Raw genomic sequence first — 69,183 nt, 5'->3', positions numbered from 1 at the left:
ATAGTGACTGACTAATACCACTATACAGTTACTGAATAATACCGCCACACCATAACCACATAGTGACTGAATAATACCCCCATACTGTTACTGAATAATACCTCCACACCATAACCACATAATAACTGAATAATACCTCCATACTGTTACTGAATAATACCGCAACACCATTACCACATAGTGACTGACAAATACCACTATACAGTTACTGAATAATACCGCCACACCATTACCACATAGTGACTGAATAATACCCCCATACTGATACTGAATAATACCGCCACACCATAACCACATAGTGACTGAATAATACCCCCATACTGTTACTGAATAATACTACCACACCATAACCACAGTGACTGAATAATACCCCCATACTGATACTGAATAATACCTCCAACACCATAACCACATAGTGACTGAATAATACCGTCATACTGTTACTGAATAATACCCCCACACCATAACAACATAGTGACTGAATAATACCCCAATACTGTTACTGAATAATACCACCACACCATACCCACATAGTGACTGAATAATACCCCCATACTGTTACTGAATAATACCGCCACACCATAACCACATAGTGACTGAATAATACCCCCATACTGTTACTGAATAATACCGCCACACCATAACCACATAGTGACTGAATAATACCCCCATACTGTTACTGAATAATACTACCACACCATAACCACAGTGACTGAATAATACCCCCATACTGATACTGAATAATACCTCCAACACCATAACCACATAGTGACTGAATAATACCGTCATACTGTTACTGAATAATACCCCCACACCATAACAACATAGTGACTGAATAATACCCCAATACTGTTACTGAATAATACCACCACACCATACCCACATAGTGACTGAATAATACCCCCATACTGTTACTGAATAATACCGCCACACCATAACCACATAGTGACTGAATAATACCCCCATACTGTTACTGAATAATATCGCCACACCATAACCACATAGTGACTGAATAATACCCCCATACTGTTACTGAATAATACCTCCACACCATAACCACATAGTGACTGAATAATACCCCCATACTGTTACTGAATAATACCGCCACACCATAACCATATAGTGACTGAATAATACCCCCATACTGTTACTTAATAATACCACCACACCATAACCACATAGTGACTGAATAATACCCCCTACTGTTACTGAATAATACCACCACACCATAATCACATAGTGACTGAATAATACCCCCATACTGTTACTGAATAATACCTCCACACCATAACTACATAGTGACTGAATAATACTCCCATACTGTTACTGAATAATACCTCCACACCATAACCACATAGTGACTGAATAATACCCCAATACTGTTACTGAATAATACCCCCGCACCATAACCATATAGTGAGTGAATAATACCCCCATACTGTTACTGAATAATACCCCCACACCATAACCATATAGTGACTGAATAATATCCCCATACTGTTACTGAATAATACCGCCACACCATAACCACAAAGTGACTGAATGATACCCCGATATTGATACTGAATAATACCGCCACACCATAACCACATAGTGACTGAATAATACCCCTATACTGTTACTGAATAATACTACCACACCATAACCACAGTGACTGAATAATACCCCCATACTGATACTGAATAATACCTCCAACACCATAACCACATAGTGACTGAATAATACCGTCATACTGTTACTGAATAATACCCCCACACCATAACAACATAGTGACTGAAAAATACCCCAATACTGTTACTGAATAATACCACCACACCATACCCACATAGTGACTGAATAATACCCCCATACTGTTACTGAATAATACCGCCACACCATAACCACATAGTGACTGAATAATACCCCCATACTGTTACTGAATAATACCGCCACACCATAACCACATAGTGACTGAATAATACCCCCATACTGTTACTGAATAATACTACCACACCATAACCACAGTGACTGAATAATACCCCCATACTGATACTGAATAATACCTCCAACACCATAACCACATAGTGACTGAATAATACCGTCATACTGTTACTGAATAATACCCCCACACCATAACAACATAGTGACTGAATAATACCCCAATACTGTTACTGAATAATACCACCACACCATACCCACATAGTGACTGAATAATACCCCCATACTGTTACTGAATAATACCGCCACACCATAACCACATAGTGACTGAATAATACCCCCATACTGTTACTGAATAATATCGCCACACCATAACCACATAGTGACTGAATAATACCCCCATACTGTTACTGAATAATACCTCCACACCATAACCACATAGTGACTGAATAATACCCCCATACTGTTACTGAATAATACCGCCACACCATAACCATATAGTGACTGAATAATACCCCCCTACTGTTACTGAATAATACCTCCACACCATAACCACATAGTGACTGAATAATACCCACATACTGTTACTTAATAATACCACCACACCATAACCACATAGTGACTGAATAATACCCCCTACTGTTACTGAATAATACCACCACACCATAATCACATAGTGACTGAATAATACCCCCATACTGTTACTGAATAATACCTCCACACCATAACTACATAGTGACTGAATAATACTCCCATACTGTTACTGAATAATACCTCCACACCATAACCACATAGTGACTGAATAATACCCCAATACTGTTACTGAATAATACCCCCGCACCATAACCATATAGTGAGTGAATAATACCCCCATACTGTTACTGAATAATACCCCCACACCATAACCATATAGTGACTGAATAATATCCCCATACTGTTACTGAATAATACCGCCACACCATAACCACAAAGTGACTGAATGATACCCCGATATTGATACTGAATAATACCGCCACACCATAACCACATAGTGACTGAATAATACCCCTATACTGTTACTGAATAATACTACCACACCATAACCACAGTGACTGAATAATACCCCCATACTGTTACTGAATAATACCTCCACACCATAACCACATAGTGACTGAATAATACCCCCATACTGTTACTGAATAATACCGCCACACCATAACCACATAGTGACTGAATAATACCCCCATACTGTTACTGAATAATACCTCCACACCATAACCACATAGTGACTGAATAATACCCCCATACTGTTACTGAATAATGCCGCCACACCATAACCACATAGTGACTGAATAATACCCCCCTACTGTTACTGAATAATACCACCACACCATAATCACATAGTGACTGAATAATACCCCCATACTGTTACTGAATAATACCTCCACACCATAATTACATAGTGACTGAATAATACTCCCATACTGTTACTGAATAATACCTCCACACCATAACCACATAGTGACTGAATAATACCCCAATACTGTTACTGAATAATACCCCCGCACCATAACCATATAGTGACTGAATAATACCCCCATACTGTTACTGAATAATACCCCCACACCATAACCATATAGTGACTGAATAATACCCCCATACTGTTACTGAATAATAACGCCACACCATAACCACAAAGTGACTGAATAATACCCCCATATTGATACTGAATAATACCGCCACACCATAACCACATAGTGACTGAATAATACCCCCATACTGTTACTGAATAATACCACCACACCATAACCACATAGTGACTGAATAATACCCCCATACTGTTACTGAATAATACCTCCACACCATAACCACATAGTGACTGAATAATACCCCCATATTGATACTGCATAATACCGCCACACCATAACCATATAGTGACTGAATAATACCAACATACTGTTACTGATAAATACCACCACACCATAACCACATAGTGACTGAATAATACCATCATACTGTTACTGAATAATACCGCCACACCATAACCACATAGTGAATGAATAATACCACCATACAGTTACTGAATAATACCGCCTCACCATAACCACATAGTGACTGAATAATACCACCATACTGTTACTGAATAATACCCCCACACCATAACCACAGTGACTGAATAATACCCCCATACTTTTACTGAATAATACCACCACACCAAAACCATATAGTGACTGAATAATACCCCCATACTGTTACTGAATAATACCCCCACACCATAACCACATAGGGACTGAATAATACCCCCATACTGTTACTGAATAATACCGCCACACCATAACCACATAGTGACTGAATAATACCACCATACTGTTACGTAATAATACCGCCTCACCATAACCACATAGTGACTGAATAATACCTCCATACTGTTACTGAATAATACCGACACACCATAACCACATAGTGACTAAATAATACCCCCAAACTGTTACTGAATAATACCCCCACACCATAACCACATAGTGACTGAATAATACTTCCATACTGAATAATACCACCACAACATAACCACATAGTGACTGAATAATACCCCCAAACTGTTACTGAATAATACTGCCACACCATAACCACATAATAACTGAATAATACCCCCATACTGTTACTGAATAATACCGCCACATCATAACCACATAGTGACTGAATAATATCCCTATACTGTTACTGAATGATATCGCCACACCATAACCACATAGTGACTGAATAATACACCAATACTGTTACTGAATAATACCTCCACACCATAATCACATAGTGACTAAATAATACCCCCAAACTGTTACTGAATAATACCCCCACACCATAACCACATAGTGACTGAATAATACCTCCATACTGTTACTGAATAATACTGACACACCATAATCACATAGTGACTAAATAATACCCCCAAACTGTTACTGAATAATACTGCCACACCATAACCACATAATAACTGAATTATACCCCCATACTGTTACTGAATAATACCGCCACATCATAACCACATAGTGACTGAATAATATCCCTATACTGTTACTGGATGATATCGCCACACCATAACCACATAGTGACTGAATAATACACCAATACTGTTACTGAATAATACCTCCACACCATAACCACATAGTGACTAAATAATACCCCCAAACTGTTACTGAATAATACCCCCACACCATAACCACATAGTGACTGAATAATACCTCCATACTGTTACTGAATAATACCCCCACACCATAACCACATAGTGTAATGACGGGGGGTGGGGAGACAGACAAGTGAGCCCTAATCTACCCGCCACTCAGTCCCTGCCTACTTGCAATGACCCGCCCTAGGCGACGGGGTACAACTGGGCGACAGTCCCTACGCTCAATAAGTGCACGACAGACAAACAGACAAGGGTACACAGAGCTAGGGGGAGAAAGGGGCAGTTGCCCACGGCAACACCGTGAGCAACAAGAGAAGTAAACAAGCCGAGTCAAACCAGGAGTGTACGCGGTACCAATCGCAGAGCAGGAGAGTAGTCAGCAAGCCGGGGTCAATATGAAGCAAGGACAATAGTATAAGACGCTGCAGCAGGGCCAGGAAACCAAACAAAAAGAATCACAAGCAAAGGAGGAACAGGAAAGGCAGGTATAAATAGACAGAGGGCGGGAGCTAGCTCCGTCTGGCCAGGCTGTGATAGGTTCTCCCACTCCTAAGCCTGCCACTCTGAGTGGTGGAAGATAGAGTCAGTCTCACAGACATAGAAGCAGGTGCAGACTGATTATCTATGGGCGTTAACCCCGAAGCTGTGCCTGGCAGATCCTTTACAGTACCCCCCCCTTTTATGAGGGGCCACCGGACCCTTTCTAAGTGGACCTGGTTTACTGGGGAAACTAAGGTGAAACCTCCTGACCAATATTCCAGCGTGAACATCCCGAGCGGGTACCCAAGTCCTCTCCTCAGGCCCGTATCCTCTCCAATGGACCAGTTACTGGAGGGAGCCTTGGACCATCCTGCTGTCCACAATCTTGGCCACCTCGAATTCTGCCCCCTCAGGGGTGAGAACAGGGACCGGAGGTTTCCTCGAGGGAGCCAAGGACGGGGAGCAGCGTTTAAGGAGGGAGGCATGGAACACGTCGTGTACTCGAAAAGATGGGGGCAACTCCAGTCGGAAGGAGACAGGACTTCAATGACCTTGTAGGGCCCTATAAACCGGGGAGCAAACTTCTTGGACGGGACCTTAAGGCGCAAATTTTTAGACGATAGCCACACCAGATCCCCGACCATAAACAAGGGGTTAGTAGAACGTTTTCTATCTGCCTGAGTCTTTTGTATGCTCTGGGACGCCTCTAGGTTCTTCTCAACCTGAGCCCAGACTGTGAACAGGTCTCGATGAACGACCTCTACCTCGGGATTGTTGGAACTACCAGGTGAAACGGAAGAGAACCGTGGATTAAACTCAAAATTACAGAAAAAGGGGGAGACCCCTGACGAGTTACTGACCCGGTTATTAAGGGAAAATTCGGCGAGGGGAATGAATGATTCCCAATCATATTGACAGTCAGAGATAAAACACCTTAAATATTGTTCTAGAGACTGATTAGTCCTCTCAGTTTGGCCATTAGTTTCAGGATGGAAGGCAGAGGAGAAGGACAGATCAATCTCCAACTTTTTACAGAAGGCTCTCCAAAACAATGAAACAAATTGTACCCCTCTATCAGAAACAATATTGACAGGGACCCCATGGAGACGCAGGATGTGTTTGACAAACAAGGTAGCTAACGTCTTAGCATTGGGTAGTTTCTTGAGGGGCACAAAGTGGCACATCTTCTACTACAACCCACACCACCGACTTGCCTTGAGATGGAGGCAAATCGGTGATAAAAATCCATGGAGATATGGGTCCAAGGTCTCTGGGGAATGGGCAAAGAACATAGTAAGCCCGCTGGTCGGGACCTGGGAGTCTTGGACTCCCATACTTTTACTGAATAATACCACCACACCATAACCACATAGTGACTGAATAATACCCCCATACTGTTACTGAATAATACCCCCACACCATAACCACAGTGATTGAATAATACCCCCATACTGTTACTGAATAATACCACCACATCATAACCACATACTGACTGAATAATATCCCCATACTGTTACTGAATAATACATCCACACCATAACCACATAGTGACTGAATAATACCTCCATACTGTTACTGAATAATATCCCCATACTGTTACTGAATAATACCGCCATACCATAACCACAAAGTGACTCAATAATACAAACACACTGTTACTGAATAATACTGCCACACTATAACCACATAGTGACTGAATAATACACCCATACTGTTACTGAATAATACCCCCACTCCATAACCACATAGGGACTGAATAATACACCCATACTGTTACTGAATAATACCGCCACACCATAACCACATAGTGACTGAATAATACTGCCACACTATAACCACATAGTGACTGAATAATACCCCAATACTGTTACTGAATAATACCCCCATACTGTTACTGAAAAATCCCCCCACACCATAACCACATAGTGACTGAATAATATCCCCATACTGTTACTGAATAATACTGCCACACAATAACCACATAGTGACTGAATAATACCCCCATACTGTTACTGAAAAATACCCCCACACCATAACCACAGTGACTGAATAATACCACCACACCATAACCACATAGTGATTGAATAGTACCTCCATACTGAATAATACCACCACACCATAACCACATAGTGACTGAATAATACCCCCCATACTGCTACTGAATAATACCCCCACACCATAACCACAGAGTGACTGAATAATACCCCTATACTGTTACTGAATAATACCGCCACACCATAACCACATAGTGACTGAATAATACCTCCATACTGAATAATACCACCACACCATAACCACATAGTGACTGAATAATACCCCCATACAGTTACTGAATAATACCCCCACACCATAACCACATAGTGACTGAATAATACCCCCATACTGTTACTGAATAATACCCCCACACCATAACCACATAGAGATTGAATAATACCCCCATACTTTTACTGAATAATACCACCACACCATAACCACATAGTGACTGAATAATACCCCATACTGTTACTGAATAATACCCCCGCACCATAACCACATAGTGACTGAATAATACCCCCATACTGTTACTGAATAATACCACCACATCATAACCACATAGTGACTGAATAATATCCCCATACTGTTACTGAATAATACCCCCACACCATAACCACATAGTGAATGAATAATACCCCATACTGATACTGAATAATACCACCACACCATAACCACATAGTGACTGAATAATACCCCATACTGTTACTGAATAATACCCTCACACCATAACCACATAGAGACTGAATAATACCCCCATAATTTTACTGAATAATACCACCACACCATAACCACATAGTGACTGAATAATACCCCATACTGTTACTGAATAATACCCCCGCACCGTAACCACATAGTGACTGAATAATACCCCCATACTGTTACTGAATAATACCACCACATCATAACCACATAGTGACTGAATAATATCCCCATACTGTTACTGAATAATACCTCCACACCATAACCACATAGTGGCTGAATAATACCTCCATACTGTTACTGAATAATACCCCCACACTATAACCACATAGTGACTGAATAATACCCCCATACTGTTACTGAATAATACCGCCACACCATAACCACAGTGACTGAATAATATCCCCATACTGTTACTGAATAATACCGCCACACCATAACCACATAGTGACTGAATAATACCCACACACAGTTACTGAATAATACTACCACACTATAACCACATAGTGACTGAATAATACACCCATACTGTTACTGAATAATACCCCACACCATAACCACATAGTACCTGAATAATATCTCCATACTGTTACTGAATAATACCACCACACCATAACCACAGTGACTGAATAATACCCCCATACTGTTACTAAATAATACCGCAACACCATAAACATATAGTGACTGAATAATATCACCATACTGTTACTGAATAATACTGCCATACTATTACTGAATAATACCCCCATACTGTTACTGAAAAATACCCCCACACCATAACCACATAGTGACTGAATAATATCCCCATACTGTTACTGAATAATACTGCCACACCATAACCACATAGTGACTGAATAATCCCCCCATACTGTTACTGAAAAATACCCCCACATCATAACCACAGTGACTGAATAATACCACCACACCATAACCACATAGTGACTGAATAATACCTCCATACTGAATAATACCACCACACCATAACCACATAGTGAGTGAATAATACCCCCCATACTGCTACTGAATAATAACCCCACACCATAACCACAGAGTGACTGAATAATACCCCTATACTGTTACTGAATAATACCGCCACACCATAACCACATAGTGACTGAATAATACCTCCATACTGTTACTGAATAATACCCCCACACCATAACCACAGTGACTGAATAATACCACCACACCATAACCACATAGTGACTGAATAGTACATCCATACTGAATAATACCACCACACCATAACCACATAGTGACTAAATAATTCCCCCATACTGTTACTGAATAATACTGCCACACCATAACCACATAGTGACTGAATAATACCCCCATACTGTTACTGAATAATACCTCCACACCATAACCACATAGTGACTGAATAATACCCCTATACTTTTACTGAAAAATACCTCCACACTATAACCACAGAGTGACTGAATAATACACCCATACTGTTACTGAATAATACCACCACATCATAACAACATAGTGACTGAATAATACCCCCATACTGTTACTGAATAATACCGCCACACCATAACCACATAGTGACTGAATAATACCTCCATACTGTTACTGAATAATACCCCCACACCATAACCACATAGTGACTGAATAATTCCCCCATACTGTTACTGAATAATACTGCCACACCATAACCACATAGTGACTGAATAATACCCCCATACTGTTAGTGAATAATACCGCCACACCATAGCCACATAGTGACAGAATAATATCCCTGTACTGTTACTGAATAATACCTCCACACCATAACCACATAGTGACTAAATAATACCCCCATACTGTTACTGAATGATACCCCTACACCATAACCACAGTGACTGAATAATGCCCCCTTACTGTTACTGAATAATACCACACACTATAACCACAGTGACTGAATAATAGCCCCATACTGTTAGTGAATAATACTGCCACTCCATAACCACATAGTGACTGAATAATATCCCTGTACTGTTACTGAATAATACCACACACCATAACCACATAGTGACTAAATAATACCCCCATACTGTTACTGAATAATAACCCCACACCATAACCACAGTGACTGAATAATACCCCCTTACTGTTACTGAAAAATACCACACACCATAACCACAGTGACTGAATAATACCCCCATACTGTTAGTGAATAATACCGCCACACCATAACCACATAGTGACTGAATAATACCCCCATACTGTTACTGAATAATTCCTCCACACCATAACCAGTGACTGAATAATACTCCCATACTGTTACGAATACTGCCACACCATAACCACATATTGACTGAATAATACCCCCATGTTACTGAATAATACCTCCAAGCAATAACCACATAGAGACTGAATAATACCCCCATAATGTTACTGAATAATACTGCCACACCATAACCACATAGTGACTGAATAATACCCCCATACTGTTACTGAATAATTCCACCACACCATAACCACATAGAGACTGAATAAAACTACAACACCATAACCAGATATTGACTGAATAAAAAACACCATACAAAGGCCAATATTACCACCATATAGTGGTAGATGCCAGTTATACACAGGAGCTCTGCAGACCATATAAGTTATTACAGTACATTTATATACTCACAGGTGTTGTTTTCTCTGATTAGAGTCGTTCACATTCCCTTTTTTTCTCCATCCGGCCCAGACCACTGACGACTTATTCCAGCCACAACTCGTCTCTGCAGAATTTGACACACAGACGTGTTGGTTTCTCACGTTTTCCCATCACCCTCCACACCTATACCCAGTCTTCTAAATAAACTTGTAATTCACAGTGTCCCAGATGGTAATGATCCCTTAGGGTATGTGCACACACACTAATTACGTCCGTAATTGACGGACGTATTTCGGCCGCAAGTACCGGACCGAACACAGTGCAGGGAGCCGGGCTCCTAGCATCATACTTATGTACGATGCTAGGAGTCCCTGCCTCGCTGCAGGACAACTGTCCAGTACTGTAATCATGTTTTCAGTACGGGGCAGTAGTTCCACGGAGAGGCCGGGACTCCTAGCATCGTACATAAATATGATGCTAGGAGCCCGGCTCCCTGCACTGTGTTCGGTCCGGTACTTGCGGCCGAAATACGTCCGTCAATTACGGACGTAATTAGTGTGTGTGCACATACCCTTAGTGCTCGAAACAATAAAAGTACCCCATCAGTAACCATGCACCCTTTGCGTCCCCACAAGTAATAATGCCCCCCTTGTGCCCCCTGTAGATAGCGCCACAGCATCAACTGTAGATAGTGCCACACATAGCCCCCCTCTTGTAGATAGTGCCACACAAGCAAATACAAGTTTTTTTTTACTCACCTAGCCCTGCTCCCGTGACGGATGGAGCTCCTCCATAGGCTCCAGACGGGACCCTTGCTTAGGCTGGCGTGATCCAGTGACATCATCACACCGGCCTGAGCAGGGATTTTGTCCCAGCGTCTTATTGGCTGCAGGCCTAACGTGGTCTGTAGCCTATTGCATGGTGGTGCAGGTAGCTACTCCGCCATAGTTTTCAATTGTACCTGCGTCCTGAGGTACAATTGATTGCTAGCGACGCCACCGGGCATGAGGAGGCCCATGCCGCCTGGCCCATAAATGTTATGTGCTGGGCAGTACGGGCCCCCTCTTGCTGGGGTCCCATTGCAGCCGCTATATCTGCTATAGCGGGCAGGGAGCCCTGAGAGGATGGGGGACCTGGGCAATTGTCCAGTTTGCCCCCTTAATTCCGTAAGTTGTAATAACCCTGCGGAGAATAAAGTTGAAAGCAGCCGTAAAACTGGAATAAGTTGCAAAAAAATGGGCATCAAAGCTGGCAACCTAGAGGGTTAAAGCTTGAGAAAGGTCCTGCTGGACGGAAACGTCACATTTGTGGGTAAATAAAATTCCTATTTTTGGATGTGCTGCCTTGTTCCTTGAAAACTGTTGTTTCCATTTGTGGATCCTTGGATCAGGTTCCTGTAAAGGCTTGCACCCATCATATTACATCAAATTTTCTCTCCGGTGCTTTGATCACCTTCCTTTCTTCAACTGTTTTGATTCTGACACAGATAATGATTGTCTTGAACATACACAAACACTGACTCTACCACGAGCTGAACTGAGAGCTCCGACAGAAACTCTCACTGCAAACGGGTCACCTGTGAGTCATGCACAGGAAATCCCAATGCTACTCGCAGCTATACAACTACCTAAAGAAGTAGCAATTACAAAGTACCAAGCTCACACTACAGGGCATGACCCAGTGACTAAGGGAAATATCCGAGTTGATGTAGCTGCAAAGCAAGCCGCCAGTAAAAATATGACACATGAACCGATGACAGTACAAATTTGTGTCGGGACAAATTTACCAGACTTTCAGAAACTTATAATTATGCAAAACAACAGGAAAAGGCCAGATGGAAGGACAAGGGATGCACCAGAACACCGATGGCGTCATAGTGAAGGTAGGCCAGTAGCACCAAAATCATTGCTGTCGGAATTAGCTGAGGCATCGCATGGTTTAACCCATGGAGGTAAGACTGCAATGCGAAATTTGGTTTTCACTTACTGGTGTGACCCGGGTTTCACTACCGTTGCGGTAAAGAAATGTGCGTCTTGCCTCACTTGCTTTCAACAGAATGCATCAACAACTGGAAATGTATTTCAAACAATCTGCCCCATGCTTGGGATAAAACAACAATTACATAATCCTTGTCACCCGTAAGATAGAGGTAAGGTTGAAAGGTATAATTGAACCACGAACCATTAAATTTTGGCCTTGAGGACAGAACAATTTTTCCCTCTTTGCATCCCGACGCTCTTAACTTTTTTATTTTTTGTACGACGTAGTTGTATGAGACTTTGTTTTTTGCGGGACAAGTTGTACTCTATGAAGGTACCATTTTTTGGTACATATACATTATCATTTAATTTATCTAAAATATTATTTTGGCGAAAATGCAGAAAAAAAAGCAGTACCCCTGCAGTTTTATGATTTTATTTTTTTTACACCATACACCGATCGTCATAAGTAATGTTATACATTTGTTGTACAGGTTGTTACGGTCGTGGCGATACCAAATAGGTCTATATTATTTCACATTTTGGGACTTATGTTTGAAAAAGATTGTAAAAAAAAAGTGTATTTCTGTGTATTTTTTAACAATTTTTTTTTATTTAGCACTCATTTATTTTTTTGTTAATTTAACTTTTTTTTTTTTTTAATCCCATAGAGGGATTTTTTATTTTGATTTTTTAACTGTAATGTACTGGCATATATATATATATATATATATATATATATATATATATATATATATATATATGCCAGTACATTAGCCTGTGTACTGATTATACACAGGCAGTTGTTAGGGTATAACTCAGTATGTCCTAACAACAAGAAATATGGTCAGACAGTCCTGGGGTCCTACAATGGACCCCAGGGCTGTCTGGTCATGCAAGTTATGGGATTTGATCGTGTCACAGGGGTTTTCTGTGATGCGATCAAAGGGCAGTCCCCCCTTCTCTTATTTACTTTGAATGCCGCGATCAGCTTTGATCGCGGCATTCAAGGGGTTACGGCGGAGAGAAGAGGTTTCTCTTCTCTCCGTCGTTAGAGCAGGGCTGCGGCTGTGTATTACAGCCGTTAACCAGCTCTTGATAGCGCGCGGACACGGTTGTCGCACTGGTCGAGAATACTCGTCCTAATGCGCAAAGTACCCGCTGCTCAGGATGAGTATTCTAGTCATGTGTTGCCAAGTGGTTAAAGAAAAGCTGGCTAAACGCTGCAAAGAGACTGGTATGAAGTGGCCTTATGCTTTACCACTTGTACTCATGGAACTAAGGACCTTGTGGTTCAATGCATTTTTCACCTTTTGAGATACTTTTTGGAAAACGTCCTAATCTTCCACTTTCACCCTCAGACACAAACCTGACTGTACACAATACTGTGCAAAATATTCTGAACACAGACTGTGTGTTACGATTACAGAAGCAACTGAAGGAGACCCATCACCATGTTACATTTCATCAACCGGAAACAACGACTGTGTGTCCCGACATTCAGCCCAGAGACTTTGTACCGGTGCGCAAGTTTTTAAGATTTATTTTTCAGAACGCTGGGAAGGTCCATATCAATTTCTTCTGGCGACACCTACCGCCATCAAGATAGAGGAAAGAGGTACGTGGATCCATGCGTCACACTGCAAATGTGTAAAATCTGCTGATGAACCATCTGACCAAGAGGAGGAGCCGGCTGACATCCTCGACACCAGGCATCCAGATCTACAATTGTTCAGAGGACTGTGGTCCAAGGTAAGAGGACATAATAATGCCTCCATTACGACTACCACCTAAGCAGCAGCTGTAGTAGTAAGAAAATATTCTGCTCTTCCATCACATTAAGGCCTCGTTCACAACTGCATTGGGGTCCCGTTCTGACAGCACAGCGAGATCACGCTGTGCAGAGATTTAGGGTATGTGCACACGAGAACTGTCTTTTACGTCTGAAAAGACAGACTGTTTTCAGGAGAAAACAGCTGCGTCGTTTCAGACGTAAAAGCTCCTCCTCGCATTATGCGAGGCGTCTTTGACGCTCGTAAATCTTGAGCTGCTCTTCATTGACTTCAATGAAGAACGGCTCAAATTACGTTACAAAGAAGTGTCCTGCACTTCTTTGACGAGGCAGTCATTTTACGCGTCGTCGTTTGACAGCTGTTAAACGACGACGCGTAAATGACAGGTCGTCTGCACAGTACGTCGGCAAACCCATTCAAATGAATGGGCAGATGTTTGCCGACGTAATGTAGCCCTATTTTCAGACGTAAAACGAGGCATAATACGCCTCGTTTACGTCTGAATATAGGTCGTGTGAACCCAGCCTAAGTCCCACAGAAACTTTACCAAAGTGTCAGGAGTGTGAATAGACATCGTATCCTGGCTGGAGGCGATGTCTATTCACTTTCAAGACACCACAGTAAAGTTAATGTTGGTGTATGTGACAGCACAGCGTGATCTCGCAAGATCACGCTGTGCTGAGTACAAATGGACATGAATGGAAAGCAGTGTATGACACTGATTGGTCAGCGTCATACACTTCTCTTTACAATGCCCACTTGGTGAAAAGTTAAAAACGCCCAGTAGACATTAAGAAACGAATTAGCATAAATCTAAAATTGATCATAACTTGCTCAAAAATGATCGTTTTTCAAAATAAAAAACACTGTTGTTATCTACATTACATCGCCGATCAGATTATGTAGGAGACAGAGCACTTATAATCTGGTGACAGAGCTTTTTTAACCTAAAAAGCAGCATGTTATTCCTACTGGGGATTGAGAAAGTTACTACACTGTCGTAACAATATGCAGCACCAGAAGAAAGCTCAGTGCTTATATACGTCGGGTTTACTCACCTCCCAACGCCCGCAGCCATGGATCTGTGAGCGCTGGTCTCCGTCTCCCTCCTAGGAGATGCCAGCGCTCACTTCCGCTCCGTCCGGCTGGGTCCGCAATTAGGAAATCGTCATCATCATCAACTGCCACGATTTCCTGGTCTATAAGAAGGCCCCTGGCCTTCTAATCCTTGCCTGAGCGTTGTTAGTCTTTCCCAGTCTGTCTCGCAAATGGTCCCTTAGTGTCTCCCGTTCCAGCTGTTACCCGTGCCCTGTTACCGTTCCTGTATTCCGTATTGTTCCTGTGCCTACCCGCGTTCAACTGTCTTCTGCCACGTCAAGTGCCATCTGCATGTCAAGTGTCTTCTGCCACGTCAAGTGCCATCTGCCACGTCAAGTGCCATCTGCCACATCACGTGTCTTCTGCCACGCCAAGTGCCATCTGCCACGCCAAGTGCCATCTGCCACGTCAAGTGCCATCTGCCACATCAAGTGTCTTCTGCCACGCCAAGTGCCATCTGCCATGTCAATCGTCATCTGCCGCGTCAAGTGTCTACCGCTCATCGGATACTGCCCGCCACGTCTGGCACCACTTGCCGCACCTGCCTCCACCCGTGCTGAAGCCACAGCCACCGCCCGGACTAATTCAGGTACCCAAGCATTACTGTCTGCCATTTTACGTTCGCATAGACTGTGACCTGGTCAGCTGCCTCCCCGCTACGGCGGAGCGGCCTAGTGGGTCCACAAACCCAGTGTCCGTGACATATACAGCACCAGAACAAAGCTCAGTACATAAATACAGTGCTATAACAAAGCTCCACATATATACAGTACCAAAACCAAGCTAAGTACATACATACAGCACCAGAACCAAGCTTAGTATATAATTTATATATTCTGAGACAGTGACAGGTAAAGTCATTAAAGGGAACCTGTCACCAGCATTTCACCTATTGAACTTTACTTCTCCCTCACTAGCTGCTGCTATAAAAAGTTCATTGCCGTTATCCCCTTTCCCAAACTCCTCCTCCGACTGTAAATAACGGTCTGCAAACGTTTCGCGCCTTTTATCGTAATAATCCGGTGTCCCTTTGTGTGCACACACCAAAGGAGGACATCAATGCACAAGCGCGGGATGTTGTGTGCTGGGGGAAGGCGAGGAGCTGTCAATCAAAAGTAAGAAGGTGAGGTAAACTCGGAAAGACTTGAGGAATAAAGATTTGACTCTTTTCAAAACGAAGATTTGACTCTTTTCAAATGAAGATCTGACTCTTTTCTGCTCATTAGCATACGGTGTGGGAACACTAAAAAGCTAAATACTAAAGCTACAGAGCCGACTAAGAATACAATTATAGGTTATATAGAAATGATTTTTCACCCACTACCACCAGGTATAGTCGGTTTAATAGGTGAAATGCTGGTGACAGGTTCCCTTTAAGGGAAGGTCCATTTCCCCTAGAGTCCTGTTGTATGTGTCTTACTTTCCAGGGAATATTTAAAATGGAAAGCTCAGATTTCAAAGCTAGTTAGTTGGAAAAGGACCTGGAGTCGGACTGGGGAAGTGTAGGGTGGATTCCCAAATCTCTAGTCCATCTCTTTCATTAGGGCTAGACGGCCAGTCAACCCTATGTCTGCACCTTTTAATTCAGAGTCTACTGGTGCAGCTAATTGACCAGCAGTCTAGCCCGAATTATAGAGATTGACTAGAGATTGGGAATTAACCCTACTCTTCCCTAGTCCTTTGCTATGTCAAGGAGGCCATGGAGATGTCTGCCATACACAAGTTCAAATAGAGAAAAACCTGTAGATGATTGGGGAACTTCACGCATGGCAAACATCAAATATGGCAGAAGACAATCCCAATCCTTCCTATCCTTACTAACCACCCTCCTCAACATGCCCTTCAATGTCTTATAGAAATCTTTCAACAAGACCATCAGTTTGAGGATGATATACTGGAGGTGCGCATGTGTTTAATTTTCAACAACGTACACAATTCATTGGTGAGTTTGGACATGAAGGGAGTTCCTTGATCTGTAAGGATTTCTTTAGGTAGACCAGTATGGGTAAATATGTTAAACAGCTCTCTGGCAATGGTTTTAGAAGAGGTATTTTTACAAAGGGACTGCTGCAGGGTAGCGTGCGGCATAATCCAACACCTCTGATATATTGATGTCCTCTAGAGGACTTGACTAACGGGACGACCAGATACATTGCAATTCTTTCAAAAGGGATCTCAATAATAGGCAAAAGCACCAGGGGGCTCCTAAGATGTGGCATGGGAGCGGTTATCTGACACCCTCGGCAGGACTCGCAGTACCTCTGTACTTTACTATATACGCTTGGCCAGAAGAATCGTTGAAAGACACGCTCTCTGGTCTTTTCACTACCTAGGTTTCCACCAAGGACGTGTTTATGAGCCAGGTCTAACACCTTTCTACGATATGGTTGGGGCACCACCAGATGTTCAAGAACTCATATCGCAAATCAGCGAGTACTTCCTGCTCCTCTGTTTCACCAGCCAAAACAGATAGGTGAAAATGAGCAAACTCAGTGGTCACCCCTACTGCTGGCACCTCAGTGTCACGGTCAAAGGGTTCCGGGCTAATCACCGCACACCCATTACCATTGTCAACAACTTTTTCAGAGGAGGTTATGTTTTTGTTTCTCCATAAGTCCCAGAAGAGTAGGAAGTCTCTCCCCAGGATCACACAATGCATCATTGTTTAGACTGTGCCCACTTCATGACAGGCAGTTCCACAAAAAGTCTCTAGGGTGACAAAAGCTGTGGGGTATTCTTTAGTGTCCTGATAAGACCCCAACACTATGTCCCCTGTATGTTCCAGGGTCTACCAGGCTGGCATGTACTAGGGTAATCAAGCTCCCAGAATCAAGTAGGGCATCACCGTTCAACTTTGAGGCTACACATCTGTGTATCAGTCTCTGGGACAGCCTCAGCAGAACAAACAGGACGTACAAACAAGGACAACCATCTCGCTGTGTCAGACTCCATCGGCTCAGTAGTCATGGGGCAATTTGCAGCAACACGCCCAGGTCCATGACACCGCAGACACTGTATGTGGCCCATGTTCCCAGCTTTAGTTCCAGGTCTGGACCTCAGTGTCCCCTTGGAACTGGTTTATGCTGTTTGTTCCCACACTGAGCCACCCTCCCTTGTAGACATTTGCCACCCCTTTAAAAAAATGGAACAGTCTTACCAGATGCTCCGGGCGACTTGCTATTCTTTGGGTTGGAACGTCAAGGAGGCACTACTTGGAGAAGATCCTCAGTAGCTCTGTACCTTTCAATCAGGTTAACTAGCTGTTCTGCATCTTTCGGATCTCCTTGACTGACCCAACGCTGGATCCTCGGAGGTAGGGAATGGACGTACTTGTCCAGCACCACTCGCTCTACCATCTGTGCAGCGGATGACTCCTCCGACTGCACCAATTTTTTCTTACAAGGTGGATGAGGTCATACATTTGTGCCCACGCCTAGCACGCACATTCAGATTAACACCTAAGCGAGCAAGGATCTTACCCTTGAACTTAGAGTAGTCCTTAACATCCCGCTCATTTAGGTCAAAATACGCATTTTGGGGTTCTCCGGTTAGGAAATGTGCCACCACTTCTGCCCACTGGTCCGCAGGTAGTTTTTCTCGCTCTGCTACTCCCTCAAACACCATGAGATAGGCCTCAACATCATCTGTGAGGGTCAGCTTCTGCAAAGACATCTGTACTGCCTTTGGGCTCTTTCCACCATGGTCTGAATTTGGTCTTGCAAATGGCGAATAATTTGCTGCTATTCCTTGAAGGCCAGTCTGTTGGTTTCACCCAGCAGAGTATTGGTTTCAGCCTGCGCACACATGGCTTCCTCATACACCCTTTTCTGAGCTGTGCTGGCTACTTGCAGAGCAGTGCTTATTTGCATCTGGTTGGCAGCTGCTTGCTGGAGGCTAACATTAGCCTGAATAGACTGTTTAAGAATTTCATCCATTTGAACAGTCCCTTTTTGTAGTCCTGTTGCTGCTTTCACCCAAGACATCCACTTTCCAGCACTCTCAAGAAGTTTATTTTTGGATGATTGCCCCTAGCAACGATTTTCAGCTTGGAGTAGTAAAGTCCCTTAAATCAGTGTATGTCTCTTTAAATCTGCTGCCTCCCCGCTACGGCGGAGCGGCCTAGTGGGTCCACAAACCCAGTGTCCGTGACATATACAGCACCAGAACAAAGCTCAGTACATAAATACAGTGCTATAACAAAGCTCCACACATATACAGTACCAAAACCAAGCTAAGTACATACATACAGCACCAGAACCAAGCTTAGTATATCATTTATATATTCTGAGACAGTGACAGGTAAAGTCATTAAGGGAAGGTCCATTTCCCCTAGAGTCCTGTTGTATGTGTCTTAGTTTCCAGGGAATATTTAAAATGGAAAGCTCAGATTTCAAAGCTAGTTAGTTGGAAAAGGACCTGGAGTCGGACTGGGGAAGTGTAGGGTGGATTCCCAAATCTCTAGTCCATCTCTTTCATTAGGGCTAGACGACCAGTCAACCCTATGTCTGCACCTTTTAATTCAGAGTCTACTGGTGCAGCTAATTGACCAGCAGTCTAGCCCGAATTATAGAGATTGACTAGAGATTGGGAATTAACCCTACTCTTCCCTAGTCCTTTGCTATGTCAAGGAGGCCATGGAGATGTCTGCCATACACAAGTTCAAATACAGAAAAACCTGTAGATGATTGGGGAACTTCACGCATGGCAAACATCAAATATGGCAGAAGACAATCCCAATCCTTCCTATCCTTACTAACTACCCTCCTCAACATGCCCTTCAATGTCTTATAGAAATCTTTCAACAAGACCATCAGTTTGAGGATGATATACTGGAGGTGCGCATGTGTTTAATTTTCAACAACGTACACAATTCATTGGTGAGTTTGGACATGAAGGGAGTTCCTTGATCTGTAAGGATTTCTTTAGGTAGACCAGTATGGGTAAATATGTTAAACAGCTCTCTGGCAATGGTTTTAGAAGAGGTATTTTTACAAAGGGACTGCTGCAGGGTAGCGTGCGGCATAATCCAACACCTCTGATATATTGATGTCCTCTAGAGGACTTGACTAACGGGACGACCAGATACATTGCAATTCTTTCAAAAGGGATCTCAATAATAGGCAAAAGCACCAGGGGGCTCCTAAGATGTGGCATGGGAGCGGTTATCTGACACCCTCGGCAGGACTCGCAGTACCTCTGTACTTTACTATATACGCTTGGCCAGAAGAATCGTTGAAAGACACGCTCTCTGGTCTTCTCACTACCTAGGTTTCCACCAAGGACGTGTTTATGAGCCAGGTCTAACACCTTTCTACGATATGGTTGGGGCACCACCAGATGTTCAAGAACTCATATCGCAAATCAGCGAGTACTTCCTGCTCCTCTGTTTCACCAGCCAAAACAGCTAGGTGAAAATGAGCAAACTCAGTGGTCACCCCTACTGCTGGCACCTCAGTGTCGCGGTCAAAGGGTTCCGGGCTAATCACCGCACACCCATTACCACTGTCAACAACTTTTTCAGAGGAGGTTATGTTTTTGTTTCTCCATAAGTCCCAGAAGAGTAGGAAGTCTCTCCCCAGGATCACACAATGCATCATTGTTTAGACTGTGCCCACTTCATGACAGGCAGTTCCACAAAAAGTCTCTAGGGTGACAAAAGCTGTGGGGTATTCTTTAGTGTCCCGATAAGACCCCAACACTATGTCCCCTGTATGTTCCAGGGTCTACCAGGCTGGCATGTACTAGGGTAATCAAGCTCCCAGAATCAAGTAGGGCATTCACCGTTCAACTTTGAGGCTACACATCTGTGTATCAGTCTCTGGGACAGCCTCAGCAGAACAAACAGGACGTACAAACAAGGACAACCATCTCGTTGTGTCACACTCCATCGGCTCAGTAGTCATGGGGCAATTTGCAGCAACACGCCTAGGTCCATGACACCGCAGACACTGTATGCGGCCCATGTCCCCAACTTTAGTTCCAGGTCTGGACCTCAGTGTCCCCTTGGGACTGGTTTATGCTGTCTGTTCCCACACTGAGCCACCCTCCCTTGTAGACATTTGCCACCCCTTTAAAAAAATGGAACAGTCTTACCAGATGCTCCGGGCGACTTGCTATTCTTTGGGTTGGAACGTCAAGGAGGCACTACTTGGAGAAGATCCTCAGTAGCTCTGTACCTTTTAATCAGGTTAACTAGCTGTTCTGCATCTTTCGGATCTCCTTGACTGACCCAACGCTGGATCCTCGGAGGTAGGGAATGGACGTACTTGTCCAGCACCACTCGCTCTACCATCTGTGCAGCGGATGACTCCTCCGACTGCACCAATTTTTTCTTACAAGGTGGATGAGGTCATACATTTGTGCCCACGCCTAGCACGCACATTCAGATTAACACCCAAGCGAGCAAGGATCTTACCCTTGAACTTAGAGTAGTCCTTAACATCCCGCTCATTTAGGTCAAAATACGCATTTTGGGGTTCTCCGGTTAGGAAATGTGCCACCACTTCTGCCCACTGGTCCGCAGGTAGTTTTTCTCGCTCTGCTACTCCCTCAAACACCATGAGATAGGCCTCAACATCATCTGTGAGGGTCAGCTTCTGCAAAGACGTCTGTACTGCCTTTGGGCTCTTTCCACCATGGTCTGAATTTGGTCTTGCAAATGGCGAATAATTTGCTGCTATTCCTTGAAGGCCAGTCTGTTGGTTTCACCCAGCAGAGTATTGGTTTCAGCCTGCGCACACATGGCTTCCTCATACACCCTTTTCTGAGCTGCGCTGGCTACTTGCAGAGCAGTGCTTATTTGCATCTGGTTGGCAGCTGCTTGCTGGAGGCTAACATTAGCCTGAATAGACTGTTTAAGAATTTCACCCATTTGAACAGTCCCTTTTTGTAGTCCTGTTGCTGCTTTCACCCAAGACATCCACTTTCCAGCACTCTCAAGAAGTTTATTTTTGGATGATTGCCCCTAGCAACGATTTTCAGCTTGGAGTAGTAAAGTCCCTTAAATCAGTGTATGTCTCTTTAAATCTGCTGCCCGCATTCGAAACACCATATTTGAGGGATTTAGCGTCAGTGGAGCGAGGCAACTCAGTTAATGTCAGTAAGAGACAGTGACGCAGCAAATATAGTCCAAATATAGTCCAAATAGGGCTTGACTGGTTTTTATTTTTATAGTCCAAAATGAAAAATTAAGCCTTTGACATTTTAGGCAAAAACAAAAGAAACCTGTGCGGCTGAGCACTAACTACACAAATATAGTCCCTAACAATACCAGGTACATTCCTACCAGGCCCTGGAAACTCAGAAACACAGATTGTTACTCACAGACAGCGGGTGATGTCCCAGACTCAGGAGTCAGACCCATAAATGAGTCCGTCAACCCTGCGTCCGCACCTTCTTATGCAGAAGTCTACAGCTGCAGCTCATTGACCAGCAGCCTAGCCCTAATGATAGAGATAGACTAGAGATTTGGGAATCCACCGCACTCTGCCCCAGTCCGACTCCAGGTCCTTTTCCAACTAGCCAGCTTTGTGAAGTCTGAGCTTCCATTTTAAGGCTGGATTCACACGAGCATGTTCGGTTTGTAAATGACGGAGCATATTTCGGCCGCAAGTCCCGGACCGAACACAGTGCAGGGAGCCGGGCTCCTAGCATCATAGTTATGTACGACGCTAGGAGCCCCTGCCTTGCTGTGGGACAACTGTCCCGTACTGGAATCATGTTTTCAGTACGGGACAGTAGTTCCATGGAGAGGCAGGGACTCCTAGCGTTGTACATAACTATGATGCTAGGAGCCCGGCTCCCTGCACTGTTCGGTCCGGGACTTGCGGCCAAAATACGTTCCGTCCTTTACGGACCGAACATGCTCGTGTGAATCCAGCCTAAATGGTAACTAAACGTTCAACAAAATTCTGACATGTCATAGTGACTTGTCAGAAGTTTTGATTGCTGGGGGTCTGAGCACTGAGACCCCCTCCGATCGCTAAAAAACCCCGGCAGAAGCGCTTGTGTGAGCGCGGAGCAGCTTAGTTTCTGTTCACCGTTTCTCCTCTTCAGTGCCACGCTCTGCTCTATCCTCCAAGAATGTACTGACAGCATTAAGACGTTGTATGAAGCGCTGTACGTTTATTAGGTATAGGGTAGTGATTCACGCTCTGGAACATTGCGATACCCCTGACGGGTTTTCATCAAGCCCCAGCGGTCCACGAAACCCCGGTTGCTGTTTCGCTGCCCTAGATCATCACAAAGATATACAGTGCTAAGTAGGAACAAGCAACGTTTTTGAGCCAGAACAGAGAGCCGCTATGTAAGAGACCCGGACCATCTATATATTACATGGTCATTTATTCATTTGAATTGCCTGTCATTGAATGTCAGAGACACGCAGGACCCACTGACACGGAACCCGTCAGTCCCGCTAGCTTGTTGTTATAAAGCGGTATTCCGGTTCTGAAGAGTTTTTACCAGTTTTCACCTATCCATTGGATACATAATGACTGGTAGAATGGTGGGGGTCCGACCGCTGGTACCCCCACAGATTGTAAGAACGGGAGGTGTCTCATTTCCTCTGTTTGAATTGATCTGCGGGCTACTCCATTCACTTTCTATGGGACTGACGCAGATGGAATAAACTCTTTTTTTTATATCGGAGATTGCTTGCACTATATCTTCTCCTTTTCATGTTGAATACAGATATGTGCTGTATTAAAAGCTGAAAAACGGACAGCCTGAATCTCATCACACTTTATCCACATGAGGGAAACACGAGAAGGTACAAAACACAAAACTGACTTCCTTTTACCTGAACAACATTTTTCCTCATGACATATGCGGGTGGTGAGTCTATACTGGGAGCGATCGAGCGATACCCGCTAGAAGTGATGTAGCCACGGAGGATTCACTATATGTACTATATATAAGGACTTTTGTGGACTTCCCTTTTACCTCTGTGTGGCTCCATTTTCCAAACTTTTCGCCACTGGCCATCTCTTATATATTCAGGGGCAACATGTAGACTGACACACGTTCCCCTAGCCATAGTAGCTGATACACCAGGGTTGGAGAAGCCGGATCCGAGGTGATCAGCTGATCATAAGGCTGGCTTCTATTTAAAAAAGGGACTACCCATATGAAACAACCCTTTTAATTTTTCACTAGTCCTTTAAGCAGAGCCAGTGTTGGGGGGCCAAACTAGGCAATTACCCAGGGCCCCCATCCTCTCAGGACGCCCTGCCCACTATAGCAGCCATAGCGGCTGCTATGGAACCTACGGCATGAGGGGGCCGTGCGCCCGGCACATAACATTTATAGGCCGAATGGCACGGGCCTCCTCATGTCCGGTGGCGTCGTGAGGACGCAGGCATAATTGAATACTATGGCAAAGCAGCTCCCTGCACTGCCATTCAATAGGCAACAGGCCACGTTAGGCCTGCAGCCTATAAGACGCTGGGACAGAATCCCTGCGCAGGCCGGCGTGATGACGTCACTGGATCACGCCGACCTACGCAAGGGTCCTATCTGGAGGCTATGGAGCAGCTCCATCCATAGCGGGAACGGGGCTAGGTGAGTAAAAAAAAAATTGCATTTGTTTGTAGGGCTGTTTGGCAGCATCTACAAGAGGGGGGCTGTGTGGCACTATCTACAAGGGGGGCTGTGTGGCACTGTTCTAGAAGAGCGGTTGTGTGTGGCGCAATCTACAGGGGGCTGTGTGTGGCACTATCTATACGGGATGCTGTGGTGGTATCTGCAGGGGGCACAAAGGGGGAATTATTACTGTCTGGGGGCACAAATGGGGCACGGTTACTGATGGGGCACTTATTGTGTCGTGCGCTGAGGGACCATTACTACTATCTGAGGCGCTATGGATTACGAGTTTGTTTAGAGGCAGAGGTATAGATGCGGAGGGTGCTGGAAAACGCGAGAAAACAACATGTCTGTATCAAATTTTGCAGAAATGAGTCGTGACTGGAATAAGTTGTCACAGTGGTCTGGGCCGGATGGAGAAAAAAGGGAAAGTGAACGACTCTAATCAGAGAAAACATCACCAGTGAGTCACTGGATATAAATGTGCTCTAATCACCTATATCGTCTGCAGAACTCCTGTGTATAACTAGCATCTACCACTATATGTTGATAATATTTGCCTTTGAATAGTGTTTTTTATTTAGTCACTAAGTGGTTATGGTGTGGTGGTATTATTCAGTAACAGTATGGGGGTATTATTCAGTCACTATGTGGTTATGGTGTAGCGGTGTTATTCAGTAACATTATGGGGGAATTATTCAGTCACTATGTGGTTATGGTGTGGTAGTATTATTCAGTAACAACATGGTGGTATTATTTAGTCACTATGTGGTTATGGTGTGGCGGTATTATTCAGTATCAGTATGGGGTATTATTCAGTCAATATGTGGTTATGGTGTGGCGGTATTATTCAGTATCAGTATGGGGGTATTATTCAGTCACTATGTGGTTATGGTGTGGTGGTATTATTCAGTATCAGTATGGGGTATTATTCAGTCACTATGTGGTTATGGTGTGGTGGTATTATTCAGTATCAGTATGGGGTATTATTCAGTCACTATGAAGGTTACGGTGTGGCGGTATTATTCAGTAACAGTATGGGGGTATTATTCAGTCACTATGTGGTTATGGTGTGGCAGTATTATTCAGTAACTGTATGGGGGTATTATTCAGTCACTATGTAGTTATGGTGTGGTGGTGTTATTCAGTAACAGTATGGGGGTATTATTAAGTCACTATGTGGTTATGGTGTGTCGGTATTATTCAGTAACTGTATGGTGGTATTATTCAGTCACTATGTGGTTATGGTGTGGTGGTATTATTCAGTAACATTATGGGGGTATTATTCGGTCACTATGTGGTTATGGTGTGGAGGTATTATTCAGTAACAGTATGGGGGTATTATTCAGTCACTATGTGGTTATGGTGTTGGAGGTATTATTCTGTAACAGTATGGTGGTATTATTCAGTCACTATGTGGTTATGGTGTGGTGGTATTATTCAGTATCAGTATGGGGGTATTATTCAGTCACTATGTGGTTATGGTGTGGTGATATTATTCAGTAACAGTATGGGGTGTTATTCGGTCACATTGTGGTTATGGTGTGGCGGTATTATTTGGACTTGGTATTGTATTATTGGTAATATTGGTCTTATAAGAGTGAGCTGTGTTCAGTAACAGTATGCCAGTAATAGTTAATCTGGTATAGTGGTATGATTTAATAATTGTATATAGATAATTTTTTTTGTATGTGAGGGGGGACATATGCTTTGGGGGATTGCAACACTCCTGGAGGCGCTAGAAATCAGCGATGCAGTCCTCTGCACTTATGATTTGACTGCATTATTGATACAATAATTCAGCATTTTGGGCCCCACTTTTAACTTTGCCTAGCGCCACACTTTGTCTAAAACCGGCCCTGCCTTTAAGTATTAAGCGCACATCCTTCTTTGAATATTACATAGTCTTAGTTGTTCTTTCTTAATTACCCCTTCAGGACAACCTATTTAAACCCTGCAAGGGGTTGAACCAGAATCGACAATTATAATAATTGTCTGATCGCTGCAGGCCTCACTGCTTGGACACCCACAGATTGCGACCCCCAGATCTTACTCACTGCACCCCCCGCAGAGATGAAAGAAGCTTGAATGGAGCAACGGTTGAGCATGCTACTCCATTTGATGTCTATGGGACTGACGGAAACAGCCGATTGCTGTACTCGGCTGTTTCCGTTATTCCCATACATTTTGAATGGAGCATCAGCACCTATGCTCGACCATAACGCCTTTTAATGTCCTTCTCACTGCGGTGGGGCCCCAGCGATCAAACAATTATCACCTATTTTGTGTCTATATGATAATTGTCGATTCTGAGAATTTTTTGTTTTCTCATTGTCGCATTTCAACAACCATAACTTTTTGTTTCCATTGACAAGCCGGTTTTAGGGCACACACATATATATATATATATATATATATATATATATATATGTACATATATATATATATATATATATATATATATATATATATATATATGTATATACACTACCGTTCAAAAGTTTGGGGTCACCCAGACAATTTTGTGTTTTCCATGAAAACTCACACTTATATTTATCAAATGAGTTGCAAAATGACTAGAAAATATAGTCAAGACATTGACAAGGTTGGAAATAATGATTTTTATTTGAAATAATAATTTTCTCCTTCAGACTTTGCTTTGGTCTTGGAATGCTCCATTTGCAGCAATTAAAGCATTGCAGACCTTTGGCATTCTAGCTGTTAATTTGCTGAGGTAATCGGGAGAAATTTCACCCCATGCTTCCAGAAGCCCCTCCCACAAGTTGGATTGGCTTGATGGGCAGTTCTTGCGTACCATACGGTCAAGCTGCTCCCACAACAGCTCTATGGGGTTGAGATCTGGTGACTGCGCTGGCCACTCCATTACAGATAGAATACCAGCTGCCTGCTTCTTCCCTAAATAGTTCTTGCATAATTTGGAGGTGTGCTTTGGATCATTGTCCTGTTGTAGGATGAAATTGGCTCCAATCAAGCGCTGTCCGCAGGGTATGGCATGGCGTTGCAAAATGGAGTGATAGCCTTCCTTATTCAAAATCCATTTTACCTACAGCAGCACAGCAATGGGTTAACATTAAAAAATCAATAACAATTGAGTGCTCCCTACAAAACCTGATCACACAATAAACCAAACATGTTATTTTCTTCAGTCTGTTGGACAGTTGGGTTGAATTCCTTTCCTCCCTAGTAGAGGTAGCTCCATTGAGGGAGTGATATTCAGTTGTTTTGGCATTATAGAAGCAGCGAGTGGTCTCTGCTTTCAGTCTCATCCTCCTACTTAAATACCAGATTTGGCTCAGAGTTGAATTGGGCGGTTCTTTTATGAGATAAGTTGGATGCCTTAGGGTAAGTCTAAATGGAATGGCCCTGACCTGGCTGCGATGCGGCCAACAACCGTATCGGCGCCATGTTCAACGCAGCTATCAAATAGCTGTGCGCTATTGTGGGTAAAACGGGCCTTTACCTGCAAAACTGAGCGGTTATTAATTAGTTAGTAAAGGGCCATTTTACCCTCAATAATTCTGGGCCATTGACAGCCACACCGAACATGGTGCCGGCGCAGTAGTTGGCCGCATCGCAGCCGGGTCAGAGCAGCTCGGTTTGGACTTACCCTTAGCTCTCCAATGTATTGGGAGTCCTTTAACTGGTTTTTTTTTGCCTCGAGAAGGCAGCCCTTGGCATAAGGTGGTTGGAGAATGCTGCTGTTTAATTTCCCTCCCTTGTATTGCTTCTTATGTCCCATATCTGTGCTGGCATAGAACAAACAGGAATATGAAAATTTACTTTTTTGAATTTAATAATTTTTTAACATTTTGATTCCTGGAGTCTGTAGGCAGCACAAGGCCCCATGATATATTTTCTGCCGCATACTTCAAATTTGTTTTTTGTGTGATCAAGTTTTGTAGGGATCACTAAGTTATTAATGGTTTGAAAATTATTGCTAATTTAATTATCGTAATAGTCCAGTTAGGGCTGAAGTAAACTTAACCCATTGCTGTGCTGCCTTCGGAATCCGGGATACAAAAATTTCAGGTAAGTAAATTTTTATATTATCGTGATCAAGGTATCAATGACTGAAGATTCTCAATTTTTATCCTTTTTGCGATAAATAATGAAATCACACATTTATTTTTTTAATTCTTTTTAATTATAGATATATTTACCTCTCTAAAGGCAGGGGGTAATACTTCCTGAATACTTCTGCACCCAGTGCTACATAAGATGATCAATTCCTCAGATAATCAGGAAATATTTTTCTACATTCTGCTTATTGGTCAGTAAAACTAAACAATATTTCGATATTTTGCAGACAATGTAAAGCTTATTTTCAGATTTCAAGACAACTTTAAAAAGAATAAAAAGAAAGTAAACAATATTTTTAGTGACATGCACAAAACATTTTTATGAAATTTTACATAGCAATAATAAAAATTCAAATGGAAAAGAATACATTGCTGGTAACCTCTTCAATTTATCCAAAAACATTTTTTTGAGACAGCCTTGGAACCCAAAGGATTTACAGGAAAATTATATCCTCAGCATTTGAAGAGAATGTACACGAATTACCAAAGTGGCAACAAGTCAAGAATGAAGGTAAACCCATACATACAATTTGTACCTTCTATATATGTCAGGTATAAAAATACTTGGAAACAGTGTAATATTAAAGTGGTGTCACCATCTGCGAAATCCATCTAAAACATACTCGAGGTCTTGGATAAAAACTAGAAGCGTAAGTTCTAATAGTTTGGAAAAAATACTATAAGCAGTATAAGACTATGCTAAAAGGGGTTTACCCACCATAAAAAGTGATGGCATGTCGCTAGGGTATGCCATCACTTGTTGACCGGTAGGGATCCGACTGACGGTACCCCCACCATTCCTCAGAATGGGTTGTAGAAGTAGTCAAGTGCAGCAGGTCTTTCACGGATTTTCTCTAAAGATTGACACTCCTAGCCAGCCACTGCTCAGGGAATTACAAGGTAGACCAATGTACTTGAACGCAGCCGTGTTACTTGCACAATGGATGGCTGCTGTGCAGAAGAAATGCCAAAATTGTTTTGGGAATCAGCGGACCCCCACTTATCATAATGTTATGGAAATAACAGATGAGAATACCCCTTTAAGGCATTGTTTACACAGTACATTTGCATTTTTTTTTAGACAAAACTAAGGGTACTCTTACACGGCCCATGTAAACGAGCCCCGATCAACGAGACAGCTCGTTGATCGGTGATCTTTTGTTCCTTTCACAAGGAGCTATGTCTGGGGACGAGCGATCGTCTGATTTGGAGATCTATGTGTTCTTCTCCGTTCATTTTTCGAAAGCGTAACTTTGATTTCTACAGCAGGGTGGAAATAAACTACTGTTTATTTCCAGCCAGCAGACATTTGAAAGCAGTTACGTCTAAAAATTGAAAAAACATGAAATAATCCAAAAATAGGAAAGCAAAGTTTGTATAGAAATGAACACGAAACACCTGAGATTTCGTTATAATTGCATACACACTGTTCCCTTCGTTATATCGGGATAGGCTTTTATCAAAAATTATAATCTACTCTTTTAAGTTAAACTAGCCACATGTTAAAACAGGTTCTAGAATTTTATAATGTTTTTTTATTTTTTTTGGTTCTAAGCAAACAAACCAATTGAAGTACAATAAGATGCATCTCCTAGAGATGGAAAGAGAACTAGCAGATGACAGACAGGCATCAATCCTTTGCAGCTTCTCGCTTTTCTAAATGAAAAGTAATGACAATTTGTAGTATGTTTCACATTATTAGTATTTTTTTTTATTTTTAGCACTTTACACAACATTTACCAGTCCCTGACATAGAGGAAATTTTTGTTTTCTTACTTATATCACATAATACTAGTGTGGCAAAATGAATATGACTACCTTGACTCTAGTGCCGCTAGTTTATAACTAACTCATAAGCGATTGTCATACCTATGATATCAAACTCGACCGGCTTTGATTGATTTTATAGTTCTTTCTTGCTAGTGGGATCACTGAATATCAATGTTATTTAAAGAAGAACAATTTATAACAATTTGTTAACGGTCATCACACGGGTGCATTCAAATCAATGTACTTCCACGGGGCTATTTAGACAGCCATTGTGTGAACGGCCCGAGAAAAATAAGACATGTCCTTTTTTTGCCTGTTTTCACAAATCACTCAAGTCTATGAGAGATCCGTGAAATCGGGTCCCGCACCGATGCAAATCGGCCATGAAAAACATTGGTTTTTCACATCCGATTTGACACAAGTTCGTGTGAATGAGCCCTAACAGTTAAGAAATTTAACCTTTCGCAAATTATTTAAAATCTGTAGTATTAGCCAGCTTATTTAAAATAAAAATATAGGTGTAATACCTCTTTAAAGGGAAGATCCACCTTTGCAACAGTTTTTACTTGTTGTACCCATGTCTCTAAAATGAAAAAAATGCCCTACCGTTCTGTGTCTACATCTCCTATGCAGACAGATGTGTTTCCATCGTAACAGACTACAAACAAACTGTTGCTTCATTTTTTTGTGTATTGAAATAATAATAAAAAAAATTTGTTGTTAGGGTGGATATTTTAATAATTTTTGTGCCATACAGCACTTACAGCAAATAAAGCGCTAGTAATAAACCTGAGCTTTATAATAAGAGTCATCATTTTATATGGACTCAAAAAATTGAGACTATAAAGGCAATGATTAGAAGAACCTGCAAAGAATCCACACTCTGGGAGGAAGAAAAATACAAAACATTGAAATATATATACAAGACACTGTTCTGCACTAAAAGCAGATAACGGTATACTTGAGGAATGACTGGTTAATGTAACCATGGCAATGACTTTTAGCAAACTCTGCTGGTATGTCACTAGCATTTGATGCCCCATGTCAGTCTGCTGACACGCACAAGGTCAGTCTGCTGACACGCACAAGGTCAGTCTGTTGACACGCACAAGGTCAGTCTGCTGACAAGCACAAGGTCAGTCTGCTGACACACACAAGGTCAGTCTGCTGACACGCACAAGATCAGTCTGCTGACACGCACAAAGTCAGTCTGCTGACACACCCCAGTCCTGAAGCTGACGCAAGATGCTGTCCAGATAACGGGTGTCTGGAAATCCTTTTCCAGTAACATTAGATCCAAACTCTGTCTTGAGTGGGAATCTGGAAATGGACACAGAGTCTAGAACACCAGGGACACGTGAGGGAATGACAGGAAAGAGGAGGCGACTTTCCCAAGCTTTTATCAAGAGAAGAAGCACCTACAAGAAAATAAAGACCAGTCAGGACTGCACATGGAGGTCAAACACCCGCTCCGCAGAGCTTTCAATAGCAATATGATGTAAATAAAGTGAAGCTCAAACTTGGAACCTTTTTAAAAAATATATATTAAGGAATTGCTTTGTTATCAGTTTAGAGCAGCTGAATGGACCTGATTCTGATAGCAGGGCAGTGTCGAGGCATCATAGTCCCTACCGCCTGTGTGCAACCTGGTGCTTCTGAGCTCCTCCAGAGTCACCATATTGGTGCCGACCATAGTGTAGACAACTGATCAACACAGCACCAGGGTAGGCCAGAAATCTTGAACTCAAGTGGTCCAACAGCCTTGGCCGCTTACAGTGCCTAGAATTAAGGTACTCTTACATGGCCCGACATGGGCCGTGTAAACGAGCGCCGATCAATGAGACAACTGGTTGATCAGCGCTCATTTGTGCCTTTCACAAGCAGCTATGTTTGGGGACGAGTGCTCGTTACTATGATCGCTCGTCGACATACATTTCTTTCATGTCGGCAGCACATCTCCCTGTTCACACAGTGAGACGTGCTGCCGACAACGATAATATTTTTGGCATTTAAAACGATACAATCAGCCGATGAACAGGCGTTTGCTCGTTCATCGGCTGATCATTGCCCTGATTACACAGGGCAATTATCGGGAATGAGCGTTGTGTGAACGCCCGTTTGCCCGATAATTGGCCATTGTAAGAGGGCCATTACAGGTTTGTGCCACGACAAAGAGCAATTGCCATAAATGGTGTCTCTTTTCTGCTAACAGCTCCACCAGGGCAGAGGTGGGTGATTTTGATGATGGGGCCCAGCTCTATTACCAGCTGCATTCCATAAAAACGTATTCCAAGATGCACTGTTACTATTTTTAGGTCAGCTTCTCTTATCCATTCAAATTATTCTATCAATAATATCTACTAATCATTTGCTTAACTCCATGGATTTGAGGTTGCTTATATTTCTTTCTGATATCCTGGAGTTGTAAATTAAAAGTCCCGGGAACTTGACAACAGCAAGTGATTTATGAAACAGTCCAGGGCCTACCTAAGGCCCCCTGCCCACGGCCGTAGCCTTGTGCACGTTCTGTGATTATGGGAAGAGACGGCAGCGGACGTTCACCCGTGCTCCCATCATAAAGTATAGGAGCACGGTCCGCAAATAAAAATAGGACATCTAAATATACGGAAATATACGGGAAGGTGCCCATGGGACCATAGAAATGAATGTATCCGTATTTTTATCCACAATTATGGATCCGTAATTGCAGATAAAAATGACGGTCGTGTGCACGGGGCCTTAGTCAGTTATCTTAGTTTAAAGTGTAATTAAACTTTTTAACAAACTTCTGACATGTCATAGTGACATGTCAGAAATTTTGATTGGTGAGGTTTTAATCGGTGAGGGTCCGAACACTGAGACCCCCATCGATCACTAGAACGAAGCGGCGGAAACGCTTGGTTTCTGATAGGCTTTTCTCAGAAAGCCGATGTAGCGGTACACTATAACCCTTATGGACACTAAAATGGCAACAGCGATTGAGAGAACAGGGTCCTGAGTCCCAGAGCGAATGGAGCGGTGGTCACGTATGAGTGCTGCCGCTCCATTCATTCTGTACTGGGCTACATCCGGCAGTAAATAAATGGAGTGGCAGCGAGCCTGCATGACCGCCACTCCATTCATTCAGAGGAATTGGGACTCCTCTTCCCTTAATCGGTAGGGGTGCTAGCAGTGGGACTCACAGCGATCAAATACTTTTCACCTATGCTCATCACTATCTTTATTACCCTGATTTTGCAGTTTTTAGAAATATCCCATATGTGGCCGTCTACACTGCGGATGTCGGGCCGGGGTTAAATGGATGCTTAGAAAGTAGTTAATTTACTGGACCTAATATGACACACTCACCTCTCTCCCCCTTTTCGTGTTGGGGAGGTAACAGTGTAGCGGGAAGTCAGGAGCTGTGAACTTCATTCCCGGGTGAGGCTGGCCTGGACCCTATGGTGACAAAAGACATGGTTTTTAAAAAGGTACCAATTTAATATCATGAGAAGCTGTTATGTGCAGGGCCATATAGAGCAAGGTAAAAAGTGTTCGCAAAACATGGCAGGGTCCGGAGTGGCCCTGTCATCTGTGGGTCAGTGGATTGTATTTTTATCCTAACACAATATATTGGTGCCATTGATATGCTATAGTGTGATTTATTACACGTGTAATATTAAATCTCCACTGTAACTTCAGAAAGTATTGTGCACCCCAATTACAACCCATTTCTAGGACCATTTGGCAAGCTTTTGGTTCATGTAAATTGGGTTTAAGGGGTTGTCTGCTTTGGACAACCCCGACTTGTTAGAAGGGTCTCTTGACAATAAGATCACAAAGTGTTCCCCTGCTGGGACCCCCAACGATCAGCTGTAACCTATTGAGAGACCTGTTAGTAAGTGTTAAATTTCTCTGCAGTGCCACCACAGGGGAAATGAAGCATTACACAATGCCCATTCAAGTTAATTGGTTGTCTAATGTTGTTTTAATGTAGGACAGGACAGGTCCTCCAGAGGGAGAGATGCTCTTTGTAACAGATCTACACTCTGGCCAAGAGATGAGGATCCTGAACTATTCTATTAATACAGATATTCCTAACAGAGTATATGAAAATGTTTTTTCTAACCCGAACATCTTCTTTAACCCCTTCCTGACATTTGACGTATCCATACGCCAAAGACGGGTAGGGGAAGTATGGAACGGGCTCACGGAGTGAACCCGCTCCATACGATGTTACAGCCGACACTTCAGAGTAACGAGCAGGATCGCGCTCGAGCGCAATCCCGCTAGTTTAATTCGTTAAATGCCGTGACCAATTGCGACCGCTGCGTTTAAATCGTTCGAATGACGGGGCGACCACCTCTAACAGCTCATTGCCCCCCCCCCCCGCAATGAAATCGCGGGGTGGCGATGGTTGCTATAGCTGCATGGGGGCCTAATGAAAGCCCCCCAGATCCACCATCTTTGTGCCCCTATTAAGCGCTGCCTCCGTCCTGTCAGAATCACGATATACTGCAATACATTAGTATTGCAGTATATCGTGCAAGCGATCTAACGATCACTGGTTGAAGTCCCCTAGGGGGACTAATAAAAAAAAAGTAAAAATTAGTAAATTAAAGGGTTTTTTAATGTACATTTTTATTTAAATATTAAAAGTTAAAAAAAAAACACTTTTCCCATTTTCCCCCTAGAGCATAGTAAAAAAATAAATAAACATAATTGGTATTGCCGCATCCGTAAAAGTCTGAACCATTACAATATATCATTATTTAACCCGCACGGTGAACGCCGTAATAAAACAAACGGAAGAATCGCTCTTTTTTGGTCACCTCATCTCCCACAAAAAATGAAATAAAAAGTGATCAAAACGTTACATGTACCCCAAAATGGTATCATTAAAATCTACAGCTTATCCCGCAAAAAAAAAGCCCTCAGACCACTTAATCGACGGAAAAATAAAAAAGTTATGGCTCTCGGAATTTGGCGGAATTAGTTTTTTACTTGTAAAAGTTGTAAAATATAGAAAAAACTATATATATTTGGTATCGCCGTAATCGTATTGACCCGCTAGAATAAAGTTAACATGTTGTTTTAATTGCACAGTGAATGCCGTAAAAACTAAGTGCAAAAAAAAAAATGGAGGAATCGCTGTTTTTTTTTCATTTTCTACCCCACAAATAATTTTTTCCTGTTTTCTAGTACATTATATGGCACAATAAATGGCACTACTAAAAACTACAACTATAGGACTATATCGACAGAAAAATAAAAAACGTGGGGAGGAAAAAACGAAAATGAAAATCTGAAAAATGACTGAGGAGGGAAGGGGTTAAGAGTAGTAGTTTAAACATGTTACCAAGTCTGTTTATCCAGAATAAGTCCGCAAAGTGCTGTTAGACAAGAAAGCATTAAATTCATCCAGATTTACCTTGCCGGCCACTAGAGCCTACAGAACTACCTAGACTACCTGTTTTAGTATTTACTAAGTCTACAATAATCACAAAAACTAGAAAAAAAGCTAATGTAAAAATATAATATACTATATAAATAGATGTCCTTCGTTGTACCTGCACTCCAGGAGCAATATGGTAAATAATGTGTATAGTCTCGCAGTCAGGATACCCAGGCAAGCAATGAGGAATTACATGAAAAGTCATCTTCCCCGGAGGCTGAGACCCTATCTTCACACCATATAATGTTTGACAAGTTGGGCAGCGTAACGTACCATCCTGTTGGGGTAGAAAACAAAATGTAAAAAAATTATATGTAAGATAGATGTAAATGCATGCAATTAAATGAATGCACATGAAGAAACTTTTATAAGTTCATTAAATCAAGCACAATAGTCCTGAAGCAATATATGTGATCATACGCTGTAATCGAAGTCTGGCATCAATTTCTTCCTGAGAGCAGTACTCAAGAGCCTTGGATACCCACTGGAGTGGGTCCGGCCTGTGTATTTATGTTGTGATGTTTTGTACTGCGTTATATGTTGCAGCACCTGTGGTCACGTGATCACTCTACAGGTCCTCAAGTATCAGTTGTACTTGACATGTTGCTGTTCTCAGATGGTGGGCTTGCTGTAATATCCAAATTGCAGGGTGCTGAGAGAGAGACGGCCTGGATGCTATCTTGGTGAGTTAACGGTGTCCTCATGTTGGGGGCGGGGCTTAGTCCATGGAAGGCCACTATTGCTGCCGTTGTTGCCGGGTGTGCTGCTAACACTGGCCTAGTAAAGTTGAGATTTGCAACTAATCTTCCATTTTTGAGGGTGCCGTTTCTATGGGAAAACATGTCGGGAGGCACTGACATGGTGTTTTTAATCATTAATGTGGTTTTGTGTACTGACATAGGGACTTTTTTTGTTGTTGTGTATTACCTTGTACAAAGGTGCCAGGCAGCGGACATGATAGGCATGAGCACAGCGGTACAATCTGCCAACTTCTCCTTCTGTCAGAGTCCTTCTACAGCGCGTACAATCCTACACAAACCAAGTACAAATTGATATCAAAGTATATAATACAGTAAAATATTAATCAGCACATAATGCTACTGCAAACTCAACTTCTTGCCCTAACTATGCCCTTGTCAGATCTTACCAACGCAAACTACAGAACTTTAGATGGCTGTAGTCAATAGATTTTTGTCAGTAGACCATGGGGGGGAATCAAGAAAAAAAACTTGATAGATTTTTCATATTTAATTATTTTGTTTCCATTAGAGATTAATTCTGCTTTTAAATAACATACACGTTCGGCTATATAACCTTGTATGTTTGCTTTGCTTGACTATGTATTGTTAGTCTTTGAGGTGGGAGAAGAGGGGAAGCCAAACAAAACCTAGAAAATTCTCCTCAGCAGATTTTTACATTTCAGTTGGTTGGGAGCGCCCACGTGTATTATCATTGCCGTCCAAGAAGTATCAACCAGAATTCTGCGTGCATTCTTATGCCAGTTGCACACGACCGATGTGCCACTCGGGCCATTTTGAACGGCATCTGAGTGGCAACCGATAGTCTTCACGGACCCATTCACTTTAGTGGGTGAATTGGGTCCGTAAAAACTGACCCGCCTCTCCGATCCGTGGAAAAATAGGACATGTCCTATCTTTCTACAGATTGGTAGTCTTGCAGTTTTACCAATACTGCACCAAGGTTGTCAGATGGGCCATAGTCCGGGGCATAGCATAAGGGGTGCAGAGGTAGCAGTTGCATCCAGGCTCTGGTGCCTAAGGCGGCCCAAAGACCCCTCTGCCACATAAGAAGACATCAGTATTCGAAATGTCACATGATAGTTGGGGGGGCCATGACACAGATTTTGCATTGAGCCCTAAGAGCCTCTGGCCGTAGTGCAAAATGGAAATGTTATAATGCTCTTAATGGTTATACTGACAATGGCAGAGCCTGTGTCCCACACACAATTCAGGACATCTATCGTGAGTCCCAAATGCTAGATGCAATCACTTAATATGCAACCATTGACAAGAACAGACAGAAGTACATCATTTGGGAAAAAGTGAATGAAAATTCATACCTCTGATGGAAAGTTCCTCACTCTTTGCAAGAATTGTTTTATCATCTCTTCCGGCTTTTTTGCTATTAAATAACAATGAATAAATATCCATGAGAAGAGATAAAAAATAATATTCCATAAATTCCCCAACTTCTAATGATAATGAGAAGACTCTGCGGAATGTGTGCCAGTCTACACAGCAAAGTTGAAAGAGATCTGCAGAAAACAGGAAATGTCACCCTTTTATGTGTGTTCCAGTGGCTAGTGTAAAAAATTGGACTATTTCATATGGATATTCGCATCAAATAATAATAAAAAAAATACCACAAAAATAGGGGGTGTGTAGTATCGAGATATATATATAAAAAATATTTAATTAAAATCATATTTTTTCTAATCTGTCTTTCATTTTTGATTGTAGATTTTCTTATTCGATTTTCTATACATGATTATGGGGACAGCCATCTTGCCTTAGCTGCTGTTAACAGCATTTAGAGATATGCTTTACAGCAGTCATGTGGACCATAGGAAAAAATAGTCTGGAGCTGACCCATTGACTTCTATGGCAGAGTTGTCTAGGCATGCTCTGTGACCTGTGCAGAGGTCATTGTGTATGAAGGGATAGGAGGAGAGCTATCACCTTTTTATTGTAATCCTGTTTGTGATTAAAATATCTGCTGAGAAGTGATCTCTACTAAACAGGAAGTATCAGTCTATTCTGAGGCTCAGTGGCCAGTATGGGAACTGCAAGATTTTAGGATTATTTTTAGATTAAAGAATGACATAAAAAATGGTTCACCCAAAATGCTTAAAAATGAAGTTTAATAAACATAATATATACATATATATTTACGCTTTTATATATATATATATATATATATATATATATATAATACTTGCCATTTTCTGATGACACATTCCTTAATTAAACAAGCATTATATTGTTTTCTGATTATATAATTCCCTTAAGGGGAGGAATTAACATATAAACTTACATTGTCCCGAATAAATCAAGTTTTTAGTAGAGATATGAAGACATTGCTACTGAACACGGCTTTTGAATTTGCACTCAAATTGTACGGAACTGCATCTTGCCCAAGATTTCATTATACATATGTTTTAGATCCGTTTCCCTGTCTGAAGTCTATGTATAACACATCATCCCATAGGGGAAGTTTTGGGATGTTTCCAATCAAAGTCCTATTGTGTAACAATTTTGCATTTGCGGTGGGGCCCTTTCCACTGTTCAATCCCGAATATAAACAAAAATCTTGAGGTAAAAAGACTTCCTGTACTGCTACAAGAAAACTTTTGTAAAATGTGGCCCACCTTTCTTATTAGTGATTTTTCGGCTGGTGCCTTGAATTCCAGGAACTGGACGAAGATCTTTCTTCTTTACTGAAGGCGGGCGGAAAATAGGAGAAGCAGGGACTGAGAGACAGACTGGAAGTCCTGCCGCACTCATAAGAAGACCACTAATGCCTAGTATAAAAGCAATAAAAAGTTATCCGGAGTACTGCGAACTATGTTTATTGCATTTGTATTATTATTTCTGTATTTTTTAAAAAGGTCAGTTTGTTTTCCATCATATTGTTACCTGCCAGAGCTGGTGGGATCATTCCTGAACCTTCAATATTACAGAGAGGCAGGGGAGGCACCCTGTGAATTGGAAAACATATCGAAATCCTTTACATACATTTCAAACATTACTTTTCATTGATTATTATTAATTTGGACTGATTAGGTGATTTATATTTTTATCTTTTTGGGTCAGACTACTTGATAAATGCTGAACTTTGCAAACACATAGCTACTGACATACAGTAAAGAAAATCTAACCAATGATCCAACCTTACCTAGTGATGCTCTTTTCCTTTTGACTTCGATGACTGTCAGGCCATGATTTATTGGTCTCCAACTGACGTCCAGGCCAACTGGCTGATTTTACACTCTGTACCAGTAGACACTGTGGACATGTACAGGGTGGGGGGCTCCTACTTCTAAGCGAAGTTGATCGAGATAGACTTCTGCCAGCTGAGGCAGGTTTTGAGTGTTTGAAGCCAGGATGGGGGCTTGCTAGATCAGTCTTCGAGTCAGTAGATCTTGACTGAGACCTAACAAACTCAGGTTCTGCATCTGAAGGTCTAGAATTAGATCTAACATACTCAGGTCTTGAGCCCATGACTCTACAGTCCAAATTCCCTAACGCAGAATAGGCATCATCATGACGGGATTCAGATCTAACTGGCACAGGTCTGAATTCTGCTGGTCTTGAGTCAGATCTGTCATATCCAGGTTTAGAGTAAGACCTGACCAATACAGGTCTACAGTCAGAGGGTCGAGAATTAGACCTAGTAAATTCAGGTCTATCATGAGGTCTAGAATTTGATCGCTGAAATTCAGGTCTACTTTCTTCAGGCCTAGAAATTGATCTGCGCAATTCAGTTCTATATTCCTCAGGTCTAAAATTAGACCTATTTAATACTGCTGTATAATTTGAAGGCACAGACTCTGACATTGCTAGATCCGTTCTCAAGTCCTTGTATTTTGACTCTGACCCTACAAGTCCAGGTTTTGAAACTGTTCTTTTAGAATTAGGACTTACTAATGCAGGGCTATAATTCTGACGTCTACAAACAGGATTTATTTGTGTCCATTGTGGTTGGATAGTTGTGTTAGACTCAAACAGCAATGAATTTGTATTCTCTAACCCAGGACTGTAACTAGGTGGAGTGGATTTACAATAAGAGGGCCCATAATTTGGGTTTATTACGCTAGCTTCAAAATTAATTAATTCATTGCTGCCATTTTCTACATCTTGGTTATAGTCTATTAAAAGATCATTAGAATTCACAAGTCCATGATTGGATTGTAATGGTCCATTACTAAAATTTACCACCCCAGAATTGAAGTTCATTAATATCTGGTTGGAGTTCATCATTTCATGATTTGAATTACTCAACATGTGTCCAATATCAACCATCCCATAATTGCAGTTCACAGGGTCATGTCCGGAGTTAACTGTCCTTTGTTGCGAGTTCACATTCACCTGGTTGTTGTCAACCAATAAATGATTTGAGTTTACTAAGGTCTGGCTCCTATTCACAAGTGCATGGTCAATGTTCATTAGTTCTCTCTTGGAGTCAGGTATAGCTCTGTCATAGTTCGCAAGACCCTGGTTGGTGTTCACTAGTAATTTGTTGAAATTTAATAGCTCCTGACTAGGATTCACAGGGATTTTGTAAGTAGAATATGGCCCATATTTAGAATTTCCGTACAGAAGTTGGGGTACCACAGGCTGAAAATTAGCTGAAGGACGTTTGTTTCCAGCAGTAGGGTAGGGAGTCTGAGTTCGGACACGCACTCTTATCCTCTTTTGTGAAGGAAATTCGACTTGAGTCATGGTTCGGAAGCATATATGGGACCCACTGCAGGGCTCTCCAAGACGAACACCTGACTGCTGTCTCTCAAAAGCTTCCTGGATGAGGACTGATAATCGGGTTTCAAATGGGTCCCATTGTCCTGGAAGTTCCTCCCATTCCCACAATATACCTCGGCCAGGTGCGCTGGAAGGAGGAAAGCTCACTCTTCTTGCTGGAGAGAGAGTACCTGTGTACGAAAAAAATCAAAAACATTAATGGTCAGTATGTCGTGTGCAAAGGATTGGTTGGCATAAACCTTTTCTAAATCATCAGCTGGTAAAAGTATAGCGTAATATGTACTAGTAGGCACCACTGGAACATTGTGGCTGTCTCCATTATGAGAGCAATGTGGCATCTAAAAAATTTTGGCCAAAAAGCAGTAGTTTGTAGACACTTTATTGTATTCCTCAACTTGGATTAAATCCTACTTTTCGGGAATAAAATACATTGAGGGAACACAAACTGAAAAAATGGCCATGCATATGAACACTATACGTGTATGTCTATCCATTTGGCTAACCCTAGATGAATGTAATATGTAGCCCTATGAGACCAGGGGCACACTCAAAGAGGACCTGTCACTAGTTCATAGAAAGTGAATGAGCAGTCTCACCTTACTGCCGCTGTTTCCCGGACTCCATTGGTGCGTTCATTTTATTACTACGGCCTCCCATTCCCGAGATATGGCCCCTGATTTTTTTAGTGCCAAATATGGTAATGAATCACTTACTAGCCAAGTGGGCGTCAACACCAGCAATTCTTCTGAGGTGGAGCTACCTCAGCCTTTGACACTGTCCTATCAATATGTTCACACACAGTGCTAGCTCAGAATGATCTCGGGGGGCTCACAGTGAGAGACTGAGGCTGGAGGGAAGGGGGATCACTTCAAAGAGCCATATCTTGGGCTGTGGACCACCTAGAACTGTGTCCTATCAGCGTGAGGTTGCTTCACACACAGTGCTACCTCAGTGTGAGAGATTGAGGCTGGAGGGAAGGGGGATCACTTCAAATATCTCGGGCTGTAGCATATGAAAGATGAGATTCTTATGCCACCAGGATCGCAGTTCTAGCTGTGACACAACTGGAGATATCACTAAATACATATACAGTTCCCATTCCTTTAACTGGTGATATCTCCGGTTGTGTCGCAGCTAGAACTGCGATCCTGGTGGCATAAGAATCTCATCTTTCATATGCCACAGCCCGAGATATTTGAAGTGATCCCCCTTCCCTCCAGCCTCAATCTCTCACACTGAGGTAGCAGTGTGTGTGAAGCAACCTCACGCTGATAGGACAGCGTCAGATGCTGTGAGATAGCTCCACCTAAGGAGAATTGCTGGCGTTGACGCTATCTGGGCTAGTAAGCGATTTATTACTATATTTGGTACCAACAAATAAACACGGGGACCATAGCTCAGGAACGGGGGACTGTAGAAATAAAATGAAAGCACCACTGGAGCACAGGAGACAGCGGTAGTAAGGTGAGACTGCTGATCGCTGGAGTCCAGGAGACAGCGATAATAAGGTGAGACTGCTGGTTCACTTTCTATGACCTAGTGACAGGTCCTCCTTAAGGCCCAATAATGTCTCCGGTTTTCTAGAGTTTCATAAAGTGTTTCTAAATTCCAAACTGCCTAAATGAGATCCTTTCAACTTTATCAGGGACATTACTGGGAAAGGTCATATATTTCAGGTCTGCACAGTCTGCAAAGCTTTGTCTCCAAGTCTTTGACTGTCTACCTAAAAAGCTTGGTGGACAAATAGGGGAATCAATCATTTCGAAAGGACAAATATTGAGAGTTTTTGTCCCACGAGTAGCATGTGTGACAATCACATCCAACCATCATTACTTGAAGATAATCACTGAGTGTTATCTACTGTTTGTGTGACTGCACTGAGGAGGATCAATACCAGATATCACGGGAGAATCTCATGATGGACAATGTACAAGACATGGACTGACGGCCTGGACTCCTCTCCAGTGTGTTGCCCTACGCATGGTATGTGCAAACTACTTGTACAGTAATGTGACTACATCATGCTTCTTATCCCAGCTCCTTGCTACATATTTTGCATCGATTTACACGGACAAACTGAAAATGAGTAACCAAAAAACTAGTACTATAAGAGGAAATAAAGAAATAAAATGAACGTTATGGAATTACTATGCTGGTCCTTAATGGCACCTTTGAAATCTTTTAATAAAAATGTCTATCGGTGCTGTATACAGAGCATGTGTTTCTAGCTTAAGGTCAGCGGGACTGACGGGTTCAGTGTCAGTGGGTCGAGCAGGATCGAGCTGCTATTGATCACATCTAAGTTGATAACTTAGATGTGATCGATAACAGGTGGATCCAGCGAGGACCCACTGACACTGAACCAGTCATTCCTGCGGACCTGATGGATTCAGGTCTTAGCGCAATATACAGCTGCTCTGTATACAGGATACAAAGCAGCTGTATCTCAAAAAGTAAAAATAACTTTTAATAAAAAGTATTTGGAAAGTTGCAATAATCCCAAAAAAATAAAAAATAATTAAAAAAGTGTATATAGCCTTTAAACTGTGTTTGTACGTGTATGATTTGCCTTTATTGTAAGCCCATTCTTCTGGTATTCCATAAGGGTCAAACTGCCGATGGGCGACTCCGTTTGGGGGTTCCGTTGCTTTTGAAGGCATGAATAGCCCAGCATGCATCACTATTCTTGCTGTCAAAGAGATGGAGACCTCGACAATGGGTTCCGCTGCAGGCAGTTTGGGTCCATCATCCAGATTAACTGCAGGTTAGTGCGGCTTTGAGCACATTACAAATTGATGACAAACCCACAGGATAAGTGCACCATCAATGTGTGCATGGCGCCTTGCCATAGCTTTCGGACAAACGTTTGGCGAAAAATCATCTCCCGCTGCCATATATATATGGCCGAGGTTGGGGGGAGTTTAAGACGAGCGTGTCAGCTGTATGTTACAGACAACACTTCAGTTAAACGAGCGGGATCCTGCTTGTTTAAACCTTAGATGCCACAGTCAATAGCGATCGCGGAATGTAAGCCGTTAGAAACAGGGGGCGGCCCCCTCTGACGTCCCATCAACCCCCACCGCAACACGATTGCGGGTTGCCTATAGTTGTAATGGCAGCCTGGGGGCCTAATGAAGGACCCAAGTTCTGCCATCTTTGTACTCCTATTAAGTTCATAATAGGAGCCTGTCAAGATCACAATATACTGCAACAGGTTAATGTTGCAAAAAAGTTAAGGCTCTCATTTTATACAATTCGTTTTTTCCTTGTAAACGTAGTAAAACACAAAAAAAAACTATATAAAGTTGGCATACCCGTAATCGTATTGACCCGCAGAATAAAGTTAGCATGTAGTTTTTGCTTCATGGGGAATGCCGTAAAATGAAACCCAATAAACAATGGGGGAATAACTGTTTTTTTCACCTTTAACCGCCACAAATAAATTTTTCCCAGTTTCCCAGTACATTATGTGGGACAATAAATGATGACATAAAGACTAAAACTCGCCCTGCAACAAACAAGCCCTCATATGGCTATGTTGATGGAAAAATAAAAAAGTTATGGCTTTTGGAAAGTGGGGAGGAAAAAGTGAAAAGTAAAATCCGAAAAATGGATGAGGAGGGAAGGATTTAAAGGGTTTTTGGTTCCTTTCATCCCACCACACCCTTAGAATGCTTAACTCTACTTGTGGAGATCCAGCTTATAGGGAGTCTTTAGGGAAATGGTTCTGGTAGGTTTCTGGTTGGCTGTGTGAATTACTATATATACCATATGTATGGTACTGATGAGGATCAACTACTCCAAAACAGTGCTGTCTACAGATGGGTGTCTCTGGTTTGGCTGGTAAACAGAGTCGTGTTTCAAGGCTCTATAAGGAGTCGGACATTAACTTATAGGGTAGCTATCTATAGGTGGCTGGTTTTTTAACTTGCCTCATGTACATGGTCTGTTTGAAAAACCCCTATAAAAGCCTACTAAAAGTAGGTCTCCTAATTTAGACAGCCACAATGTTCCAGTGGCGCCTACGGGTTCATATTCGCCTAGATTTTTACCATCTGATGAGAGATGTAGAAGTTTTCATGCACTTCCATGTCTTGCTAGTGCACCTAATGTTATTTTTGTCTGTCTCAAAAAGATTGTGCCTCATTTTTTGTTGTCCTACACAACGTTATCCAGCACATAGTTGGCCACAGGTAAAAAAAAAAAAAGAAGAATTTGCCTGGCACCACCCCTATGCTAAAATGAGGAATATACCTATGTTTTTAAGAATCGCAATGCAGAAAGAAATAAACATCTCTTGTTTTAAGAAGACGTTGCAGTAATTTCACAGACTTTTTGTTTTTAAGGGTTTTTGGTTCCTTTTATCGGATCACGCCATAACCTTCGTGGCAATCTACCTTATTTTTTTATATGTAGTTTTATACCGGTTTGCTCTGTCTCTTTTTTTTCTTCCTTTTTTTGTACATAGTAGTTGATGACATGAACATTCATTTTTGTTCGGCTATCATGACAAATTGTTCACTCCGAGCTTTCCTAGCTTTACTCACTATTGTTTGCTCTCAAAGGCCGATTTTCTTAAAGAGCTTGAGAATTGTAGCGGACGACCCTCCTCTTTGAAAAGAACTATTCCCTCTTTGTTTAAAAAGCTTGCAGTACTACAAGAAAGACTCACAGAATTTGCTCTGCAAGTTGTGGGGTTTTCTTTCAGAAGGGAAATCAAAAAGAAAAAAAAAACATTCTTCCAAGACAAAGTTAAACCTCAATTGTTATTCAAGGATCTAGGTTACAATTACCTGAGTTGTGGTGACATTTAAACCATATTTATGTGCAGGGTTGATCAATTACTTTTTTTATGCGAATCTATACAATGTTTTGTTTTTTTTTAGTCTATGTTTACTTTTCTTTATAGGGCGATTTTAACAACAGTGATTTCCCATCATCGAAATTTCTAGAAAAAAAAAGTTTTTGCCCCAATCATATTAATTAACACATATACTGCTATACTATATTACTTGAAACATATTGACAGATATTACAGGTTTACTTTTGGACATTATTTTTTTTTGTTCTTTTTTGTTGCTGTTTACTTTACTACATGTTGCAAGGATACATTTTCAACATAGTAGCGATAATGGAATAGGAACGTGACACCAAAACAGGCCATCATAGATTAGAGCCAATATGTTCCATTAATGCTGGAATTACATAGATGCTCAAAAGTGCAAACAAAGGGGCCACAGAGTAGTGCCCATTACCATGTGACGGCTTTATGGAAGCAATCAAAGCCATGTGTCACGTTTTCCCACCCCCTGACTATTCTTATTTCTAAGGAAGATTTGTTAAGGAAAGGTGACCAATGAGCTTGTCATATTTACTCTTTAATGTTGGGTTGATATTACACGGCCCGACATGGGCTGTGTAAATGAGCGCCAATCAACGAGACAGCTTGTTGATCGGCGCTCGTTTGCTTCTTTTACAAGGAGCTATGTATGGGGACGAGCGCTCATTACTCTGATCGCTCGGCCGAATACATTTTTATCATGTGCTTCCGACAACGATAATAGTTTCAGCATTTAAAACAATGCAATCAGCCGATGAACAATCGTTGCCTGATAATTGGCCGGTGTAAAAGGGCCTTAAGGGTGTCTACAAGTGATTTGTGATAATCTAATCAGGTTATCATGTCACTTGTTCTGCAATCACTGAGTAAAACTTCTTTCTCATGTCACATGATGCTGCAAAACCCTAACCCCAGATCAACAGTGGGCAACCCTTTTGCTGACTACTTTAGTGAAATAATATACAAGTGATATATTTACCTAATTGTTGGTATTTCCCCACCCCCAAGTTCATGACAGTGGAGGACAAGAATAAAAAGACACAAAAAACAAAACAAAAAAACCACTGGAGTCATAGTTTCCGCACTGTGACAGGTCTGAACGGTGAAAGAGGGACCCCATTGATTTGTAATGTCGAGGTTTCCATCATTTGGCGCCAAGATCGATGCTATATGCTGCTCTATTCTTGTTATCCGTAGTGATGGAAACCCGATGGAATCTCATAGCACAGGTGTGAACATAGACTAAATATAAGAAACTGCCTAAGTGGCCTAATTTAAAGAATCAGCAGCACTGGTTCAGATTAACACAGTCAATTGTCTATAATTTCCCAGTGCAGCGGATGATTTGGTAAATTAGAATCTGTGTCAATGACATGATAAAGGTCCTAAGTGACTGAAACATCACCTCCATTGGGCAAATAAAAACTCCAGACTGAGCTATTCTGGGCTGAAGCTCCAGTAGAAATGTCAACTTTTCATAAAAATTTTCTAAATTACAAAACACAACTGAAATGTCGACTTCAGCACAAGTCACAAAAGCAAGCTCAAAATATAGATAGAGTGTAAAAAGATACAAATAAAATATTGCATCAGAGAATACAACAATACATTTCGTAGTCAAGGCAAACTGTACATTGTAAATGTCCGACTGGTACAGGCCGGGGGAATAATCTAGAGCAGGCCACTAACTCAAAACTAGGGAGGGATCGAGGAGGGTACAAGGAGGGTACAAGGAGACTCTTAGGCTGGGTTCACACAGAGTTTTTTGCAGGCGGAAATTCTGGCTCAAAATTCCGTTTGGAAGTTTGAGGCAGATTTTCCTCTCCCTGCACGCCAATTTTCGTGGCGTTTTTCGTCCGCGGCCATTGAGCGCCGTGAGCATAAAACGCAGTGAAATACGCTTTGTCTGCTTCCCATTGATGTCAATGGGAGGTAAGAAGGGTAAACGCCCGAAGATAGGACATGTCCCTTCTTTCTCGGTAAAACCGTCTCGAGGGAAAAAGACGCCTCTGCCTCCCATTGAGATCAATGGGAGGTAATTTTGGGCCGTTTTTGACGAGTTTTGCGGCGTAGTTTCCGCGTCAAAAAACTCGGTGTGAACCCTGCCTAAGCAGGAGGAAAGTCGGCCAAAAGATGTTTTTAGGATTCATCTCTACAGAAGTCAAACCATGGCTGCCAGAGATTCCCACAGAGTACCTACTGTATATATTCTCCTCAGATCATCGCTAGAAACAGAAATATCCAATTCGTTCCCAGGCTTTGATATACTGTAGAGTAAGGAAGTGTGGTCAGGCAAACCAATCAATTTAGCGTATAACACGGAGAGCGGAATGGTCTCAAGAGGGAGTTTTTTGTGTGCTGTGGGAAATGGTGGTAGAGATGATAGCTGTTTGAAGTAGAATACTACAAGGCATAAACAGACATGATGGTGGAAATAGAAAGTGGGATATGCAGTCTGGCACGTATTCGATACCAGGTGGATACACGGTGGAGATACAGATGAGTAAATTATTCTGAAGGAGCGGTTTGGAACGTCTAAATTCCAGTCACAGCAGAAAGGACAGTAGAAGGTCCATCGCCACCTACTCCAAAGGCAAATAGAGCTTAGGAGATGAAGTGTCGATCCAGTCCAAGAGACGAGACAATGGTACGGACTGATAGTAGGAATGTTTATTTGGGAGTCCCATTCCCCCGACTCCCATGGGAAGTATTAATGTGCTAAAAGTTATCCTTGGCCTAGAGCAATTCCAGACATATTTAGTGAACATCCGTCTCAGGGGTGAAAAAAAAGATTTGGGGGAGTGCGCGATTGGGAGGCATTGAAGCAGATATATAGAATTTTAGGGAGAATGATCATTTTAAGTAAATGTGTCCTGCCCATCTACAAGATGTATGAAATTTGCCAGAAGTAGATGAGGCTGTCAATTTGGGACAGAAGAGGTGAGTAATTCAATGAGTACCAAAGGTCGGAAGAAGGAGATACCTGTAGCCCTAGCTACTTAATATAGTCAAAGCAGAGAGGGAAAGGGCAAGTGAAAGTAAGGGCCTCACGTAGAGACTGGGGACATGAGATACACATGGTTTCTTACTTACTCATATTTATTTTAAAACTGGATAAACCTCCGGAGTCTGCAAAGTGTTGAGATGCAAGAGTTAGTTATTATAACTAGTAAATCGTCTGCAAAGGAGGCAGGTGTGTGTATCATGTCCCCAATCCTTACTCACGTGAGTTGGGTCTCCTGTCTAGTACCGTTACGGATTTGATAAGGGGGCAACAGGGAGCCATTTATTCGAATCTTGGCACTTGGGGAAGAGTAGAGTGAGAGGATTCCATGGATAAACTCAGGAGGGAAGCCAAACCGAGTTAAGGTAAGGGACTCAAAGATTCAGTTCACCCAGTCGAAGGCCGTCTCGGCATCTGTACCTGGTAAAGTTAATGGAATATTTTTCGACCTAGTGTACTGGATTAGATGTAGTATACGAACGGTGTTATGTTTCCCTTCCCTGCCCATCACAAAACCTGCCTGCTCCTGGTCAATCAAGCAATTTGGCAAATAATTTGACATCAACGTTGAGTAGAGAAATTGGGCGGTAGGTGCCACACTGGGTCGGGTCTTTCCCCTCCTTGTGCACAATGGATATATAAGCTTCCAGGGATTGTGGAGGGAAATGAACGATTAGGGTGGGAGTAAAAGAGTGATCTTTGGAAAAAGTGATCTATGGAAAAAAGAACGCCAGACATCTATCAGGTTACGGTGCGACAGTGATCTCACTACCTCACCGAGAGAGGCAACGTTATGTGCCGATGTGCCCATGGAGGAGTCAAGAAGGGGCTCCGATGTTAGGCCAAAACCTTCGCCTAGAACGACTAGGCCTTCAGAGAAGGTATGGAGTAAGTCTAAGGTTTTCAGTAGCCAAGGTATCTGGACCATGTTGGACTCGTAAATGTTGCCTATGGTGATTTTGGTATTCGCAATTTTGTGTCAGTTTTTTGTGGAAATCTTAATAGCATATAATTCCAGTTTTGTTAATTATGTTGTAAACTGAAGATTTTTTTTATGAAAGGCATGAATTCTGTTTGTCTGGTAATAATAGTTATGCTGGTTTGTCAGCATGGGTGTCCTAATTTATTTTTAGAAATTTAAAAAAATATATTTTGCTGGCTCCATTTAATAGAAACATAAGGGAAGTAATTCTTGCATTCACTCAGCATTTTCTAAGTTTAAAATCCTGCTTCTGGAAGTGAAAGAAAGAACTGAATAGAAAATGTGCCCTTCTCAATAGATTAGCATCAAGGTCGGAACTGTAAATTGTACAATGCCGAATGTTACACAGTGGACTTTCCATTGCCTTAAACAACAGGTGTTGGACCACAATGCTTTGTATAATGCAACAATTGTGAAGGTAGCGATTCCCAATGAGGTAATACGATGGTCATCTGACAGGGGTTTAGCTGAAATAAGACTCCAGTCTGGTCCATACCAGGGGTGTGTCACTGTGACAGGGGGCAACAGTTAGGGGCACTTCAGGACTGTGAGAAAAGTCCTTTTTCCCAGGACATTATTAATTCTCATTATTGTCTGTGAATAAATCTTTCGCTCTTCTGTGCACTCACAACCCACACCAACCCCCTCCTCAACTATCTTTTTGCTCTCAGGGCATCTGTCTTTCTCCTATTCATAACCCAGCTGGTCCACCCCTCCCCACCAAAATTCCATTTTATCCCCCCAGCGACCAAAGCCTGAGGGTCAATCTTCCCCACCTCCTAATTAATGTCTAATGAGCTAGAGATCTGGGTACAGACTGACACATAGTGCTGAACACTAGGATGATATATGTTTATGTAGCAAACAACTGCAAATGGTTTTATTGCTCAGAGGAACAGCAGGAGCACCTCTTTCCCACCTACAATGAGCTTTGACTCACGCTGTCTATCGTAACTTTTAACTGTATAGAAAAAAATGTATGCGTCATCCAGGCTTTTCATGCATCTACTACCCTTAGGGCACCCACACATGTAGCAGATTTTTCCGCCACAAATCTGACGCGAATCCGCAGCGAGTTACGGGCGGATTGTGCCGATGATTCACTGCAGATTTCACTTTTTCTACATTGAAAAGGGTTAAATTTGCTGTAAACAGCTGCAACAGAATGAGCATGCTGTGGATTTACTACACAGAAAAGCTAATCCTGTGCATAAAACGTACCATATACACCAATATTTCTTGGCTAAAACACTTTTGGCTGACAATTAAGATGTCTAAAGGCCCTTTTACGCGGCCCAATTATCAGGCAAACGATCAATCATGATTGCTGTGTATAAACAGGGCAAGGATCTGACGATGAACGAGCAAATGCTCGTTCATCGGCTGATCATATCGTTCATGCAGCCAAAAATATTATCGTTGTTGTCAGAACATCTCCCGGGAGACGCGCTGCCGACATGATAGAAATGTATAAGGACGAGGGATCGTAGTAACAAGTGCTCGTCCCCATACATAGATCCTTGTGAAAGGAGCGAACGAGCGCCGATCAACGAGCTGCCTTGTTGATCGGCACTCATTTACACGGCCCACGTCGGGCCATCTAAGAGGACCCATATTTACCAATAACATGCAGTTTTGGCTTAGTCAAAGCTGTATGCTAATTCTACCGAGGCAGGAGGGTGAGCAGTTGCCAGAGACCTCTAGCATTATCTTGGGGGAAACAATTGAAACTGGCAGGAATAATCCAACAGGTCAGAGTTATTTTAGCCATGACAATAGACGTCATCTAATGGTCTGGTAGCTGTGGAGATATTCGATTGCTGGCTGAACATGAATATGAGTTTTATGAAGATGGATGGGATGAGCAACGAAACGACATCTTTTGCATTTCTTATGTCAGGAAAAACAATGGAATTATACAGGATAAATGCTAATTTTTTGATTATTTTTTCCCTTTCCTACAGCAGACAAAAGTCTATCGACCCTATAGATATTCGACTTTTGGTGGAACCCGCTAAAGCTGGTGGGATCTAACAACAAATATCAAATATCCATCGGCCATAAGCAGTTAGATATCTCACCAGCACTATCAAAGAGTCAAAGAACATCTATGGTTCCTTATACACTCTGAGTCATGAGAACTCTTTTTCCATTTCAGTGGCATAGCTGGATTGGGCTGTTGGGGCATGTGTCTCGGGTGATGAGTGCCGGAGGGGTGCCAGCATGGATTGGCCATTTAATTAACTGAAGGTCCTATTACACGGGCCAATGATCGGGCAAATGAGCGTTCATATGAACACTTGTTCCCGATCATTGCTCAGGGCAACAATCAGCCGATGAAGGCAACAATCAGCTCGATCATTGGCTGATCTGCTAATTTATGCAGAATTAAAAATCATCGTTGTCCGCAGAACATCCTCCTGTGTAAACATGGAGTTGTGCTGCTGACAATATAAAAATGTATAGGGACGAGTGATCGTAGTAACGAGTGCTTGTACCTAAACGTATCCAATTATTGCTCCGTGTGAAAGGAGCAAAAGAGTGCCGATCAACGAACTGTCTCGTTGATCGGTGCTCGTTTACACGGCCCATGTCGGGTCATATAATACTACCCTAAGATATAGGGCAGCAAACTGAATCTTTGCCCCTGGTGAAATAAATTCTAGCTAGTATACCCTATTAATTGCATGATGACATCTTAGAAATTCTCCACATATGATATTGCGAGGTTGTTCATTAAAGCACTCACAATCATAAAGGGACATAAAACAAGGCCAGTACAGTTAAGGGGGCAACTAGTTGGTTGATTTAATTTTTTACCTCGTTTAGTGTTCATAAAAAAAATCATTGTATAGCCAGCCCTCCTCAAAGTTTTTTTTTTTTTTCGCTTTAGGCGTCTTTCCTTTTGGACATTAAATAGGCGAACGTTCCCTGTAAAAATTAGTAACATGATGCTTATTGCAAGTGTTATGTAGTCAAATGTATCTTGTTACCCTAGGAAAGGGGAACTTTAATTGTGTTATGTGGAGACGAGACCCTAGTTTTAGGGTTATGTTTAGGGGTGTGTTGTAGTGTGATCACTAATACACAGCTGGTTTATAGCTCTGGGAGCTTAGAGATTGAGGACTAGTGCTCAACAAAGGCACAGCTGTTCTGTCTGAGACCCCCGACCTGACCCCATACATAGAGAGACACAGATAAACCAGAAACACAAGGACATCCTGCTGAGATCTCTGGCTGCTCATCCTCTCATTTCCTCCAACTCTCCCACCATTAACAATGAACAACACTATGTCCACACATCCTATATGAATCTAAACGTTTCACCCAATAGAGACCCGCAGATCATCTCTCCTCACCGGTAAGCCGTTGGGTTCTAACACCGGACTGGATGTCATGTTGTTCGAAAGTGTCTCTCTCTAGGGTGAAATCGGAGATTCTCTACAGGGAAAGTGATTAAACTTCCTAATGCTTTAAACAGATGATTCTTAAGGCCGGGGGTGGGTGAGCTACTTACCATAATCTACACAAGGAGATAAAGTAATTTGGATTAATATTTATATGTATGTACACTCATATGCTAACACGCAAGAATACAGGTTGATTTCCATGTTGATTCTCCACTTTTCGAATGGTAGGAATCATTGCCTCCACAACTGAAATAAATCTGACATGGTAAAAATTTGTGTTATCAGACAGGTCCTATCATTTCATGTTATTACACTCATTTTATGTTGTCAGCTTAAAGGGGTTGGCTGCTTTGAGCAATTCCTTGAAAATAAATAGATCTCGAATTGTCCCCCTGCTAGGACCCCCAGAGATCTGCTGTAATCTGTGGTCAACAACCGTTCAATTTCCCTGCAGCGCCACCACAGGGGAAATTAAGAATTACACAGTTCTCATTCAAATTAATGGGTTGTCGGTGTAATGTAGTACAGGACAGGTCCTCCAGAGTGGGAGACGCTCTTTGTAACCACTTTACACGCTGGTCAAGAGATGAGGGTCCTGAACAATACAGGCCCCTCTATTAACTCAGAATCAGTGGTGTCATAATGCCAGGATGCGCCACGGCGACGCTCTGCATTTGTTTTGGCTAGCAAGGCACTCTTAAAAGAGGCCCCATGCGCCCTTTTACTTTCAACTGTATCCATGCCATTTACTCTTGTAAGCCACAGCCCACTTCAGGCACTTTTATGGTGTTAGGGTTTAGGGGACACTATTACTATTTGGGAGCCCTAAAGGGGTTCTTTTACTGTGTTGGTGGCCTACTTAAGGGGTACTATTGCTGTGTGAGGGCACCAAAAGGGCACTCTTAAGGTGCGGAGGGCACTAAGGGGGTACTTTTACTAAGTAGGGAGCACTAAGGGGGGCACTTTTGAGAAGTAGGGGCCACTAAAGAGGCACTTTTACTAAGTGTGGGGCACAAAGGGGGCACCATTACTGTGTGTAGGGCACTGAGGGGGAACTTTTACTAAGTAGGGGCACTAAAAGAGCCCTTTTACTAGGTGGGAGACACTAAGAAGGCACTATTACTGTGTAGGGGCAGTAAGTGGGCATTATCACTGTGTAGGAACAGTAAGAGGGCAGTTTTACTGTGTAGGGGCAGTAAAGGAGCATTATTACTGTGAAGAGGCACTAAGGGGGTACTAATACTGGTTTTAGAGCCCTAAGGGTGGCACTATCACTGAGTGGGCCACAAAGACGGGCACATTACGTACCTTTTGAGGAACTATTACTCTCTGGGGCTATATCTGTTTGGCACTATTATTTTTGGGGTAACTTTAGTTATGACAACATTATTTCTGAGGTACAGTATTTGGGGACACTTTTCTACACAGTAGTTACAGTAATGTTAGCACCTGGGGTAGCAGCAGACACAGTAACAAGGGAAGCATTAGCATGGTAGTGTTAAAGAGGTGTCAGGATCGGAAGTAAGTGCAGAGGGTGGGGAATAGGTGGGGAGGGTGCTGGAAAAGCAAGGTGTCAAAGATGTCTGGGTAACAAACTCTGCAGAGGTGAATCATGGTCGGGAAAAGGCATAAAGGTTTAGCTTGGACAAAGAAGAAAAGCGAAAGTGAACAAGTCCAATTGGAGAAGACGTTACCTGTAAGTCACTGAATTTAACTTTACTGTATTCACTTATATGGTTTGCAGAGCACCGGTGTAGAACTGGTATCTACCACTATATGGTCACTGTATAGACCATTATTTATGCCGTTTTTTTTAAATTTAGTAACAGTACAGAGGTCTTAGTCAAACACTCTGTGATGGTAATATGTGGTCATGATGTGGAGATATTATTATTATTATTGTACAGTATAGTGGTATTACATGGCAACTGTATGATGGTAGGATTTAGATGTATACTATTATATATATCTATAGTAGATTACTTTTGATGACAGTGCAAATTATTTAGAAGGCAAATCCTCTATGGATACAGGTTTGTGGCCCTACGGAACTAATTTTCATTATAAAGTTAAATCCAGGGACAGTGTACCGCTGAGCCGACATAAGCCTATCATGTGTTAAAAGTTGTCTTTGTTATGAATTGTTTTTATTTGTGGTGGTGGACATATGTCTTGGGGCTTGTTCTCTGACCTTTTAAGACCCTAGCAACGCTCCTGGAACACACAATTAATATTTGATAACTATTACTGATCAGTCATTTTGGAGCAGAGTAGTTGCTTAGTCCTGGGGTGAATAGTTAGAACATAAAATATGTTTTTAAAATAATGTCGTTTTATTGGCTTATTTGTTTTCAACCAGCACCTCACTTTCCATAACTTTTTTTTTTGCATGAACATGTAGCTTACAAAATACCTTACTACAGTCCTTATTTGTATAACTGTAAAGGATCTGCCAGACACAGCTTCTGTGTCGACGCCCGTGGTTACTCAGTCTGCACCTGCTCCTAAGTCTGATAGAGTGACTCCTTCTTCCACCACTCAGGCTGGGAGGCTGAGGAGTGGGAGAGCCTATCACAGCCTGGCCAGATGGAGCTAGCTCCCGCCCTTTGTCTATTTATACCTCCATTTCCTGCTTCTCCTTTGCCTGTGATTCTGCTTGTTTCCTGGCTCTGCTGCTGCTGCTTGAACTATTTGTCCTCTGCTTCATATTGACCCTGGCTTTACTGACTACTCTCTTGCTCTGCGTTTGGTACCTCGTACACTCCTGGTTTGACTCGGCTCATTCACTACTCTTGTAGCTCACGGTTTTGCCGTGGGCATCTGCGCCTTTTTTCCTTGGCTTCTTTGTACCCTTGTCTGTCTGTCTGTCGTGCACTTAGTGAGAGTAGGGACCATCGCCCAGTTGTACGCCGTCGCCTAGGACGGGCCGTTTCAAGTAGGCAGGGACTGAGTGGCGGGTAGATTAGGGCTCACCTGTCGGTCTCCTTCCTGAAACGCTGCTCCCCGTCCTTGGCTCCCTCGAGGAAACCTCCTGTCCCTGTTCTCACCCCTGAAGGGGTAGAATTCGAGGTGGCCAAGATTGTGGACAGCAGGATGGTCCAAGGCTCCCTCCAGTACCTGGTCCATTGGAGAGGATACGGGCCTGAGGAGAGGACTTGGGTACCCGCCCGGGATGTTCACGCTGGGGTATTGCTCAGGAGGTTCCATCTTCGGTTCCCCAATAAGCCAGGTCCACCTAGAAAGTGTCCAGTGGCCCCTCATAAAAGGGGGGGTACTGTAAAGGATCTGCTAGACACAGCTTCTGAGTCGACGCCCGTGGTTACTCAGTCTGCACCTGCTCCTAAGTCTGATAGAGTGACTCCTTCTTCCACCACTCAGGCTGGGAGGCTGAGGAGTGGGAGAGCCTATCAGAGCCTGGCCAGACGGAGCTAGCTCCCGCTCTCTGTCTATTTATACCTCCATTTCCTGCTTCTCCTTTGCCTGTGATTCTGCTTGTTTCCTGGCTCTGCTGCTGCTTGAACTATTGACCCTGGCTTTACTGACTACTCTCTTGCTCTGTGTTTGGTACCTCATGTACTCCTGGTTTGACTCGGCTCGTTCACTACTCTTGTAGCTCACGGTTTAGCTGTGGGCATCTGCCCCTTTTTTCCTTGGCTTCTTTGTACCCTTGTCTGTCTGTCTGTCGTGCACTTAGTGAGAGTAGGGACCGTCGCCCAGTTATAATCATATTCAAACATCATAGTTATTGGATTCTTGTGCATTAACGTAGTGCGTAAATTCAACCTAACTGTAAATAAATCAGACCCATCAACAGAGGGATCCATAAATTGTATGACATTTTAACGTCAAATGCATGGAATATGTGCTAAATATAATGCCACTTTAATACACCATGTATGTTAGGCCTTCAAGAGATAAGATGACCAAGGACTTTTTTTTTTTAATTCTTCATCAGTTTTTAATTATACAGAAATAAAAAACGCAATCAATCTGTTTCGGCACACAGGCCAGACTAGAAAATGCAAGTTCAACACATGGTATCCACACAAGGACACACCATGGCAATTTACGCAACAAAACCCAATACACTGAGTGATTAAATAAAGTCACAGTGGAAAAACAAATATAACAAAGAAAGAAAATGAAAAAAAAAAAGAGAAATCCAGAAACTCACGGAACTCAATTACCCCATATGGGACCTGTATTTTGCTGAAATGTGGAAAGTTAGCCAGTAATGCCACGATTTGAGAAACTTGCCATGAGTGCCTCGGAGTGATTCTCCTTCCTCATGACCTTAATCCTCTTAAACCACATTGGACTCGAAGGAGAAGTGGTCTGTGTCCATAGAGCCGGTATGCAGGCCCTAGTGGCATTCACCAGATGTCGAAACACAGAGCATTTATATGTTTTAAGTGGGATGTTGCAGAGATGGAGCAAGGACATGGCAGAAGGGTATTTTGGTAAGGGGAAATCAGCAAACCTAGAAGTTATGCGCCATACATCTGACCAAAAACCATTCAACACTGGGCACTCCCAAAATACATGTAGAATGGTACCTGTCTCAGATTTGCATCTTTAATGAAGAGGGGAGACTGATGGTATGAGAGATTGGCATTTGGAAGGGACCCTATACCATCTGGAATGGATCCTTATCCGTGCCTTCTGTATCCTACTGGAGACCGAAGATTTATGAGTAAGTGTGTACAATTGATTCCTTTGTTCTGCCGCAAAGGAAGTATGTAGGTGCCTCTCCCAATTAAGTACGTAGGTTGGGGGGCAAAGATCCTGTAGGGAAATCAGAATTCCATAAACGTAAGAAACAGTATTGTTTAACATTCTCGATGCAATACAAAATGATTTGAAGGGGGTTTTAGTTCTGGAGTAGCCTTTGTGGTAAGGCAAAGACCCCAAAAAGTGTCTCGGTTGGACAATTTGCCATGAAGTATGTGAGGTTCCGTCACTGTCAGCAAAGTCTGAGTGGATATCCAGTCCTCAGACGGTACAAAGTGATGTTCACGAAACCTATTCGAAGATACCCAGGTGCGGAGCTGGCCAGAAGCCATCCCTGGTTGGAACAATGGATTCCCCAATATATGGTATAAGGGGGATGGGAAAGGGGAAATGTCTGGTCTGGGGAAGATAGAAGTGGCTACTTTCAAGGTTGGGGCAATCGAGATGTGCGTGCTGCCAGGGGATCTGTTTTGTTTCTGATTGCCTGAAGCGTGGTAGGGATAGACGCTTATTCCAGCAATTCCCATTGCTTGGAAGCCATACTACTACACCAAACCGCAATCCTCACTAAATGAGATGCCTGATGGTAGGCTCCCAAGTCAGGGCATCCAATACCACCATTACACTTGGAGCAAGTCTAGTACAAGCTATTTCCCTGCCCAGATAAAGCATAGAGGTCAATGTCTTAAAAAACAGGCAGGAGATATGGACGGTAATGCTTAAAATAATTATGCCACATGACCAAGTAAATTACCTATTGTTTAAATCAAGTTTTCATGTCAAACAATTTTTTTAAGAATTTTTGGTGACTTTTTTTTAATTTTCTATGTCATTATCTATATTAACCCCTTCCCGCCGCAGCCATTTTTCAGATTTTAATTTTCGTTTTTCCCTCCCCACGTTCCAAAAGCCATAACTTTTTTATTTTTCCGTCTATATAGTCCTATGAGGGCTTGATGTTTGCGGGACGAGTTGTAGTTTTTCGTAGCACCATTTATTGTGCCACAAAATGTACTAGGAAACGGGGAAAAAATTATTGGTGGGATAGAAAATGAAAAAATCAGCGATTCCTCCATGTTTTTTTGCGCGTCATTTTTACGGAATTCACTGTGCAATTAAAACAACATGTTAACTTTATTCTGTGGGTCAATACGACTACGGCGATACCAAATATATATAGTTTTGTCTATATTTTACAACTTTTACAAGTAAAAACCTAAGTGTAAATTTTTTTATTTATTTTGTGTCGCCAAATTCCGAGAGACATAACTTTTTTATTTTTCCGTCGCTTAAGTGGCATGAGGGCTTATTTTTTGCGGGATAATCTTTAGTTTTTAATGATACCATTTTGGTGTACATGCGACGTTTTGATCACTTTTTATTTCATTTTTTTGTGGGAGATTAGGTGACCAAAAAAGATAGATTCTGGCGTTTACATATTTTTTTTTACGGCGTTCACCGTGCGGGTTAAATAATAATATATTGTAATAGGTCAGACTTTTCATGGATGCAGCGATACCAATTATGTTTATTTATTTTTTTACTATGCTCTAGGGGGAAAATGGGAAAAGGTGTTTTTTTTAATATTTTTATATTTTTTGCATAAAAAAAAACCCTTTATTTGACAAATTTTTACTTTTTTTTATTAGTCCCCCTAGGGGACTTCAACCAGCGATTGTTAGATCGCTTGCACTATATACTGCAATATGCAATACTTATGTATTGCAGTATATCGTGATTCTGACAGGCCGGAGACAGCGCTTAATAGGAGCACAAAGATGGTGGACCTGAGGGCCCTCATTAGGCCCCCGGGCAGCCATAGCAACCATTGCCACCCCGCGATTGCATTGCAGGAGGCTCGATGAGCTGTTAGAGGGGGTCGCCCCCTCTTTCTAATGATTTAAACGCCTCGGTCGCAATTGACCGCGGCATATAACGTGTTAAACGAGCGGGATCGCGCTCCGGCTAAGTGTCTGAAGTGTCGGCTGTAACATACAACCGACACCCGCATTGTATGGAGCGGGTTTACTCCGTGAGCCCGCTCCATACTTCCTCTACCCGACTGTGGCGTATGGATACGTCAAATGTCGGGAAGGGGTTAAAAAATAATTTTAAAATCTTGTTTTCACACTGTCTACTGAGCCTGATATTAGACTGACCCTTCCTGTTCTGTAATGATCACTACTCAGCAGTCATTTCATTATCATCACAGGCAGGATTACACTGACAGGTAACACCTATATATAGATAACACAGGATCCACCATTTACAATTGGTGATGGACACAGCTCTCTTCCACCCCCTCCCTGCACAGATCACAGAGCATGCCTAGAAAACTCTCCCATAGAAGTCAATGGGACAGCTCCACACTATTGTTTCCTATGGTCTATGTGGCTTCTGTAAAGCATATCTCTAAATGCTGTTAACAGCAGCTGAGGCAAGATAGCTGCCCCCATAATCACATACAGAAAAATCAAATAAAAAAAAAAAGGACTTCAGAAAATAAAAACGGAATAGAAAAAAAAAATGTTTTACTATTTGGTTTTCATTAGTAAAAAAAAAACAACCAAAAAACATATAGGTGATGCATTCCATTCAAACTCGCCATTCACATTAGATAAAAGTTGCAGATCAGTATGGGGGCCTCCCAACCAACCTCGACAGCAGATGTCAGGGAAAAGAAGGATCGGATATGTTGGATTTCAACATGCCCGATCCTTTGTTCCCATTGGTGATAAGCTGCTACCAGTGGTGCCTTGACTCTTCGTTAAAATAAAAGAAAAAGTTGAGCAATTGCTCGTGGGAACCAATCAGGTTCCTGCGTTCATTTTTCAAAGGGTCTCTGAGTAATAAAAGTGTAACCTGATTGGTGACTATGGACAATTACTTCACTTTTCCTTTCCCCCTGTTTTAATGGATTTTCTTACCTACAGACTTTGACCTACTTGGCACTAATAGAAAGATTTCTTAGATCTCGACTATGGCACACAAGTGTTTTATTAAGGGCTTATTCACACAATGCGGTAAAATTGTGGTTTATTGCCCCAAGACAGAGCCAAATCTCGGTAGTTCTTGCTGAATCTCATCAAAACTGCAGCATTTTACCACAAATTTGCGGTAACCGCGCCAATAAACTGCAATTTGACTGCCATAAGATGGGTCCAAGGCAAAGTAATCAATGTTAGGACATGTTAATTTGGAATCATGTGCACTTTAAAACTTTTCTACCATATGTATAAGCCGTGCAATTGGTGGTTTTGGCCAACAAATCTGGCCATAATTATTCTGTATAAGGAAAGTCGAATGCTAATTTATGAAATTACATTTCATTTTAATAGTGGGAAATAGAACTGACGGTCTGTTGTTTTGCTTCCCCTTGAATGCCCCTCTTCAGAAATCAGCAGGACACTGTCACATTGTTTCCATCAATTTTCATCCCTCCAAAAATAAGTTATTCCGAACAATTTCCCCACTATCTTTGCTTGTGATTCACGTCAGCGTGCCTAATTGAGAACAGTACAAAATTCATCAGTAGTCAACGTTAATATAGCAGGAAGTACAGCGATTTCTCCAGGATTTCTTAATAGTTGGCCCATCTGCTGCTTGTGATTCTTGGAGGAGGCACAAAGCAAATCTCTAACACACAGCTGAGAAATGTCCCACATTTTCGGGGAGTTTTATGTTGACTTAAGACATTGGGTTGTTGCTGTTTCACAAGCAATAGCAGTAAATAATAATGTCGTCTCTATAACATGTCACCAAACGACGACGCCTATAGCGCTACAGTGATTTAATTTACTTGATTGATTTTTCACATTTTTTGTCTGGTCTTCACGCTTTTTTGCATGTTGTTTGGATTTATATTTCAGATTTTTACTTGTTACCAAGACATTCCAAGAAATCGCAGTGATGGATGTCCAGGAACTTGGACCTCCACCAATGACCTAAATGAGGGGTACACCGTTACACCCCTACAGCTCAGATAAGCTCATTCTTGTAGATTTCTATAGCTTGACATAGCTGAAAACAGAATAATGTCTATGTGGTCTAAGAACAGGGGTTCTCACCAATGAGAACAAAACCCAGAAAAAAGGGTACTAGCGCTGGGTGCAATGCTGGATTTCCAAGGAGCAATGTTTGGACCTTACTGCATGTGGACTGAAATCGCCTCTTATGTCCTGAACAAAGGTGTCCAGACACACTACAGTGGTCAGTCTTGTAGATTTTCATGCATAGCCTAGCATGTCGGAGAATACAGTAACTAATCCAAACCCCTCTTACATGACCTGACGTGGACCGTGTAAACGAGTGCCGATCAATGAGACAGCTCGTTGATCGGCGCTCGTTTGGTCCTTTCACACAGAGCTACGTATGGGGACGAGCGCTTGTTACATAAATGTCTTTTGTGTCGGCAGCGCGTCTCACTGTTTACACTGGTGATGTGCTGCCAACAAAGATAATATTTTCAGCTGCATAAACGATAAGATCAGCCGATGGACGAGCGTTTGCATGACTATATAAAATTATGCACAACTTTTCTATGATCCAGAAAATTTCATGACAAAGTAAAAGAAAAAAAAAACTGAGCCAAATTCTCAAAAATCTTACACATAACGATAAACTGGTCAAAAACATAATACTTAAAACTTCATATTGGGAATCGTGTCATATCTTCTTCTCATCTATGTTGACTTATAAATCCAACCTGCTTATTAAACAAATCTGATGACTCCCTGCAAGAACAGTCTCCACAATGCACCTGTCAGGTCAACACCTGCTGAAACCTCTGTCCCACCGCATGGCGGTGCTGCCCTACTAGAGCATTCAACTACAATATAATTGCTGATCACTCACCTGTATCCAGGCGGAACTGGTTCATTGAGATTAGATCCAGAATGTAGGGGGTCAGGCTGGCATCTGCTTCCCCAAGACTCACGGAAGAGGCCTTTGGGTTGTCCCTAAGCACCTGCTCAATGTAACGGGCTACCTGTGGGCTGTAGGGCTTCCACAGGAAAGCCTCGTCCTGCCATTCCCAGACTAGCACGGCTCCTCTGTCTAGCATCATCCTTCTTGTAGTGATTCCTTTTTAGAGAATGGGGTATTGTGCAATAGAGATTGCCCCAAGTTGAGGATCCTTTGTTGCAATTCACAGTTCCTTCTTCTCAGTCATATTTTGGTCAATAAAAACACAGGTGAGGGACACATGAATTCCATCAATGTTGCTCTTCAGTCCTTTGGACACCTGTCAGTTGTCTATGGGTGATCTCGCATATCCTACCATATAGTCTGCTGCATCCTCTTAAATATCCTTCTTTCTAATATCACTTTCTTCTTCTTTCTTTCTGTCCTTTACACTCTTAAGACTTCTCTCATCAAGCCTGTTTCCACTAAACTTTCGCTCACCTTCAGTTCACCCACCCTCTCTGTAGCACCCTCCTTCTCGCAGTCCTGGGCCAATTCCTAGTAATAGTCCCTGGAACTGTATGTCCCTTGCAGCTGGGTGTTGGGCGGAATCTCCAAGGAAAGAGGGAGGAGGGGGTTAAGGGTAGAGTAGAGGGGGTTGTTCAGTCTTCTTGCAAAACACTTCTCTCTGTACCCCTCCTCCTCACCCTGGGGACAAATCTTTCAAGTCTATGGGTCCTTTTGTGGACAATTAATGATAATGATCAATCAACCCTCCCAGTCGTTGCCCCATTCGCCTAACTCATCTGTCTCCAGATCCAAGCCTCCAATTTTCCATATTTCTTTTTGAGTTCTTAGTGTGCTTGTTGCACGCTCACGGCTTCCTACATGCACACTGTACACACACCCATACACACTCAGCCTTTCACACACTCCCAAGCCTTTCTTCTGCCTCTCTTGTACTTTGTCTCCTGTTCCCGAAGCTCTCTCCTTTCTTTCTTTTCTCGCCCTCCCCCTCTCCATTCAGTTTTTAGAAGCATTGAAAAGAGAACTGCAAATCCTTAATGAGCTAGTGGGTTGTCTGACCTGCTATTCTCAGCTAGGATCCCAGGCAAGCAGTACAATAGCCTCAGTAGCCCCCTGATGTCTCCAGCCTCCCTAATTCCGTTATTGTAATTATTCTCAGTCTGCCTTGACAAATGCATGCCGCATTACAAAAACCTTGGGAAAAGAAGCACGGATCCACTAGGACGTAATTCTTCTGGAACTACAATGATCATGATGGAAATATCGAGAGGGGATTTTTGCAGACATAAAATAACTCGGTTGTGGGGAGTGATAGCCGAATATTTCGAAAATAAAAAAATTCAAGGTCTTTTTTTTTTTAACAAATATTGCCGCAATCGAAAAGAGATATGTTGCAAAGATAAAAATATATATGTAATAACTTCCAAGAAGGTTTGATGCTGTATATCAGTGTATAAATGTATATTCATACATTCTCTATGCAGATTCTGGTCAGAACTGGCCATTGACATAAAGAATCGTCAACATTTTTATCATCTGCCGCGTGTGAACAAACAAACCCTGAGACAAATCTTCATACAGTATATACACTGTATGGACAGAAGTATTGGGACACACCTTTTCATTATTGAACTCAGGCGTTTCATTCAACTCCATTGCTACAGGTGTATAAAGTCAAGCACCTCACCATGCAGTCGCCTCTACAAACATTTGTGAAAGAATGGGTCATTTTAAAGAGCTCAAGAAATTTGAGTGTAGTACTGTAATAGGACGCCACCGTTGTAACAAGTCAGTTTGTGAAATGTCTTCCCACCTAGATGTTCCACGAGCAACTATGAGTGATATTATTGTAAAGTCGAAGCATTTACGAACCAGAGCAACTCAGCCATGAAGTAGCAGACCACGTAAAGTTACAGAGCGGGGTCGCAGAGTGCTGAGGAGCATGGTGCATAAAAGTCGCTAACGCTCTGCTGACTCAATAACTCCAAACCTCCTCTGGCATTAACATCCGCACAAGAATTGTGCCCCAGGAGCTTCATGGCATGGGTTTCCTTGGTTGAGCAGCTGCATGCCAGCCTTACATCACCAAGCACAATGCCAAGCGTTGGATGTAGTGGTGTAAAGCCGCCGCCACTGGACTCTGGAGAAGTGGAAACGTGTTCTGTGGAGTGATGAATCATGTTGCCTTATCTGGCGGTCTGATGGATGAGTCTGGGTTTGGTGAATGCCAGGAGAACGTTACCCACCTGACTGCATTGTGCCAACTGTGAAGTTTGGTGGAGGAGGGATAACGCTATGGGGTTGTTTTTCAGAGGTCGGCCTCTTAGTTCCATTGAAAATAAATCTTGGAGACATTTAGGACAATTGCAGCTTCCAACTTTTTGGAACAGTTTGTTGAAGGTCTTTTTCTGTTCCAGCATGACTGTGCCCCAGTTCACAAGGTCCATAAAGGCATGGGTGGGTGAGTTTAGTGTTAAAGAACTTGACTGGCCGCACAGAGTCCTGATCTCAACCACATCAAACATCTTTGGGATTAACTAGAACAGAGATTGTGAGCCAGGCTCCCTCCTCCAACATCAGTGTCTGACCTCACAAATGATCTTCTGGATGAATGGGCAAATATTCCCACAGACACAGTCCAAAATTTTGTAGAAAGACTGTAATGATGGGGGTAGGGAGACAGACAAGTGAGCCCTAATCTACCTGCCACTCAGTCCCTGCCTACTTGCAACGACCCGCCCTAGGCGACGGGGTACAACTGGGCGACGGTCCCTACGCTCAATAAGTGCACGACAGACAAACAGGCAAAGGTACACAGAAGCTAAGGGAAATGGGGCAGTTGCCCACGGCAACACCGTAAGCAACAAGAGTGGTGAACGAGCCGAGTCAAACCAGGAGTGTATGAGGTACCAAACGCAGAGCAGGAGAGTAGTGAACAAGCCAAGTCAAACCAGGGGTGTACGAGGTACCAAACGCAGAGCAGGAGAGTAGTCAGTAAGCCAGGGTCAATATGAAGCAGGGTCTAATAGTTCAGAAGCTGCAGCAGGGCCAGGAAACCAAACGAGAAGAATCACAAGCAAGGAGGAACAGGAAAGGCAAGTATAAATAGACAGAGGGCGGGAGCTAGCTCCGTCTGGCCAGGCTGTGATAGGCTCTCCCACTCCTAAGCCTGCCATCCTGAGTGGTGGAAGATGGAGTCAGTCTCACAGGCATAGAAGCAGGTGCAGACTGATTACCTATGGGCGTTGACACAGAAGCTGTGCCTGGCAGATCCTTTACAGTACCCTCCCTTTTATGAGGGGCCACAGGACCCTTTCTAGATGGACCTGGTTTATTGGGGAAACGAAGGTGGAACCTCCTGACCAATACCCCAGCGTGAACATCCCGGGCGGGTACCCAAGTCCTCTCCTCAGGCCCGTATCCTCTCCAATGGACCAGGTACTGGAGGGAGCCTTGGACCATCTTGCTGTCCACAATCTTGGCCACCTCGAATTCCACCCCCTCAGGGGTGAGAACGGGGACAGGAGGTTTCCTCGAGGGAGCCAATGACGGGGAGCAGCGTTTAAGGAGGGAGGCATGAAACACGTTGTGTACTCGAAAAGATGGGGGCAACTCCAGTCGGAAGGAGACAGGATTGAGGACTTCAACGACCTTGTACGACCCTATAAACCGGGGAGCAAACTTCTTGGACGGGACTTTAAGGCGCAAGTTCTTTGACGATAGCCACACCAGATCCCCGACCATAAACAAGGGGTTAGCAGAACGTCTTCTATCTGCCTGAGTTTTTTGTATGCTCTGGGACGCCTCTAGGTTCTTCTGAACCTGGGCCCAGACTGTGCACAGTTCCCGATGAACGACCTCTACCTCGGGATTGTTGGAACTACCAGGTGAAACGGAGGAGAACCGTGGATTAAACCCAAAATTACAGAAAAAGGGGGAGACCCCTGACGAGTTACTGACCCGGTTATTAAGAGAAAATTCGGCGAGGGGAATGAATGAGACCCAATCATATTGACAGTCAGAGATAAAACACCTTAAATATTGTTCTAGAGACTGATTAGTCCTCTCAGTTTGGCCATTAGTTTTAGGATGGAAGGCAGAGGAGAAGGACAGATCAATCTCCAACTTTTTACAGAAGGCTCTCCAAAACAATGAAACAAATTGTACCCCTCTGTCAGAAACAATATTGACAGGGACCCCATGGAGACGCAGGATGTGTTTGACAAACAAGGTAGCTAACGTCTTAGCATTGGGTAGTTTCTTGAGGGGCACAAAGTGGCAAATCTTACTGAAGCGGTCTACTACAACCCACACCACCGACTTGCCTTGAGATGGAGGCAAATTGGTGATAAAATCCATGGAGATATGGGTCCAAGGTCTCTGGGGAATGGGCAAAGAACGTAGTAAGACCGCTGGTCGGGACCTGGGAGTCTTGGACCTAGCACAAACCTCACAAGCGGCGATGTAGGCCTTAACGTCTTTAGGCAACCCAGGCCACCAATAGTTTCTGCCAATGAGGTGCTTGGTACCCAGGATACCTGGATGACCAGATAGTGCGGAGTCATGATTTTCCCTAAGTACCCTTAGCCGGAATTGCAGGGGAACAAACAGTTTGTTCTCAGGAAGGTTCCCGGGAGCTGAACCTTGATCAGCAGCAATTTCAGAGACTAAATCAGAATCAATAGAGGAAATGATTATACCTGGAGGCAAAATACAAGCAGGATCTTCCTCCGAAGGAGGGCTGGCCATGAAGCTACGCGACAGTGCATCAGCCTTAATATTTTTAGACCCAGCCCTATAGGTAACCAAAAAGTTGAATCTGGTAAAAAATAACGCCCATCGAGCTTGTCTCGGGTTTAGCCTCCGGGCAGATTCTAGGAAAACCAGATTCCTGTGGTCGGTAAGGACCGTTACCTGGTGCCTAGCCCCCTCCAGGAAGTGGCACCACTCTTCAAATGCCCATTTAATGGCTAAGAGTTCGCGGTTGCCAATATCATAGTTACTCTCAGTGGGCGAAAACTTCCTGGAGAAGTAGGCACAGGGACGGAGATGGGTGAGGGACCTGGTACCCTGGGACAAGACAGCCCCCACTCCCACCTTGGATGCGTCAACTTCCACGATAAATGGCTCAATTTGGTTGGGCT

The 69,183-nt window shown here is 42.7% G+C and overlaps 1 protein-coding gene across 1 annotated transcript; it reads right to left on the bottom strand.

Moving 5' to 3' along the window:
- Positions 1–29,521: 29,521 nt before the first annotated feature.
- LOC142663304 (E3 ubiquitin-protein ligase DTX4-like) lies at positions 29,522–64,986 on the bottom strand. Its single transcript, XM_075841884.1, has 9 exons — positions 63,965–64,986; positions 40,561–42,313; positions 40,302–40,363; positions 40,034–40,186; positions 38,726–38,787; positions 37,573–37,674; positions 36,761–36,922; positions 34,560–34,649; positions 29,522–32,629 (listed from the first exon to the last, which is right to left on the bottom strand). Exons 1-9 carry the CDS (start codon positions 64,173–64,175, stop codon positions 32,417–32,419), a joined length of 2,808 nt encoding a protein of 935 aa, XP_075697999.1. The 5' UTR covers positions 64,176–64,986; the 3' UTR covers positions 29,522–32,416.
- Positions 64,987–69,183: the final 4,197 nt, after the last annotated feature.

This window comes from Rhinoderma darwinii, chromosome 11 (assembly GCF_050947455.1).
Source record: "Rhinoderma darwinii isolate aRhiDar2 chromosome 11, aRhiDar2.hap1, whole genome shotgun sequence".
NCBI classification, from domain to species: domain Eukaryota; kingdom Metazoa; phylum Chordata; class Amphibia; order Anura; family Rhinodermatidae; genus Rhinoderma; species Rhinoderma darwinii.
The sequence above is the reverse complement of the archived record's forward strand: the minus strand, read 5'-3'. Positions and strand labels throughout refer to the sequence as shown.

Bases quoted from the DNA above. Each gene is read 5' to 3' on its own strand.
- LOC142663304 (XM_075841884.1), bottom strand. From the start codon at position 64,175: ATGATGCTAGACAGAGGAGCCGTGCTAGTCTGGGAATGGCAGGACGAG. The intron at 34,650-36,760 runs GTACAACGAAGG...TTGTCACCATAG, and splicing joins ATATTGCTCCTGGAGTGCAG to GGTCCAGGCCAGCCTCACCC. The intron at 32,630-34,559 runs GTGAGTGTGTCA...ATTTTCTTGTAG, and splicing joins ACACGAAAAGGGGGAGAGAG to GTGCTTCTTCTCTTGATAAA.